Genomic DNA, 72,089 nt, shown 5'->3' with positions numbered 1-72,089 from the left:
AAGTATCTTATATAAATTTTATATAAATATATAATAAACACAGTATAACAAATATATAACAAATTTATATATGATACAAATATAAAACCATATTTGTATAAATTATACATGAATTTAATCCTCAAACCCAATTTTTACCCATATTTATAGATAAACTAAGCCACAGAGACCTCCGCCCTCAAGGAGCTTATATAGATGTTGGAGTGTATGTCCCTGGTCTCTGTAGCCTATGACTAAAATAAGGTCACAATTCCCCCTTTATATCCAAATTATTATGACACAAACTTCCAGCCTATGTGACTGCCCCAAGTCCAACCTTCACCTGGTTTCTTTCTGCAGATACCACTGGGAGAATCTCAAAGCACCACATCAAATGTGCCTGAGAGCAGGAACTCAGGTTCTCCCACGTCAGCCTTTTGGTATCACAGTCTGTTGCTGCCTTGCCACCAGTGGCCTTTGTGAAGGTCAGTGCTCCAGCAGCCTCAGGTGTCCTTTGGAATCACTGCTCACACCATTGCTGTGGCCTTGGAAAGGAACACTACTGTCCCTTCCCTCAGCTCTTCTCTCAGAAACACAGTCAAGCTGTCAGGTCACTGGTGTATAAGCGTGAGCCCAAAGTTGATTAAGTGACTGGATCTCAGATATGCTTCACAGAGCAGGGGCCTGTTCACCCTTGCCCCTTGGCATCTCCATGCCTTGGAATCCAGGCCCCAGAGAAAGATGAAGGAAATTTCTTCAGCTATGTGAGTAAAAGACTCTTGGGAGTGGTTCTTTTTGGCCAAAAACAATTCTAGGTCTTTAATCTAGAAGGCAGAAATTGATTGAGAGTTTTACAATAGCACGTTCTAGAGCTTTCAAAATAATCTTAACATCCAGACACTTTGGGGCACATGATCACAGTGAATTCCTACAGCCTTAAATTAACCACATCATCACAGTGGGGTCCCCACCTCCAGCAGTAGCATTGTTGCCATAGCAACAGTGCTTGATGCCCTTATGAGAGAGCTGAGGCATTTAAATTTGATGAACACCTTTTAGGGTGTTCAGAATCATTCCATGTGATGAACGGGCTGTGATTTGTAAATGATCCTCTGGAAGAGAACATCTGTCTCGCACTTTCAGTTACCAATCTGTGAACACACAGGTAAAATGAACAAGAAGATGGAGGCTGTTATCTGCTCACCTGGTAGTGATTAAAGCACACACACACTTCACATCACTTCTCACTGCCAACACAGGTCTTTCTGACCTGGTCAGTTCACATTTATGCCTTCTCGCCACATCAGTCCCCTTCTCTTTCTTTCTCTGTTGTCTGAATTACATGGGAAAGTGTTATATTTGTAACTTTTCTTGCATTTTTCTCTCAGGCCTCATATACTTTGTTTTAGTTATTCATTAGCATGTGGATGGCAGACTGAAGCGGCCTGCAGGGAAGTGTGGTCTTCCCAACTTCATCGTCAACTCTGCCTGGGTGGTCTGTACATATTTTGAAGCCTTTCAAAATGAGGGCAAAGGCGGAGGAAGATGGTCATTGGAATGAATCAGAAACCCCAATGGCGCAGTCATGAAATATTTGAAGATTGTGAAATAAAATATTTGCCTTTTTGTTTCTGATTTTAGAATTGCTTTCAAGGGCTTTTTAAAAAGCAAGTTTATTCTTTTTTTCCAAGAAGCATTATTTTTGCATTGTCTGCCAGATTTTGTAAGTCTTTTTGTGTCAGTCGCTCCTGTGTGTTTTTCTAATGTCCATTATTTATGTCAAACCACAGTGCTATCTTAAAGTAGAAGGCCAAATTTGATAGTTTTATCTTTGAGGAACCTACCCTAGGCTGTCTTTGTAACTGGTCTAACCTCGAGCAAATTAAGCATAATCAAATTGAAGGTTAATTTCTTTAGGAGAGCATTTGTTTAATTCACATGGATACTAGGCAACCCATAAAAACTAAAAAATGGGGCTTCCCTGGTGGTGCAGTGGTTAAGAATCCGCCTGCCAATGCAAGGGACACGGCTCTGAACCCTGGCCCAGGAAGATCCCACATGCCGTGGAGCAACTAAGAGCATGTGCCACAACTACTGAGCCTGAGCTCTAGAGCCCACAAGCCACAACTACTGAAGCCTGCGCACCTAGAGCCCATGCTCCGCAACGAAGAGTAGCCCCAGCTCACCGCAACTAGAGAAAGCCCGCGCTCAGCAACGAAGACCCAACACAGCCAAAAAAAAAAAAAAAAGAATTTCCTCTTAAGTAACTTTAACCTTTACTATTGCTTTAATTAGAGTATCATGCAATGTGTTAGTATGGACTGCAAATGAGCTTAAATAGTACAGTTTTATGAAAGGAAAGACAAAAATGACGTGGCATGTGGAATCACTTTGAAGTGTTACGTATTAGGCCACATATCATTACTAGAAAATTAAGATTCCCAAAGCTTTCTAGAAAGCCATGTCTACGTCATCCAACTAGTTTGTTGGCCCTCAAATTGGTAAATCTGTTTTCTGTCTTAATACATTATTTCTGTGGACTAGATAAAAGAAAGTTTTCCTCTGTGCTGCCAGAATTCCAAACTGGGTGGCTGGAGTATAAGGAGCTTTTAGAATATGATATGGATAACTGAAGCAACTACTAGTCCTTTGGCTCAGGTGTTTATAGTTGAGATGGTAACATATGACTAGGCTGAAAGACAAGTGTCAGCAACTATAACAGGACTGTTAATGGAAAGTGTGACTAATTTCTGAGGAACAGGATGAACCATCTTTGCTGTTGCTGTTACTGTTGTCATTGTTGGTCATTTTTCTTCCTTTCTACAGGTGCTGTAATTAGTTGGTCAGACTTTTGCTCAGTAACTCAACTCAGCAGCTACCCTTTTATAGAATCTTATAGATTGGTGGAACGCATAGATTTCAAAAAACTTTTTAATATTTGAGAGGATCTTGGAAGTCATCTAGCTGAACTCTGTCTTTTTATAGATGAGGGAAATGAGGCTCAGGGCAAATACATGACATTCTAAATTGCTTTTTGTTGCTACAGAATCAGGTCTAGAATTCAGGTCTCCTGGCTCCTGGACCAGTGTTCTTTCACCATATCATCCTACCTCCTTTGCATATCAGTTGCTCACTAAAGATAGAAATGATTGATTTTAGGAGTTTCTCCTAAATGAGGAAGAGGTGTCTCTTCCTAACGCCTGGGTCATTGCCTCCTGTATGTCTTTTTGTTTTTTTACCACCAAAATGGTTTTATTTTTGACACTGCTAACGTGCACAGCAATGCATTACTTCGGTTTCCTTAAACATTACTTAAGTACACATTAGAAATATATGTTTACATTTAAGAAATGTAACACATTAAAAAAGTCCTCTGTAAACATAACTCCTTTTCAATATATTTTCCTGCGTTGTTTCACACATAAATGACATAATCCACAAAGTCATAAATAAAACTATTAACTCTTATGACCTAAAAGTATATACAAATTTTGGAACTTGACAAGAATGTCCTTTTTCTGATTTTATATAAATAACAACATGCAGTATTTGCAATGTTTTTTAATTAAATGAATGACTTACAATCAAAACTTTTATTGTCTCCCAACCAGTTCTCCCTATAATAGACCTTCAGTGCATTTGGTAAAGATGTCTTGTATTTAAAAAGTCAAAGTAGTCAAAAGACTAGATTTAAAAAATAGAACAGCAGGTTGCCATTAAATATTATTAAGCCTTATTAAAATCACTTCGGTTTGTCTGAAGAACAAAAAATGCTACCAAAGAGTATATGCTTGTGCTATCATTTTTTTTTTTAAATTTTTGGCTGCACCCCATGGCACATGGGATCTTAGTTCCCTGACCAGGGATCAAACCCACACCCCCTACATTAGAAGGGGGAGTCTTAAACATTGGACTGGATTTCCGGGGAAGTCCCTATACTATCATTTAAATGGAAGTTAACAAAGTCTTAAAAAATCAGATTAAATTTGTATGAGTCTTGGGAAAAATATTCCATTGAGATTCTGTTATAGGAACAGAATCCATGCTAAGTTTTTCTAAAATTTATTTTGAACCATCACTTCGATTAGTTAAAACTTTAAGGGTAAAAATAATGACAGGGCTTCCCTGGTGGCGCAGTGGTTGAGAGTCCGCCTGCCGATGCAGGGGACACGGGTTCGTGCCCCTATCCCGGAAGATCCCACATGCCGCGGAGCGGCTGGGCCCGCGAGCCATGGCCGCGGAGCCTGTGTGTCCGGAGCCTGTGCTCCGCAACGGGAGAGGCCACAGCAGTGAGAGGCCCGCGTACAGCCAAAAAAAAAAAAATAAATAAAAATAAAAAAAAATAATAATGACACATAAAAATGATCTTAGAAAGGCACATTTAGAATTCCTGATACAGAACACTTGATTATTTAGTTTTTGTTTAATGACTGGAAATCTTTATTCCTTCAGAAAATAATAACATTCTTCGTTGAGTGACACCATCTATTTAGTGATTTACTAGATAACCACTCAAGGTATATTCAGTTAGCACTCAAATTATTTTTATGTAACAAAAGTAAAAAAGACTTTTCATGTTGGAATTGTTTCATTATGCATTATTATTTTTAAGGCCGTGATTTACAGAGTATAAAAATTAGAAAGAAAAACATTCTCAATTAATATTCTCACTAAATTTAAATGATTCAAATGATAAACAATGGTAAGCTAAGCACTGTTATTACTTTTAAAATCTAAGTTTCATTTTCCAGTCAATACAAATATGATCTGCTTCACACTATTAACTGCCAGTCAAACTTTATGTTTAAAAAAACTAAATATTCTTTGTTAAAGAGCAGTTTACAAATGTTTTTGCATGCTCTTACAAAAAACAAGATTCTGATATGCCTACTGAATCTAAGTCAAAATCCACAACTGGTAGCCGAAATTGTCAACTTTCAGCCTAATACAACATTCCAGTTATTTTGCATAAACAACTCAAAATTAAAGTTTATAATGGAAATGTCAACAAGTCACAACTACATTACTGCCGATGGGTTTCACTATACTTCAACCAGGCACAGCAGATATGCACACCTGATAGACAGACTGCTTAGAAAATTAAAGCTATCAGAGCTATAAATAAGGAACACATAAATATGAACACAGCAGTGCCAAAGCATTAGAACTGTTAAAAATAAGATGTGGTGTAAACACAACTGATAGTTTTCTCCATAAGCCACTTTCCACTGATTTATAAAGCTATGGTTTTATCATTCTTTTAAAAAGGACAATGTTTCCACATTGCTACATGCAGTGATTTCATTGTACATTCTTAACTACAATGCAGTCTTCAATCCTCCTTCAGAGCTTGATATATTTCATCAGGATTTCTTCAGAAAGTCAGCTCGTCATATTTTCAGCAGCCTTTAATGCTGCAGCGGCCTTGAGAAGTTCCTTAATAACTGATGATAAAGCTTCTGGGTTAATTCCTTGTTCACAGAGCCGTACACATATAGACAGAGTTTCCATATCTAATCCAGTATTCAAAATTCTTGAAATCTCAAGCAGAGATTTCTCCATGGTCTCCCCCGCCGCATTCAGATTCGCCGCCGCCGCTCCGGCGCCGCTGCTACTCGCCCTGCCGGAGGCCGGAGGCCGAGGGAGGAGGGCGAAAGGCCTGACCCGGAACTGGAGCGCCTTCCTTTCTCCTGGGCAGTCACACCGCGCATTCCCCGCTCTCGCCGGCAGGCTCCGCCCCTCGCGCTCGCCTCCTGTACGTCTTGATCGAAAGCTTGTGAGTCTGTCACTCAAGATAGCTATTTCCCAAGCACTCACCAGCTATTTAGACTCAGTACAGGGGCTCCCTCGTGGAAACAATTGCTATGGAGTTGATAAAATAAGGTAATGGTCTTCAAAAAGCTGGGCAGGAATAGGTGGCAGTTACTGATAAACCTGACATTGGTCCATAGCAAACTGAAAAAATTAAGGACAATATAGTAAATTTCCAGATAACCAATATTATTCAATTATTTTTAAAAATTTGAGTTTGGTTTTTCTGTGTTTTCTTCATTCAATATTTGTGATACTGGGCACTGTTGGAGATACAGTGACTTGTCCTCATGGACATTACATCCTAAGTGGAGGACACAAATTTTGAACAATAAAACACATATTTCACATACCAGTAAGTTCTATGCAGAAAATAAATCAGAGTATCAGGACAGAGAATGCCTGGAATAGGGCAAGGGTTGGTTAACTCACGTAGAGTGGTTAGGGAGGTCTGTGAGGAAGCGGCATGTGAGTGAGGAATGGATGAAGAGAAGGAACCACCAAGTAAAGATCTAAGGGAAGAACATTTCTGTCAGGAGAAAGCATGCGCAAAGGTCCTGAGGTGGGAATGGGCTTGGTGGTAGCAGATGTGGAGTGAGAAAAGGTGGAGAACAGAAGCAGATGAGATCACAGAAGTGGTCAGGGGCCACGTCATGCAAGTAAGGCATTTGGATTTTATTCCACATATAACAGGAAGTGCACTGGAAGGTTTTAAGCTAATAGGGCAAGAGAGAGGGAAACAATTTAAGAGATTTTAGCAGTAATGTTAATGACAGAAAATGACGTAGACTAGGGAGGCTGGGTGGGAAATGGAAGCGATGAAAAGTGGTACATTTGGACTATGTCTTGAATGTTGAACTGACAGGATCTGCTGAAGGACAGAGTGTGGGGAAAAAATACAAAAGTGTGGCTGACAGACTTTAAGGTGGTCCCCCTGACCACTGCGTTCTGGTGTTCATGTGCTTGTTTAATCCCCTCCCTTTGAGTGTGGCTGGGACCTGTGACTAACTTTTAACCAATAGAACATGGCAAAGGTGATGGGATGTTACTTCTGTGATTACATCATATAAGACTCCATCTGGCTAGTAGGCTCTCTCTCTTTCTCCCTTGCTAGCTTTGAAAAAGCAAGCTGCCATGCTATCAGAGGGCCTCTGGAGAAAGCCCTTTGGCAAAGAACTGTAGCTGGCTTCTAGATACTGACAGTGGCCTCCAGCTGACATCCAGCTAGAAGTCAGCACCCTCAGTCTTACAACCACAGGAACTGAATGTTGCCAACAACCTCATGAGCTTGGAAGCAGATCACCAGCTGAGCTTCCATATGAGAACTAAGCTTCTAGATGAGAATTGAGCCCCAGTCCATACCTAGACTGCAGCCCTGTAGAGCCTTGCTGAGCTCTGACTCCTGACCCGTGGAAACCATGAGATATTAAATGTGTGTTGTGTTAAGCTGCTAAATTTGTGGTAATTTGTTACGCAGCAATAGAAATGTAATACACATAGGATGTTTAAATCAACTTTTCTAGTCTTAGTATCATAAAGTGTTTAAACAATAAAAAAGCCATGATCCTCGAACACAGCTCACTTGATTTGCAGTTGGCAAAACAGGGCCACAGAGTAAGCAACACATCTGAGGCTATACAGCTCACTAGCAATTAGAATCCCACCTCCTTTTTCTGCAGCAACTGCTTTTCTGGCTGCACTGTGCTGCTTTCTATTAAACGTTGCTTTTGTTTGTTTCTGTTAGTCTGTGTGAAGCACATCCTACAACTTTATTCTGGTTTATTGAGGCTTGTCAGAAAAAAAGATGTCTTTCTTTACCTTATCCAGGAGGTCTGCCCATGTGTGGTTCATCTGAATTCTTAACCTGCAACCTGTGGTAGCCTCCATCATGGAAATGAAGTGGCATTGGGTTAGGGAGACTATTTAGACTCTCCCAGACACAGCTTATTTTAAAACTTCCTACCCATTCAAGGCAATGCTCCTCTTTCCTCATAAATTCTTGGGAGCTCTTGCCCTGTTTATGTGGCCTTTCCTGGAAAAACAACCACAGTAGGGGTCACTGAACGGCCACTGGGTTGAAGTGATAGAAAACAAGAAAATAGAAAATATTTTTAAAATAGAAGGAAAGAAGGAAGGGAGGGAAGGAGGAAGGGAGGGAGGGAGGAAACTACATGGGAGGAATGCAGCCTAAAATGCCAGTGACCCTTGGTGCTCACAATTGAACATATATGATTAAACAGTGAACATCTCTCATTAGCTGTACAGCTGCTGTCAAACCTGGTGGATGCATCTTACTGTTTTCTGGGTCCATTGCCAGAGACAAGAGACAGGAACTGGAATTTTGGCTAATGCTGCTCTGGAAGTTGCTCTCTCTTTATATAGTTCATGAAGCATTGGAAGGATTTAGCAAAGAGCCTCATCATATCAGGAGACTTCAGTACCTTCTTGGCAATTCTCCTAATTCTCACATATTTTTCGGCCCTTTGTCTCTTGACCTGTTCCTTGCTTAGCCTAGGACAAAGTTACTATTTTCGTTCTTTTAATGCTAGGATGAGAAAATGGAATTCTCCTCTTTTGTGTATGAGCCAAGGCATCGGGTTGACAGGGTAAAATAGGCAACAGGGATAGAGTGAAAGATGACAGATGAACATCGATGCACAGTGGACAACCAAGTATTTTTCTCTAGATTACAGTAATTTGGGGGGTGGTGTGACTCAGGATAAAATGAGGCTTGTAAATAATTATGGTTTAAGTTATCAAGCTGTAGGTCAGACTCTTGTTCAACTATTTGATATAAGCAAATACCAGCAGTCACATTTTATGGGGAAATGTTTCACCTGACCTAAGTACATAGGAATATTTACTGCAATTCTGAAAATAATTTGAGATTACCAAGCTTCCCCTATCCTTTTCGCTGAGAAGACACCCAACCCTCACCCGCCCTGTTCCCACAACATCCTGCAAAAATCCTTTTTTCACTTGCCAGGACCCTGAAATTTAAGAATTAAGTATGTTTATTTGCTTATTTGCTCTTTGCAAATATGCTCTTTGCTTATTTGTTGTTTACCTAAAGTTTATATAACTCAGGAATGACAACAAGTGAAGCTTTGTCAGCTATTTATACATGAAAGTGAGTCTATCCCATCATTTCCTGGAGCAGGTTTAGGTGAGGGGTGGGAGGCTGCTTTGATAGTGAGAGAAGTTATATGGTGGGAGGCACTAGGGAGGCACATATGGGGAATACACCTAGGGAAGGTCAGGCAAAGGGAAGGGGGCTCTGAAAACCAACGCAAGCTACTTGACGATCTGCCCGGCCAAGCATCAGCCTAACATGATCTCGGTCTGGCTTCTTTCCTGATCCTTGTAAGAAATGGTAGATGTCTGAACAAGCTAAAAACCTAAATAACAATTGATGTGGCACTCAAGAGCCACGCATCGTTACACACTGTTTAGTAACATAAATATTATTCTGTATAGTTCCATGTATTCAAAGCTTTTAAAAGCGTACTGTAGGGGCGTCCCTGGTGGCGCAGTGGTTGTCCGCCTGCTGATGCAGGGGACACGGGTTCGTGCCCCGGTCCGGGAAGATCCCACATGCCGCGGAGCGGCTGGGCCCGTGAGCCATGGCCGCTGAGCCTGCGCGTCCGGAGCCTGTGCTCCACAACGGGAGAGGCCACAACAGTGAGAGGCCCGCGTACCGCAAAAAAACCCAAAAACCAAAACCGCACTGTATTGTCAGGTTACTTAAACGGCCCGCATGGTATTACCTTATTGTCTGATGAGGGTATATTGATGATATGCAAATTTTGCTGTATACAGGCAATGCATATAATTACATTTTCTGAATTTCCATATTTCGAGCAAGTTTAATTTTTAGTCAGGGCACTTTACACTGTATTTAATAACACTGTCATGATTAAAATTGGTCAATTAGTTCAACCAAACAAATGATTAATTTAGTAGAATATTATTTCAATTCGGCTATTTTATTCTGTTGCTTAAAAAAATGTAAACAAAATTAGCCAAAACAAAACCAAAATCCCAAACAAATACTAAGCCTTCCAGTTAACTCTGTCAAAAAATTTTGAGGCATTAGAAAACAGAGTATTGGGGCGGCGGGAGGAGCGGCAGCAGCCAAGCCCCCCAGCTTCGCGAAGGCTCTCAGCGCGCCGCGGCCCCCAGGCACCGGGCATGCGCCCGCCCCGCCGCCACGATGCCCAAGAGGAAGGTCAGCTGCGCCGAGGGGACGGCGAAGGAGGAGCCCAAGAGGAGGTCGGCGAGGTTGTCAGCTACACCGGCTCCTGCGAAAGTGGAAACGAAGCCAAAAAAGGCGGCAGGAAAGGATAAATCTTCCGACAAAAAAGTGCAAACAAAAGGAAAAAGGGGAGCAAAGGGAGAACAGGCTGAAGTGGCTCACCAAGAGACTAAAGAAGACTTACCTGCAGAAAATGGAGAGACAAAAGGAGGAGAGCCCAGCTTCTGATGAAGCAGGAGAGAAAGAAGCCAAGTCTGATTAATATCACATACCTGGTCCTATCAGGGTCCCCTGTCTCCCTTCTTGTACAAGCCAGAGGAATATTTTTTATCAACTCTTTTGTAAATGCAGGTTTTTTCAGTAGCTCTAGAAACATTTTTTAAAAGGAGGGAATCCCACCTCATTCCATTTTTTAAGTGTAAATGCTTTTTTTTAAGAGGTGAAATCATTTGCTGGTTGTTTATTTTTTGGTACAACCAGAAAATAGTGGGATATTGAATATGGGAGGCTTTGATTGTCTTGGGTGCCAGCTTAACATTCCACAGATGGAGGGTAGCTTTTCTATCCTATAATACAAAGCATACTAAATGGCAGTTTGGAGTCAGTTGTGCATTTAATGTCTTAAACACTTTAAATTACTTCTCTTCCGATGTTGTTTTTGGTAGAATCGTTTGCTAAAGCAAACCACTCACCCCTTGATCTTGGCTCTCCTGGGCAGAATTTTGTGCACTCTGTAACATCTTTGGTCGTGGTAGTCCAGTTCTTCTAGTAACCGTTAATGTACTGTGAACGACTGACAATTTGAGTGTGTAGTGTATATGATATTAAATTGTGAATTAGTGGGACTTACGATGTAACAGCATATCAATATTTGAAGATATTGGTACTTGATATCCTGTGAAGGAAAATTTGCCCCTAAATTTTAAGCTGGAAAGTCACTGGAATAACTTTTCAGAAAAGAATCACAACTGCATGATTTTTTAGATTTTTGGTACATATGTTGAGAATTGTGTACAAATTGAAATGTCTGTGTACTGATCCTCAAAACAACCAATAAAATCTCAATTATGAAAGAAAAAAAAGAAAACAGCAATGTGAATTTTTGTGAATCCACCAAGAGTTGAAGCAATTTGATTATGATAACTTGGCTTTAAGAATTAGTTCTTAAAAATATATATATTTATAAAAATTTCCCTCTGTAATGGAGAATAACTTGTACAGTTACTGAGGATTAAAATGTCATTATACATTTGTCCAAATCCATAGAATGTACAACACCGAGAGTGGACCCTAATATAAACTATGGACTTTAGGTGATAATGTATTAATGTAGGTTAATCAGTTATAAGAAATGTACCACTGTGGTGGGGAATGTAGATAATGGGGACCACTATGCATGTGTGAAGGCAGGAGGTATATGGGAAATCTTTATACCTTCTGCTTAATTTTGCTGTGAACCTAAAACTGCTCTAAAAAATAAAGTCTACTGAAAAGAAAAGAAAGAGAAGAAGCCTGGACTTCAGATTGTGGACTTTTAACGAAGGAGGCAGTGATAATGGAAATCTCCCCATCCCCGCCGAAAGTGATGGTATGTGAAAGATTAGCATCCTTAGGTTGAGAGAAATAAAACAGAAAAGTAATGTTTGCAGTTGATGAGGAAAGCTTAGAAATGTCTGGCTAAACTCTTTAGGTATCAAAATAGAATTCATTAATTTACTAGGTTTTCCCTCATGTATACTGAAATCAGTTTTACCTCATGGTCCAGATTACTAAAGATAGATGGCCACCTAGAAAAGGAAGAGTGGGAGAGAGGGAGAGAGAGAGAGAGAGAGAGAGAGAGAGATGGGCATGCATAGATTTTGGATCTGCTCTGTCTGGCTCTGCCTGGCCTCCCCCATACCTGTCAGCCTGGGGTGGACAGAAAAACCCCTGCTTCTTTCATGGGGACAGGATACTCTCTTGCTGCTGGCTGCCTTGTTGGGAGGTTTGCCAGCCTCACTCCAGAACATGGACCATTTGTTTTTGTTGGTAAAGAAATTTTGAAAGAAACAAGCTATGATTCCTTGGTTTTGTTAAAAATAGGGTGCTTGTGGTGGTAGTTAAGTTTGGCAGTCAGGGAAGTTTGAGAACGATATGTATGTCCTGTATGTCTGGGCTAGAACCTTGTTCTCAGCTGTGCAGTGTTTGCTGAATAGGATTCAATATGTAACTGACACAAGCAAAAACAGATAATCTTCAGAAGCTTAAACATGTTTTAAAAGTAAAATAAGTTAGTCTTTGACCCTAGGATACTATTGAGAGTCAGATCCCAAGACCAATGTGTTTTAGCTGCAAATAGGTCAGGTCTCTGAAGCTATGAATGGACAATAAAACCAATACATGCATACACACATACATATGTGCATACACACATATATACACATCTGTGTATGTTCCAGGATTAAGGATTTTAAAATAAATATGAATTAAAATGACAAATACATAGCTATTTTCTTGTTTAAATTCTTTTATATTCCCATTAGTTAACATAGTAAAATTGAGCATCTTTCCAGCAGGTACCCTTTTAGTACTTCAGTATAAAAATAGTTTGATTTATTAAAAATAATTTCACATAACATTTTGCAGCTTTACTCTGCACAAGGAGTTTGTGTTAGCATGTTTAATGTCATCTCTGTTTTGAACTCTTCAGAATTTAAAAAATACATATGTCTTAGAGGCCATTATGCATCAGTTTATTTGTCTTATATAACTCATCTTAATATTTAACTTGTACTAAAATAACTTATTAAGATTATTTAATTTGCTTGGGAAGACTGATACACAACAGACTTTTTGGTCTTGATGTCTTGGCACAAATCATCCATAATTATTACTATTGCATAATTAAGCATACTTCCAGAAATATGACAATGTACAAATTGGACTAATGCCAAAATTATGTATTTAGAGATTGTTTCAGAGAATAACAACCAATCTTTCCCTCTAACACCAATTATCCAGTGTTCTTACACACTGAATAAATAACCAAATTGATCATCCTCAACCTTGAATTAAATTTGGAGAGCTCTCATTTTTACAAGCTCATCAGGCTTTCATTTTCATCTTTTAATGAATTTGCGCATGCTGAGCAAAGACATTTGAATCTAATAAACAATTTGTCAAGTGCATTCCCTTGCACTGGGATAGGATTTTTGTTGTTATTTAAGTTTTTCTTTCAATCAGCAGCTTTGTCCTGGGTTGGTTAGGATCAGAGCTTTGACCTACTGCTTTGACCTGAAGCCTGCACAGTTTTATAATTATGATGCCCATATCTATGCAGAGGCAAGGAGCTCATTATTGTATTTATTTTTAGAATGTATATGTAATAATCAGGTTTATGAAGAATGCAATGATTCACTGGCTACTGATAGTTTCTTTTTGTAATAAATAATAATTTATCATGATTAAATGGAATTAGGATGTTGTTGTTTCCCTAGTTTATAAAAACACAGTAAAGAAAGAAAAACAAAATAAATGTAAAATAAACTTTAATAAGTATAAGTTACTCAAAAAGCATTTAAAATAGTTCATGTGGAGTTTAAAATTGCAAAATGCTTCATTATTTATACTTTTGGGGACATTTTTCCACCAAATTGCTAAAATAAATCAGTTATTTTTGTGATATTGCAAGTATTATTGAAAATGTGTTAATATTTGGCAGCATTAAATATATAAATCCATCTTTAGCCTTAAATAAAACTAAGCAAAATGACCTTGTGAACAGATGGCTTAATAAAAGAAGAAGAATTTTTACATTTTCCTCAAATCTTTTGCCCATAGCATAATTTTTACCTGAAATTCACCCTACTTTCATATCCCAGCCTCTTATGCTTTTAACAAATGCCAAGTCTTTTTCAAGGCCTTTCCTATATCTTTCTACTTTATGTAATTTCCTTCTTTGAACCTCTAGTTGTTATTTGTGTACTTAAAAAATACTTTTATTAATGCTTTATCAGTTACAAAGGCTTTCAATTTTAAGCAACAGAGACTCTGATAGTGGCTTAAAAAGATAGGGTTTTATTTCTCTCACATGACACAAAATCTGGGAGGAGGTGGCTGAGGGCAATATGTCAGCATCTCAGTGATGTCAGCACCAGCATCACTGTGATTCTCTTATTCTTTCCCATTTGATTCCAAGATGGCTGCCACAGCTCCAGCCATCACTTCAGCTTTCAGTGCAGGAAGGAGGGGAAGGGCAGCTGCTAGCCATATCTGGCTTTCCTTATATTAGAAAAGGAAAAATTTCCTAAACACACCCTACAGACTCCTTACATTTCATTGGCCAGAACTGTGTTACATGGCTACATCTCCTTGTAAGGGACTTTGGGAAAGTGAGTCTTTAGCTTTTTTTGTCATTGTGGTAAAGGATAAGGGGGTTGGGAACCAAGAATAACTGTCATGGATGGTAATCTGTGTTTAGTCACTCTTGTTATCTCTGTATTGCTGATATATCTCCTACCTATAGACGTCACTCCACTATTATTTATTGAGGTAAATCAGTTTTGTATAAGAACCATGTACTTTTCAAAAACACTTTAAAGTTTATTAATTTATTTGGGATAAGTTAATCGAAGTTTAGGAAAAATTCATATTATGTTGATTGAAGGTGTTTAATCAATATTAATTGAATATCTATAAAACAAAAAATAGTTCTGGCAATGTTCTAAGGAATCACAAGGAAGACATAGCTTCCTATGAACATTCACATAAATATTCATAAATGTGGTATTCATAAGCAATTTTGATGAAGTACAGGCTATTTTTGCATTTGATCTTGTTAAGTTTCATCCTTTATGTTTCCCTCCTTTGGAAGGCTAAGAAAGAAGAAGCAATAATTAGAGGGGGTAAAACATTCATCTCTTTTTTTCCTAAATTAATGTATGTGTAACAAAATAAAATTTTAATCCAGCAAAGTGCATTTTAATCAGTAAACAATGAACAACATAACAAGACATGTATTCAGTATTTTATTTGTAAATACAAATTTACAAATAGTCTGTATTTTGAAATAATTTATACTTTTGGGGGAATTTATTAATTTTGATGTATGAGACAGAGAGAAGGAAAAGAGAGGTTGATTTCTGTTTTTGTCAATCATACAATTTAAGAATTTTTTACAACAGTTATGAAGATCTATATTTAGTCCTTTTAAAATTTCCAACAAAAGTTCCTGTCAATTTTTTTCTTTTCCGACTAATGTCCTCATGTTATATGCTTTAAATATAGGTGTTTCATTTTCAAAATGATCATTGTTTTATGTTAAATACAGAGCTGGGAAGACAACACTAATATATTTACATGTAAAGGGCCTGTTAGACATAACCATTTTTTGAATCTGTTATTGGTTCCTGCTTTCTGCTTTTTTTGGTTTTCTCTTAACATTTTTCCTCTTTTCAGCACTGAAGACAGGTAGATTTGCACCAGTTGTGAAACTGGACCTCATTGTAACAAATGACCCTCAGTGGGATGCCTGGAAATGGCTGAAGTACCAGTAGCCAAGACTGGCCTGTATTTGAACAGCAGAAGTACAAGGGGTCCTTGAGTGTGTCCTATTGAGGGACCCCCCTAACTTCTCAGGTGCTAGAAGAACTGAATTAGTTCAGTGATTCCCGAGGACTCGGGTTTCTTTCATTGAGTGTGGATGTCCCCTGGTGATTCTGAGCCACCTAAGTACTAGAATTGACCTATGTCCCCAGGGCTAGTAATGGTCCAGAGATTGAGAATCTCTGGATAATGGCAAAAGGTTTCTTCAGATTTATCTGAATCTGGATACAATAAACAGAGTTAAAGTCTTATTGACCTTGAACTTAATAGTGAGTGTAAGGGCCTCTACATTATTCCTTTTTATCTAGAACACCTTTTGATGAAAATATTTTATTAATTCTGAAAAAGGTAAGAGACCAGAGAAAGGCTTTAAAAATTATTACAGTGAAGCCATCTGGAACTGGGTAAAGTAATAATTCCAAATGAGAGCTATAGATATATTTTTAGTCCTTAAAATGTGTCAAGGTTTTAGAAAAATATTAGGAGTAATTTGCCATTACTGGAAGTGCTTTCAAGATTAAAAGCACTTTGGTAAGTACAAAGAATGAGTTCTTTAGTTAATAAAGAGTAATTTGGGGCCTCCCTGGTGGCGCAGTGGTTGAGAGTCCGCCTGCCGATGCAGGGGATACGGGTTCGTGCCCCGGTCTGGGAGGATCCCATATGCCGCGGAGCGGCTGGGCCCGTGAGCCATGGCCGCTGGGCCTGCGCGTCCGGAGCCTGTGCTCCGCAACGGGAGAGGCCACAACAGTGAGAGGCCCGCATACCGCAAAAAGAAAAAAAAAAAAAAAAAAAAAAAGAGTAATTTGGTACTTTTATATGAAGACTTCAATGCACATTAGATACATTACACATTCCAACAGGCAGCCTCTTTCCTAGATGACTGAATGGACAGAAGCTGACTCATGAAAGTTCACAGAACAAGTTGCCAACATAATATGAATTTCAGTCTGTGACTTATTCCCAATCCAGGTAGCTGCCTATGATTGTTCACCTATAAGGCACACATTTATTAATTAATCAGCCAACACTGATCCAGTAGTGACTGTGTATCAAGCACTGTAGTAGGTGCTGAGTTTCTAAAGATGAGTAATATCTAGTTCTGCCTACAAGAAATTCATAGACTTTCTGTGTTCACCTGATCATCTTGCAGCCACCCACATGATTATCATGGAAGGGGCAGTGGCCTCCTCAGTTTTACCCTGGCCTTCAGCCTGGCAATTTGTCATGAAATATACCTGAGAAATATGTTTTAGAGCTAGACTTGCTTAGACTATTTGTGTATTGTACATAAAAATACAATTGTGCATGGATATTTGGGTGAGACCATGACTTTTTTTGATGTGAATATGTAGAAATTCCCTTTTGGAAGTTTTCAAATATTAAATTATTGGCAGATCAAATGTACTATCACCTTTCTTTTAAACTTTCTTTTCTTCTTTTCATTGAAATACAAATGTTCCACTGCTCTTGAGCCAGTTAGTTCTAAGCCTGTTTGTTCTTGCCACTGGTATGCTCCCCCGGTTGGCTTCCTCTCATAAATTTATTTTATGTTTGCTTCTGACTTTGAAGATCAAAGGGTTCTTAGAAAACTTCTTTTCGCTTTTCTGTAATAAGTAATCCAGTGATCACCTATTAACTTCTTTGTCTTCCAGACACAGATTCCTAAATGTTAGAGTGAAAGAGACCTTAGAAATGGAAACTTCTCGACTTCCATATTCCCTCAGACCCAAATGTATTCCTAAGGATGTGTTATGTCTCTTTAGTTTCCATTAACCCTGGGCATAAACCTCTCAAAAGGATGAGAGAAACAGCAACAAGCAACAATCCCAAGGTAGTAATTCTTACTGCTCATCAACTTTTCATATTATATGTTGATACTATACTATGTTCATAGCCCAATTAATATGGTTTTTAAAGAGTATTTGGAATAGATTGGTAGTTGCTAGAGGCAGGGGTGAAGGGAATCAAAATATACAAACTTCCAGTTATAAAATAAGTAAGTCATAATATACAGCATGGTGGCTGTAGTTAATAATACTCTATTTCATATTTAAAAGTTCTGAAGAGAGTAGATCTTAAAAGTTATCACCTCAAGAAAAAAATTCTGTAAGTATATATGGTGATGGATGTTAAATAGATTTATTGTGGTGATCATTTCACAATATATACAAATACCGAATCATTATGTTGTACACCTGAAACTAGTATAATGTATGTCAATTATACCTCAAACCCCATTAAATCCACAGAAAAGTAGTGTTCAAACAAAGATATTTGGGGTGATCTTTACCACTTTGTTTCCTATTAGCAGGGATAATTAAGAGAGATGATTATATAGTTACACATGTCTCTGGAATGTGTTTTGAACTTATATTTTATTGTGAGTATTTCTTGCTGAAAATCTACAACAATTCAGATATAATAATAAAGCTTTACCATGAAGCTATGACTCCTAAAATACAGAAATTGCTCACTTTTCATGACATGGGCTTTTGCTTATTTCCTTGCTTTCTACCTCATGTTCAGGATGACCAACATCTTCATTTGGTCTAAAGAAACATCAACCTAAGCAGAGATGATTTCCTCCACTCCCATCCAGATGACTTGCTGTTGGTTCCCCCTTCCATGTTTGTTAGGAAGGTTAATTAAAATTTTTACGCTAAATAGTGGTAATTAAAATTTTTTCCCTTAGTTTTTGGTAGGCTGTAAAGAAGACTACTGAGGAAGCAATTAAGCAGGAATATAGTGTCATGAAGCTGTGGAAAGAAAAAATGTGTGCTGCTATCAAAAATAGGAACAGTTAACATTTATTCGTATTCTTTTTTTTTTTTTTTTTTTTTTTTTTTGCGGTAGGCGGGCCTCTCACTGTTGTGGCCTCTCCCCTTGCAGAGCACAGGCTCCGGATGCGCAGGCTCAGCAGCCATGGCTCACGGGCCTAGCCGCTCTGCGGCATGTGGGATCTTCCCAGACCGGGGCACGAACCCGTGTCCCCTGCATCGGCAGGCGGACTCTCAACCACTGCGCCACCAGGGAAGCCCTATTCGTATTCTTTAATCACAAATTTATGCTATATTTGAGGATTCTTCATGTTTGAACAGAGGATTTTGCAACTATATTTCTTTTCCTCAGTATTGGATTTCTTCAATTGAAATCTAACCAGTCAACAAACTTTTCTCTATACTGTGCCTGTCTAGACATGGCTCACTTATTCCCGTGAGAAGGCAAATACACTGGACAATTTCATTTGTTTACACTAAGCAAATGAAATTCTTCCCCTTTACATCTCTTCAAAGTGTATATCCTTTGAGTTCAGAAAGGAGAACAATCCCCATTTTTTATTTCTTAGATTCTCAACATCATTCATTTTGAAGATAAGGGTCAGCTAGCCACCCCTGGAATCTATGCTGTGATAACTGATGCTGCTCAGGTGAAGGACCTCTTGTGACTTCATGTTGTTTGTTTATAAGGAATTCTCATGGATGTAAGAAACTGAAGTGTTTGCTTAAAATAGCCCCTTGGGCTACTTTAAATTCTCTGTTTTCTTTATTTAGGCAATATCTAGGTATTGTTCCCTTTAAGAGGGAAAGACAAACAGTGTCTTTTATACAGTTTCAGATCACTTCATGTCATACAATAAATATCAATAGTAAATAACGAAGCTGAGTATTTGACAGTTTTAAAAATTATGATTAATCATGCATTCATTCTAAAAGTATTTATTGAATGTCTTCCATGTGCCCAGACTGCCTCAGGTTGAAGATTCTAAGTATTTCTATGATTGTTAATTTCATAGACTACTGATTATAGTCCATAGTGTAGTCTTTTCTATTTAGGATCCAAAGTAGGCAGGAGATCAGGATTTTTCTGGACTGAGGGTACAGTCCAGAGCCTCATACGTAGTGTGTGCTCAGTAGATGTTAGTTCTCTATCTGTATCCACCCCTCCACACTTTTCTTCTCCAGAAGTATAAGGGATCAACATCAAAAACCCTGAGTTTGTCATAGTGGATGTAAGCTTCATGGGGGTATAGAGCTTGTCTATTCTATTCACTTCTGTATTTCAGAACCTGGAGAATGCCTGCCATCAAGTAGGAGCTGCCTAAGTGAGTGTCCACAGGCAGCAAGGATGGCCCTCCGCAGCGCTGCTCAGGACCTGTGGAAGCAGCCCTCCACTCCCCTCCGCCCCATCTCAGTGTAAGCACCAGGTCCTCTTCTTTCTTCTTCTAGGTTCTTTGGTTGCTTCAAGGTTTACGAGGTAAAAACTACTCTTTATAGTGAGATTGGCAAGCCATGCCTCACGTTTTTCCTCAGTTTACCTACCTCTTGTTTCATTGCTCTCTGTTTTGATTAATTTATGTTTATTTCTTTAACATTGATAAAATGGAATACTCGAGGCCCCATTCCATAGTCTTAGCTCCTAAAAAATCTTCTTCTGACTGGAGTAACAAAATTTAAATGTCTTGTTGGTCAAAGATAGAAGTTAACCATAGGGAATTGTTCTGTGCTTACACTTTGTTGGTGTTTATTTTCAGTTCATCTATTAAAGATCAGGAGGATTATAAAAGAGAAGCAGGCACCTCAAATTTAACTTTTAGTCATACGTTCTGTGGAATTACAGTGGTTCCAAGGGATGCATGAAAACTCTTATTACACTGTGTGGTGAGTTTTAATTACTTGCAATCCAAATATGTAGTACTTGCAAAAGAAATTCACCCTTACAAAGCTGATATCTTGGGTATACAACACTGCTTCTAACCCAGTAATATAATAGTGTGAGCACAAAATTGCACACAATCTGTGCACCCTGAATAGTTAAGCTATTTCATACTATCTGTACTCTGTGGATGCTAGGTAGATGACAGCTTGGAGAATCACTCATCCATAGGTGATCTGAGAAGATATAATAGATTCTGTTTGCATTTCTTTTTTGCTATCTTAATTCTCAAGAGAGAACTGCATTGTGTACAGAGTTGCTGAGATTGTGCAGGTACTACCTGTGTGGTGATATGATTGGTGAGAATGTCTATTTCAAGCCAGGTATCAGAAGGTAGAGCATATTAGGGGATCATTACTGGTCAAGTGTTTAGTTTCTTAGCGCTCAGGTCTAGAACTTTAGTAAAATGCTCCCCAAGAGATATAAACCTCAATTTCCTTTTCTGTAAGATGGGTATAATCATCATGCTTACTTCATGGTTTACTGTGAGAATTAAATGAATTAGTATATGTAAAGTATTTAGAGGAGTGTCAGGTACATAGCAAGTGCTCAGTGTTACCTATTATTATTGTTTATTATTATAAGCAGGTTATATTTGCTAAACTCAAGAGATGCTGGTTTCTACCACTGTTTTAATTTGCAGAGAGGCATATCCTTTCTAGGGAAAAGAATACTCCCTATTACTCCCTCTGTCCAGCACTATGTGATCTGTGATATTAAATTAGTAAATTCTAGATTATGTGGTGAGAATTAAGTGAAAGGAAAGTGAATTGGATGACTTTAAAGGATTTTTTGAGTAAATGTGGCACAGGCAATGATTCTCATATCTACTATTGTGATCTTTCTCGGGCTACCAGTCAGGTAGCTCTCTTTTCCTTGGATGGTGCTGACAATCAATCTCTCTTTTCCTTCCTTCCTTCCTTCCTTCCTTCCTTCCTTCCTTCCTTCCTTCCTTCCTTCCTTCTTTCCTTCCTTTCTTCCTTCCTTCCTTCCTTCCTCCCCTGAGTAGGGGCAACTCCTTTCCAAGGAGGGTGTAATCTCCCTCAACAGCCTTTCCACCCCAAGACAGCCTCAGGTATTTCTAATTAATCATGATTAAGTATTGTATTAGTTTGCTAGGATTGCTGTAGCAAAATACCACAAACTGGGTAGCTTAGAACAGCAGAAATTTGTTTGTCTCACAGTTCTGGAGGTTAGAAGTCTGAAATAAAAATGTCAACAGGGTTGCGGCCTTCTGAAGGCTGTGAAAGAGACTCTGTTCCATGCCTCTGTCCCAGCTTCTGGTGGTTTGCTAGCAATCTTTGGTGTTCCTTGGTTTGTAGATCTCTGCCTTCATCTTCAGGTGGCATTCTTCTTCTTGTGTGTCTATGTCCAAATTTACCCTTTTTATAATGTTTCCAGTTATATTGGATTAAGGGCCTACTCCACTCCAGTATGACCTCATCTTAATTACATTTGCAATAACCCTATTCCCAAAAAGGTCACATTTTGAGGTACTGGGGATTAGGACTTCAACATAGGAATTTTGCAGGGGGGGTGGTGTGGGGGAGGACGACAATTCAACCCATAGCAATCATGATCCTCGGATCCCATTTTTAAATGCTCACATGCAATGAGACCTGTTCCTTGGGTTTGTGCCTTACTTAAAAAATATATAAAGAAAAATTCACCAACCAAAAAAAAAAAATGAACCCACCCACTGCCAGCCATGGATTTTAAAGCTCAGTTGACAAGTTGATTGAGATAGGCTTCATTTCATAAGCACAGAAATGCCATTCTCTTACGTTCTTATAAGGATCTAACACCCAGTAAGTTGTAATGTGAAAAATAAGTTCTATAAAAAGAATGAGTGAACAGATAAAAGAGAAAAGAACCAAATATGAAAATTTTCAGATTTTATATAATCTACTTGCTAGGAAACTATAGGATTGCCACCCATCCTGTATTCTGTGGAATTTTTCCAATCTTACCATGAAAATCTTACATTCTGTAAACTTAACTTTCATATCTGAAAAGTTTCTGATAATTTTCATATCTTAACTTTCATATCTAGTACATGCTTAGCATGTACTGGAGTGGTAAAACAAGTTAATGGTTGATGATGACTTACATTACTATCTCTTTTTTGCCTGGCACATAGCGTAAAAAGTGTGGAAGGTCTACTGATGAATAACTGAAGATATTTTTAGTAGTTGCCTTTTACAGCATATAACATTTAAAAGTAAATAACCTTTAATTGGCTATTTTTTTAAAAGGTAGAGATGAGATGAGTGTTTTGGTTCGATAGCCAGGCTTACTCTGATATATGTCTGTTTTTAATAAAATTTAAATACAGATACATTTGGAAGCACAGTTATAATGGGAAATTAACAAGTTAAGTTTTTTATCCTTTTATCCAATTTATAATCTTTAACACTCATTAAAAATTACTGGAAACAGGTGCTTTTTTTTTTCCTGAGGAGACATCTTACTCTGAGACATCTTACTATAACACAGGCAATTTTTAGTATTTTTGATGTTTGATACCTATCATCTAAAACAGTATATCTGAAAACTATGCAACATTTTTCTCACTAGTAATAATAGTCTGGAGAATCTCACAAAGCAGTAAAACCCTATTAAGTCATAGCTACTACATGGACTATTAATTTCTAAAACTCTGTACTTTTTGGTTTAAAATGAAAACAGTATTTTGAGACCAAGCTTGTATTTTCATAAACAGTTTAACTAAATTAAATTTCAAAAGGTTGGATTCCACTTTTTTGAGGACTTCTATGATACTGTATACTAGATAAAATATCTAAGCTTCTACGATACTAGAAAACTGTTTGAATTTTTCACCTTTTGATTCATGATTTTATTCTCGTGGTCACTGATTAGTAGGGCAAACACAAACTCAAGATATCCTTATGCTCACAATAAAAGACAAGTTTTCAGAATCAGTTCAGATCTTAATTTATTTCTATTTGTTGGAGTAGATTTCATTCCCTTTATAAAGGCAAAAAGCCATTGAAATACACTTCTTCAGAAATGCTAGCAACATCACAGGTACTGATGAAAAATCCGAAGGATTATTAGTCCTTTTCTTTGAAATATACACAGCATTTTAATTAAATTATGTAATTAACATTAACAAATCAATTAACATTGCCTTAATTTTCCATTCAGCTCTATCAGTGGTAACTAAAAGCACCAATTTTATGTCTACTTATAGCCAAGGAATATCAACAAAACACTGAGTTTTAACAAGCCCTGAAAATGTTTCTGATACTACAGTAATTTTGAGGATAGCAAAAGCCATTTTCATCCTATTTCTTTTTCCTTGCTCACAGAATCCCTATTTAGATATTAGTTGGAGATCCAATGATCTCAGGGAAAGTGGTTCTAGTTTCTGGCCTAGGAGTGAGCAGGAAACCCAGTTCTGACCAATGGAGTATAAGAGGCAATTCCCTAGGGGTCTCCTGTGGACTATTGTCCTCTCTGATAAGAGACAGGGTACTCAGAGAAGCTCTCTGCCCTGTACCACTAGCTACATCTGTTCTTGAACATGGTCATGGGAGGACATGATGCTTGGGACTCCTCCAACAATCTTGCCAGCCAGAAAAGTCCAAGAGACTCTCAGAGACTCTAAGCCTGACATCATAGGGCTGCTGAGCCAACATACCTGCAGCAACCTTTCTCCAAACTGTAGGGGGGAAAAAAACCTCATTTATTTAAGCCACTATTGAGTAGTATTCTGAGTATTTTGACTTGGCAGCTGAAAGCATTACTAACTGATATAACCAGGCATTTGTAACATATAGTACATTACCAAAGCACACACGTGGGATTCTTAATGGCATCCATTTGCCCATTCATTCATTCATTCCATCAACAAACATTTCTTAAGCAGCTGCCATGTGATAATCACTGTGCTAGACATCAGAAACACAATGTTAAGCAAGACAGACACGTCTTCCTGCAGTTTGGGTGAAATGGCATGAGTTATTCAACTCAGTGGCTAACGTATAAACCCCCCTTCTCAGCCCTGCTTTTAGGACAGATTGTGTATATGTGTTTTACACCCCACTTCCTGTTTGTGAAGTTATCCAGGAAGTTTGGCCAGTCAGCACTACCTAGTCCCTTAAAAGATCAGGAGGAAGCTTGGTCCAAAATTTTTCAACAATTTCTAACCCCTAAATTAGGACTCTAATATGTAAACATGAAGATTTAAAGGAGGAATGATTGAAGACAATGAAATTATAGAGGATGGAGATCAAGTGAGCATGAACTTAAGAACCTTTGGGGACTCTAATCAGGGTTCTTTTCTGAAAGTTTGAAAATGAACTTTTAAGGCAAATAAAACACTGCGTGTAAACAAATGGAATATTTTTTCAGATAGGGAGTGATGATAAATTCATGTTACAAAATCAAAACACAGATGGAGGAAATGTGGAGATCAGTGAAGAGATGGCTCTAACAGGTTTCTAAGGTGTCTGTCTCTAAGTTCTGATGAAGTAATTGACATTTGAGGCTCACCATGTACCAGGCAGTATGTCTGTTGCATCTCATTTATGCCCTACGTTGACTATGGAAAGAGACATTACTGTCTCCATTTTACCAAAAAGGAAGCTGGGGTCCAGAGAGTTAGGTAACCTCATCACATAGTTAATAAGAAGTAGAGTTGATGGAACTCAGGTTTGTCTAGTGTGGAACAGCGTGTCCTCCTGCTATGCCTTACTACTTCCTTAAAGACAAAGAGGCAAGACACTATCATCTTCTACAAATTATCCTTTTGTCCCAAAGTTGGAGACTGAGTCTTGGATCCATGGACCATTAGGTTAATTCCATCTGGCATTTAGAGTCTTGTTCTTGGGAATAGTTTAAAAAACAGTATCTAACTTCTTAACAGCAGAGCCAGCAATTAAAATTTAAGTTCAAAGGATCTGGACTAAATATCAGAAGGATCTTCTTTCCTCTTTTAATTTCAAAATAAATGGATTTCAGTAGAGACGTTTCCTTTCCCTTGAGGAGGTGATAGTTATACAGGGATAATTTGAACAGTATTTATAACCCAGAGTTGACCTGGACATATATAGACAAAGGGAAATTTATCAGAGAGATGTTTTGACCAGTAATCCTTATAAACACCCCAGAAATGGTTACCCACTCTTTTGTTTGTTGAGCCATCAGTTTATATATAAGGCTGGACTTTCAGGTTTAGTTGTGTAAGCCTAACTGTCTTTTTACAGACATGAAAGTATTTTGAGCTGGAAGTATCAAAACAACGATTTTGATCTTTTTCTACATGAAGATAACTACTTAATTTGACCAAAAAGCATAGTTAGGGAACTTCTGGGACTTTTGTCCCATGGGGTCTTTATATACTATTATGGTTTGCAAAGCAGTTTGGAACAAATGGCATTGATGAGCCAAGCAGTCTCTGAAATAGTGAACAGGAGAATTCAGGAGAGTTGTCATATATTGGGTGGGCCAAAAAGTGCCTTCGTTTTTTTTAAGTAAAAATAAAAGACACATTTTTCATTTTCACCAAGAACTTTATTTAACAACATATTCACCCTTTTGTTCCGCTACCTTCTGTCATTTTTCAGGCAACTTCATAATTCCATCTTCCCAAAACTTTTTATCATTTTGAGCAAAGAACTGTTCCAGGTGCCTTTTGCAGTCTTCCAGGGAATTGAAATTTTTTCCATTACGAGAATTTTGTAAAGACCGAAATAAATGGAAATGCGAAGGTGCAATGTCTGGTGAATACGGCGGATGAATCAGAACTTCCCAGCCAAGCTGTGACAGTTTTTGCCTGGTCATCAAAGAAACATGTGGTCTCGCGTTATCCTGATGGAAGATTGTGTGTTTTCTGTTGACTAATTCTGGTTGCTTTTCCTCGAGTGCCACTTTCAGTTGGTCTAATTGGGAGCAGTGCTTGTTGGAATTAAACGTTTTGTTTTCCGGAAGGAGCTCGTAATAGAGGACTCCTGTCCAATCCCACTATATACACAACATCACCTTCTTTGGATGAAAACCGGCCTTTGGTGTGGTTGGTGGTGGTTCATTTTGCTTGCCCTATGATCTCTTCCGTTCCACATTATTGTACAGTATCCACTTTTCATCTCCCATCACAATTTGTTTTTAAAATGGAATGTTTTCATTACATTTAAGTAGAGAATCGCATGCGGAAATACGGTCAAGAAGTTTTTTCCCACTTAACTTATGTGGAACCCAAACATCAAAGCGATTCACATAACCAAGCTGGTGCAAATGATTTTCAAAGCTTGATTTGGATGTTTTGAGTATGTTAGCTATCTCCCGTGTGGTATAACGTTGATTGTTCTCAATTATTGTTTCAATTTGATTGCTATCAACTTCAACTGGTCTACACGACTGTGGAGATTCGTCCAGCGAGAAATCTCCAGCAGGAAACTTCACAAAGCACTTTTGACACGTTCCATCAGTTACAGCACCTTCTCCATACACTGCACAAATCTTTTTTTGCATTTCAGTTGTGTTTTTATCTTTCTTGAAACAATAAAGCATAATGTGCCAAAAATGTTGCTTTTTTTCTTCCATCTTCAATATTAAAATGGCTACACAAAAATTCACCAATTTTGATGTCTTTTTTTAAAATGCACGCTGATATGACAGCTGTCACATACAATCTAACAAAATTGTTTTGAATGAAGTTAACAACAATTAAGTGCTTTATCCATCTTATGGAAAAAAAAAACGAATGAACCTTTAGGCCCACCCAATACTTTTACTTTAAAAAGTGTGAACAGTTTGAAAGAGAAAATATGCCACATTTTCCCTGGGGCCATATAGCGCAATCAAATAAAGATAAATACCAATGTAATATAATTCATGAGATTTCAGTGAGGAATTATTTCCTAAGTATTTATTCACCAGCTTAGTACAAGCTCACAATAGGTAAATGAATACACATAATTTGCTATGATTACAGTCTTGTTTGAGCTGGTCAACTACTTAATGAGACTTTTTTTTTCAGTAGACTGAAGAGATTCCTATGACACAAATATGAACCTTTCCTAAACCATTTTATCCTTATTCGACTTCAGTGTAGATGGTCCACCCTATGAAGAGCTGACACAATTAATCATCATTCTACATCAGTCCACTTTACCTTAAAGGGCAATCGATTGCTCATACGAAGAAAAACAAATTAGGCATGTCTAAGTAATCGATACTAAGAAGAAACAACTAAACTCATTTAATGATACCTAGATCTTCATAAACTGATAATTGTAGCCTAGGCGTTTTTCATTTGCAGTTTTAAATTAGTCAAAACATTAATGTCTTCTAATGTGACTTCTTAGGGATGCATCTTAATGCTAAGAACACAAAGTAAATTACTAGAAGTACATACCTTGTGACCACAAGAAATGGGATGCTGAGTTTGCCACAGCACAGTAATTGGCCATTAATGTCTATCGGAAGGAAAGGGTGGGGATGGAAAAGGGAAGACTCACAGTCAGTGTTGATGGAGGGTCAGGTGAAGCTAAGAAAACAATCCTTGAAGAAGCTGAAGTCAGCCTAAGCCGGACTTCCAAAATCAAATGAAAACTAAAAGTTCAAGGACACATTCTTTGACAGTGATAGCCTTGAAAATATTTTTGTCCACCAGTTCTAGCAGCATATTTTATATATTTTTGAAAACCAATCTTCACATGTAAATGCAATGTTCCTCAGGAAGCAAAACTTCAAATACCCATTGTTACATTTCAGATAGCTGATGGACTAAACAATTCAAAAAAATAATTAAGAGCACCAAGAGAGTTACCAAACCAAGGTCTCTTACTTGGTGATATTATTTCTAGCTTATGAATATTTAGACCTAGTAGATAAATAAAGTAGTCTAAAAATAAACAAGGATCATATGTTCCTTTAATGAATACCTCAAAATTCCCCACTTGAAATCAATTCAAGTGCAATATCAAAGATAGAAAACTATCATCCATTTTCCTCTTAAAAAATGAAACCATATATGTGGCAGAAAAATTTATTGAGATTTACTTTAAACGCATTATTGCAACTCAGATTTTTTAAAAGCTTAATTAATTAGAATTTTATGGATCATTGTCCTTGAAGATAATTTACAGTTAGTCCTGTTCAAAGGTTGAAGTGGCATAAACTGATAAAAGGAAACCTTCCTGTGGTTGAAGGAATTAAACCACAGAAAGTTTAATCTTTTTGTTTCCGGATATATAGGAAATACATGCTCATTATAAAAGTATGTAAGTAATTTCATGCTCATTATATGGAAAATTATTGAGAGGAAAATAAAAATCACTTAAAGCTAACTACTGTTATTGAATCACAGACAATTTTGATGAATTTGATCTCAGAGATCACCTAAAGCACTCATTTACAAATAAGAAAACAGACCTTAGATAGAGGTAAAGTAAGTTGCCCAAGGACACAAAGCTGCTTATTAGCAACTTTGTCTCCTGATGTCTAATCTGAACCTTGTTTCTGATGTACCACGTTGCCCACTCTCTTCCTCCCTGCTCTTTTGTTCACTTTTATCTTCAGCCCCTTAAGTTCTCCTTAACCCAGTCCCCTTTCCAAACCCATGATATCCTTCATTACAAGCCCCCATCACTCAAAACTTTTCCTACTTCCAGAGGGACATGTACAGTGTGTGTGTGTGTGTGTGTGTGTGTGTGTTTGTGTGTGTGTGTGTACATAGGCAATGGACTTCTGGGATTGACTTGATGTATGACATCCATGATCAAAAACCTTCTGCAGTTATTAGAGGATTAAGTAAGAAAACATCAAAGCACATTGTAGACTGAAGAGACCTATGCAAATATTAATTATTATTCTCCTAGGTAGAACATTTTCTAAATATGAAAAATTATTCTCAGAAATGCATTTCTTCTGCCACTATAGAAAAACCCCAATCTACTATACCTGATAACTGAATCTGTATCTATGTTGCTTTCCAAGTAGCTTAAAAATAACCTCTTTAATCATGTAAAATCTATACTGATTAAGCCCCCTTTTAAAATTCTATTTCCCTTTACAGTTCCAAGAAATTCCTTTAGACTATTTTTGAGATAACAAGACATTTTTATAAAACCCTGACTTTCAATACTGATTACAAAATTCAGCAGTACGCAGTCTAAAAATAAAAATGGACCCCCCCAAATATTTTATTTTTATTTTAGTCTCCCCTTTTCATACCTAAAAGTATAAAACTGAGCTTTTCACCAACCTATTTAATGTTATTTTATGCATCTTATAGCCACACAGTGCTCTGAAAAGGGGGCTGTACTATCAGCTGGACTTGGGCATTGGGCACCATGCTAAAGGAATCCAACAGCTCCTGGTATTAGGTGGTTCACACCCCACCAAAGAGATGGAATTACCCCCAATTCACCCCCCCACACACACACACAGTTTTACAGTGGCCTCCACCATCAATGCTTAGTTCTAAGTCCCTACTGGTGCCTGAGTCCCCGTCATCTCTAAGGGAGCCAACAGGAAGAAAAAGCCCTATTTATGCTTATTGGCATCACGTTTGTTGTCCCACGCTTATTAGGGGGTGAAAGGAAGAATAACAAAGTGGAAAGAGCAAGGGCTTTGCAATCGGTCAAGTCTAGGCTTGAGCCCTAGCTCTGCCCCTCTCTAACTGAGTGACCTCAGGTGAGTTATTTAACCTCTCTGAGTCTCCAGTTTCTTTATGTGTACGATGGGAATAATAATAGTATTGGGCTTCCCTGGTGGCGCAGTGGTTGAGAGTCCGCCTGCCGATGCAGGGGACGTGGGTTCGTGCCCCGGTCCGGGAAGATCCCACATGCCGCAGAGTGGCTGGGCCCGTGAGCCATGGCTGCTGAGCCTGCGCGTCCAGAGCCTGTGCTCTGCAACGGGAGAGGCCACACAGTGCGAGGCCCGCGTACTGCAAAAAAAAAATAATAATAATAATAGTATTACTTCATAGGGGTGTTGTGAAGATGGGACAAGTAATATCTCATAAGCCCCTTGTTTAATATCTGCCACGGTGCTCCACATACATGACGCCTTTTGTTATACATGCAGCTCAATGCAGATGACAACGCAGTGAAACTTTTCTGGCAGACATCCTTGGGAGGACCTTCTTATTGTATTTTTAATTATCCTTAAATGATGAAATAATAACTCTAGTCAGTCTTTTCTAATTGCATCAAAGAAGAGGACTGTGTCCAGGGTACATGATAAAGGTCTTCTTTATCATATTAGGGTCTTCCTTATTACGGGGTCTGTGTGTGCACAAATTCAAGGGACCCAAGATGAGGGATACCATTAGTCAGGATTTTATGGCTGTGAGACACTATTATCTTTTTTTTTTTTTTTTTTTTTTTCAGTACGCAGGCCTCTCACTGTTGTGGCCTCTCCCGTTGCGGAGCACAGGCTCCGGACGCGCAGGCTCAGCGGGCATGGCTCACGGGCCCAGCCGCTCCGCGGCATGTGGGATCTTCCTGGACCGGGGCACGAACCCGTGTCCCCTGCCTTGGCAGGCTGACTCTCAACCACTGTGCCACCAGGGAAGCCCGAGACACCATTATCTTTTACTATGCTGCACTCATAATTGACATGTTGTAACAATTGGGCATCTTACGAAACTCTTAAGAAACAAATGAACAGTATGGAAGTAGTATTTACTGAAATAAAAAGCAAACAAACAAAATAGAAAAGCAGGACAACGATCACATCAGTAAAAGATTGGAGTGAGGAGGGGGCTGGAAAACAGGGACTCTTGCACTGGACACATGGACTATGTCACAAAGGGAACATTAAGGAACTCTGAAATTTTTGCTAAGAGTCTAGAATGCAAGCTTCATGCATAAGTGTATGGCCAGCTTAGTGGGAATCATCTTCAAGGTGCTGCTTAGAAACAGGGATGCAGTGTGGAGTGTCTGAGACAGATGATTAAGGATATGAGCGTGTGTGACCCAGGAACTCTGCTCAGATGGATGAGGCCCTCTGTGCTTGAGGGGCTTGCAAGCAAATGGTGCAATTGAAACGGGCTCCAAGAAGATCATTTGAAATGACTGAATACCAGAGAAATCCATCCCTGTTTTTTTAGCCTGAGGAAGGAAAGGCTGGGTAAGGCCAATCAAGGTTTGGAGAATGTGAAGGGAATATTGTGGTGATGCTAAGTGTCTGTCTTCGGTTTCTAAAGACAGCATACAAGAGAATGGGCCTTACATTGTAACATGAGAAAATTAGAGAGCAAAAGAAACTACCTATGGCTAAAGTTGAGAGACTGAAACATTTATTAAATGAAATTTGTATGTATTTTCTGGCTGCACATGGAGAAACTAAACAGTAAATTTGGTGCCATGATTTTTGAGTTTTCAGTGAGTATGATGGACAAGAAGTCTCTTTTCCTCTTTCCAAATCCTCTTTCTCTTTTTAAGATTTTCTATCTACATTTATCCCAATGAATACTACTACTGAAAAATGGCAAACTTTCCATATATGAATACATTAATTTTTTTAAGAAATTGAGGTAAACTTCACATAACATAAAATTCACCATTTGAAAGTATACATTTGAAAGTACACATTTCAGTAATTTTTAGTACATGCTCAGTGTTGTACAACCATCACCACTGTCTAGTTCCAGAACATTTTCATCATCCCAGAAGGAAACCTCACACCCATTAAGCAGTCTCTACGCATTCTCCTCTTCCCCACACCCCAGCGCCTGACAACCACTCATATGCTTTCTGTCTCTATGGATTTGCCTTAAGAATATATTTCTTTGGGAATCTTCTGAATTCTGCATTTAATTTTACATCTAGAGGCTGCAGACTACTGAGTGTATCTCTGTGTGTGCATGAGAGAGACAGAGAGAGAGAGGGAAGTGGAGAGAAAGGGAGAGAGACGGAGAGAGATGAGAAGTCAGCATTCATGAGAACCTTTGCAAGGTCAAATCTATTTGAAATATTCAAACAAAATGCAAACGTAGAAGGATACTTACTTTTTAATTAGATGTCCATAACTTAAATTAGATGTCTGAAGGTAAATTTCTCAAGGATCCAGTAAATTACAGGTTGGAGAATCGTCAAAGAGTTCTTGAGATATGCCTGCAGCATTGAGAAAGGCTTTTGAATGGCAACGTGGCTTTATCACTCCTATGTTAGGCTAAAAAGTTTCAGACCCAGCAGAAGCTCCGTCCTGGATCTGAGCTCTTCCTGTAATAGCTGATGATAACCCTGTTATTTTTCTTTAGAGCAGTGTAGTGGTGACCACTGCTTAATCTGCATTTATTTGTCCTGGTGAGCACATCAGATACAGCAGAGGAAACTTAGGATGCCTGACGGGTAAGTGAAAAAGCAACTTAAAAATGAAATAATAAACCTCTTTTATTTTGCAACCAAAAATACTTATTAATTTTAATTAAAATGCACATTTTATTCTGGCTGGAATTTTTTAAAAGTTAACCTATTTAACTTAAAAACTTGGAGAATGAACTAGAAAATCATTTTAGGGCATCTGTTTTTTTTTGTAAACTGATTTGAAACTTGCATGGCTTCCTTAGTTATGATTACATTGACGGGAAGGTTGTGTTGTCTGAATTCTGGAAAAAATACATATGACTTTTGAAAGTAATCTTAATTTTCAGCCAGTCAAGTAATTCCTCAGAAGGAGGAACAGCCAGTTGGGTCTTGTAACTTAAGTGGTGCTTTGTAATCTAGACTGTCATTTTGCATTTTGCGTGTATTTTGAGGATTTTTTATTCCATTTTCATTTTCAATTCCTTTCCATTTTATAAGCCCCAACTAATATATCTTGACTTTTCCCATTAATAAGGACTTAGGATTCCCCTGCCAAAGCGCAAACACATGACTAGTTTTGGTGTTATGGATCTTGCTTGTTTTCTTTCCAAATTTTCTTTTCCACAAGCTTCACTATAGTCTCCCACCTGTTCTTTTTGCTGCCATTCTCTCAGTTTTGGCTTCTGAGGACTCCTTGGTGACAGTGGAAAACAGAGTCTCCACATTACATTTCGAGATATACATGACTTAGCTACTATTCCCACAAACATTTCTCAGACAGGGTGGATCAGAAGTAATTTTTTTTTTAACCAACTGAATCTCCTTTAAGCTACCTGGAAGTTGGGGGCAGCACAGCACTCCCCTTATGGCAAGTAAAAATTAATGTAAAGCACTTGGAGGTCCTTGTTGCTGAGATATTCTGTGGCAAATATCATTATCTTTTGTGCCTTGTTTGAGGACCTATCCACAAAATTCATCTCCAGTAAGAGATTGCCATAATGTGGAGGGGTTTGATTCCTCTGTTCCCTCCTTCTGCAGGTGCCTCATATGAGTGTGCCTTGGTTTACTTCTCAAGGACATGTGGATACATGACCCTGTTCTCCAACTTCAGACAACAAGCCAAACTTCTCCAGGAGAGAAGAGAAAGGACTTGAAAGTGTTGTGAAAGAAAGGAAAAAAAAAAAAAAAAGAAGGCTTGAGAAGGACAAAGGCAGTTAACAGCAGTACCTAAACTGTAAATCCCCTATCTCTGACCTCCAGACCACATCCCAACTGAATCCAGCTGCACCCCGCCCCTCGAACTCTGGGGCTCCCGATTGCCAGTCTAGATAACAGGGCATATATTCCCGTGCGTCTCCTTTCACTACTGGGTGTCAGTCTGGCCTGTGCTCAGGGTGTGGAATCTCGTTGGCGTTTCAATGTGTAGGATCCAGTCCCCCGGTTTTGAGGAGATTGAGAAGGGTAAGGTAACCAGGGGGCTACAGGGACTCCAGGGGTTCTGGCACAGAGGTGGTAGGGGTGGAGGTGGAAAAGTCAAGGAAGGTTCAAGTCTGGTGTTCTTCAGAGTCTTTCACTCGCCCCTCCAGGAGGTCACCGAATGGCTTTATCTGGACAGGGACACAACTGGGATAACCGGTATTCCTGGTAACTGCCTGTGCGATACTAAGCCACTTGGAGGAAAGGTGGGGAAGGGACGCGTGGGTGCGGGCGAGGGCCACAGTGCGCTGAGAGAGAAGGAAGGTTGGTAGAGGAAACGCTTGGGCTGCTTCCTCCTGGTTGCATCTTCAGGAAGGATTTGGAGACCCTAGCTCTGGGCTAGAGCTGGGTGCCTGAGTCGCTGCGGGACTTAACCTTTCCAAGGCCCCGTTTACTCCTCTGAAGAGGGCTGTACTCTGATCTTTGCGCCCCTTCCTGCCCTTTGATTCTGGCTCTTTGAGGGAAGCCCCGATATGCAGTCCTGGGAAGAAAAGACATCCTCTGCCGCAGGCGGGCCGGAATGGGAAGGCCAGGAAAGCGGCCACTGTGACACGGATTATATTTATTTAGATACCTATATTAAAAATGATTTTCGTTAACAAAACAAAAAAAAAGGATGTTCCCCCACCCCCAAGCCCGGGCTGGCGCTTTGCACGACGACCGTCGGCGGCCGCCCTCTCCCCGACTGGCCAGGCAGCTGGTGCGAAGAAGCGCGGCTCGGCCCCGGGCTTGCCGCTCCCCTCTCCCCGCCGCCCCGCCGACTGGGCGCGCGGTCCTGCCCTTCCCGGCCGCCCGACCTCCCCGATCTCTTCTCGCGGCCTCCCGGAGGGCGGAAAACCCGGCGAGCCGAGTTCGTCCGGCGACGGTCCCCGCAGGCCCGCGGGTTGCTCGCGGCCAGTCGGACCCTTGCGCCGCGGGCGGGCGGCGACTCCTGGCAAAAGGGCGTGGACGGCGGCAGGGCCCCTGGCCTTGCGCTGCAGGGACGCCCAGATGTCCCCGAGAGGGCGGGGCGGCCCGAGCGGCGGCGGCCGGAGCTCCGCCCCAGGCCTCGTATAAGGGCCGGCCTGAGCCGAGCCCGAGGCGGCGGCGGCGGCAGTGGCGGCAGCAAACACGGGACACCCGACGCGGCTCGGCTGGCCTGTTGAGCCTCCCACCCGCTTCCATAAGGCTTTGCCTTTCCAACTTCAGCTACAGTGTTGGCTAAGTTTGGAAAGAAGACCAGAAGAAGACCCCCGGGCCGTTTTTCTTTTGTTTTTTGGTTTTTGTTTTTTTTTTGTATAGTCGTCGTCGGGGGCTGTTTGCACAGAGCTGTTGTGTTTTCAGCGGCGCTCTCTTCAGTTCCTTGCACTCCTCTTAACAAGCACCTCAGCAGGAGCGGCAGCCGTAGCAGCAGAAGAGCAAGCGGGGGGCGCCTGGTGTCATGACCAGGGCAAGGGAGCAAAACCGCCTGGGAAGATGCTGTGGTGAGTGGACCGAACTCATGTGGTAGAAACAGGCTGCGCAGTGGAGACCGGCACCTCCACGCAGGTGTTGGAGGAATGGGGCTCAGCTGTTAACCAGTGTGATTAGTAGCTCGTTCGACTCATATTTTGTTGGGGGTTAAGGAAGAAAGGCATTTCAAGGTATGGGAAAAGGGGCGTGCACACAAGCTAGGATGGAGAAGTAGACTGGGTAGTTTGGATGATCTTGTCAAAAATAAAATGGAGTTAAAGAATGTTGTTGAACCAAGAGCTTTTTTCACTGTATGTGAAGCTATGCAGTTATTGACCAAGAGATCGTGCTGAATTTTTCATCGACCCATCAATTTCTAGGTGACTTGATGAAATGTACATGGTTTGCCCCACAAAGTAGTTTTTAATAATTCTGTTTAATAAGGACAAATGAGTAAGCATTCCAATCTCAGCTCACTCAAGTGACTAAATACGCTTTTTATCTGCCTACTGTGTGTCTTTGCAGGATCCTTAGCAAACTACCTGACCTCTGCAAAATTCCTTCTCTACCTTGGTCATTCTCTATCTACATGGGTAAGTGAAAATCTACAGTAATTCTTACAACATGCTTGCACAATTTCTTGTTTCCTCTCATTTGGGCCAGTTGTATTAAGCCATCTTGCAGTTTTGTCATGCAGCTAAAGAAATAAATCAACCAAACATACATGCTGTAACGAAAAAGTTATTTTCACCAAAGATATTTTCCCATAGGTGTTAGTAAATGCTATTAATTATTGAGCTGTCATACTTTATGTAGACTGGCAGCTATCCAAAAACAGGATTAACAAGGACAGGACTATTTGCGTTGTTTGTAAATTGTATTTTGCATTACAAGGGTTAATAAGTGGTAATATCTGCTACTAAGAATGGATGGATGTCTCATGGACCTTCTATTTTTTCACATTTTAAGATATTTCCCTGTTTTCTTCTTTTGTTAAAATTATAAGTTCCAGCCTACTGCGCTATGAAAATACAGTAGAATAGTGGAGTGACTGAGTTAGGCTAAAAATAGCATTCTAAGGTTAATTTAAATATAATTGACCCCAAGAACAAATATCTGAGTGATGAAAATTCTGGTCTTTTAAAATGTTATCTGTAGCTAGATATGTGTGGGGCATCTCAGTCTATCTTAAAAACCATCATCCAACGAAAACCAGCAACTGACTCATAATTCTCGCTCTGACTTCTTCCATGGTCTTGGAAGAGTCCCAGTGTTTCTGTGAGCCTGGATTCCTCCATCAACACTCCTCAACCCAAAAGAATAATGCCCAAAGGATGCTAGATGTGTATTTAATTAATGATGATTAGAATCTTTTAAATTAAACAATTGGTCTTATTGTTTAAAAGCAATAAACCTGCGTAAATTCTATTCATGCCTCATGTATGATATTTAATTTAAAAGAACTGTAAGTAAGGGGAAAGAATTTTGAGAGTAAATTTTGTGAATGTTACTTTCTTTTTAAACTGGAAACTTCTTTTGGATCATTCTTAAGACATGAATGCAAACTATTGTATGAGGAAATCTGTACCCATGCCCTTGGGAAATTATTAAGCTAAGTTATCAGCTCTTTAAGAAATAGCAGTTCAAAGATGGCTTTTTTAGAAAGGCCAGCTTCTTTCTCCCCAGAGGCTTAGACAGGGATGACTCTGCAAATACATGTAAACAAGGTGGACTTGGCGTGAGTTTCATTTCCAATAACTGATGATTCTGAGTAGAAATTGAGTGAAACTACCCTTAATTAATTTAAATCCAATTAAATTGTTCTTCCAACTTAATTCAGTAAGTATTAAGTATTTTTTAAAAACCCAATAAGTGATGGAGATAGTTTCTGAAATTCTCACCTTGTGGTCTGGACCTATCTCTCAGGGGAAGAAGGTGCCTAACTTCCAAACACTGATTAGGTTTAAGGTTTATGCGACCTTTCATTATTAGGTTGGCAGGTCAGATTTGCCAAAGGAGTGGAACTGTGATTGTTCCAGGAGGCTCTTTTTTGTCATGAATGAAACACAAGAAAAGTGACAGATGCTTACTCCAGTCTTACAGTAAATTGAGCAAAAGGAGTTCTTCTGGGAAACTTGGATTAAAACAAAACAAAACACAGCAATTGTAGTCGTGTATGTTGTAGTGGATTTTCACTTACTGCAGAGGAGTCCAAAAGAGGAATCCTCTCTAATTCAATCTTTTGAGTTTTGTCTCCTGTTTGACACTTTGCCTGATTTTATTACAACAAAAGATGTCTGCTTATTTATTATATACGTGTATACAGGCCTATCTATGCATTACCCTACTGACTCTGCTGAATCATGGTTTCCTATATACACTGAGTATAGAGGTGTTAGGGTAGAAGGTTATATTGCATTAGGTTTGTGTGAGGTTGAATGCTTTTTATTTCTGACTTCATTTCTTTCTGCCAGTGGATCAATATATTTTACTCTATACTACTGGAATACAAAGTATGGTAAGAAGTGGATCCTGTCATCAAGGAGCTTATAATATAATTCAGGTTGGGCTTTAAAAAAATATATCTAATTACAAAAAAATAACTAACAGTGTAAGGCAGTGAAAAAGGGTGGCCAGTGCTGATATCTTATGCATTATGCTATGGACTGTCTCCATTTTTATGCCATATGTCTGCATGGTGCCAGATCTTACTTCCTTGGGTTTCTGCTCATAGGTCTTTAACTACTTCATGCAAAATGCCACCTTCCTGCCCCACCCTACTGCATTTTTCCTCATAGCATGTATACCACCTGGCCTGTTCTAGATTTGTTTTTGGTCTCTGTTCACTGGGATGCAAGCAGCATGAAAGCATGAATCTTGATTTTTGCGCACTGCTGAATTTCTAGTGCCTGCAGTAGAGTTGTTGAGTACATAGTAGCCTCTCAAAAAGTATTCAGTGCATTAATGACTGTGATCATTCATTCACAGACATTCATTTGGCCTTTGGCTTTCAGTGCACTGGAGGTAGATGAATATGTAAACAAATCTTCAAAGTATGATGAGAGCTTGTGGGAGGGCAGGAAATGGATGTTAGGAAGGAATGGATGGGTGGGCCTGAGATTGCACTTGGTCAACCTTTACAGAGAGTTTACCTGATTCTTGGGCTTTGTGAGTGTAGAGTCTGTTGCTTCTTAAAGCCGAAACCCTTTGGAAATCGGGGCAAGTGGAGCAGTTTTTGTTTGTTTGTTTATTTGTTTTTTAATTTTTTTATTTATTTTATTTTTGGCTGTACTGGGTCTTTGTTGCTGTGCACGGGCTTTCTCTAGTAGCGGCAAGGGGGAGCTACTCTTTGTAGCGATGCTCAGGCTTCTCATTGCAGTGGCTTCTCTTGTTGCAGAACACAGGCTCTAGGTGCACGGGCTTCAGTAGTTGTGGCACGTGGGCTCAGTAGTAGTGGCTTGCGGGAGCACAGGCTTAGTTGCTCCGTGGCATGTGGGATCTTCCCGGACCAGGGCTCAAACCTCTGTCCCCTGCATTGGCAGTTGGATTCTTAACCACTGAACCACCAGGGAAGTCCCGAGTGGAGCAGTTTTATTCCTGTCCATCAAGGAGGAGGCATGCCATACAGGAATAAGCAAGAGAGAAAACTTTCATTTCGTAGCACTTGTTTCAAGTCCTGCTTTAAAGCGAAAAAATAAACAAAGAAAGAAGCACCTACTGTATAGCACAGGGAACTATATTCAATATCCTGTGATAAACCATAATGGAAAAGAATATGGAAAAGAGCACATAACTGAATCACTTTGCTGTACACCAGAAACTAACACAACATTGTAAATCAACTATACTTCAATAAAAATAATTTTTTTTAAAAAAGGAAGAAGCAATAGTAGTGGAATAATATTTCTTATTCTTTATGTTAAGAAAGAGGAAATTCACTCATGGAGGCAACCTATGATTTGAGGCATTTATGTGTTTTTCTCTTTTCAGAGGAATAGAGATTAGGATAAAGTACCTCCCCTCACCTCATGCCATTTTATTCTAATCAAATCTAAATTTGTTTCTTATGTTAAAGATTAAGAAAATAACTTAATTTGTTATTCTTATTGACTTTTTTTTTTTTTTTTTTTTTTTGCGGTACGCGGGCCTCTCACTGTTGTGGCCTCTCCCATTGCGGACCACAGGCTCCGGATGCGCAGGCTCAGTGGCCATGGCTCACGGGCCCAGTCGCTCCGCAGCATGTGGGATCTTCCCGGACCGGGGCAAGAACCCGTGTCCCCTGCATCGGCAGGCAGACTCTCAACCACTGCGCCACCAGGGAAGCCCCAATTCTTATTGACATTTTTATCTTAATGTGTAAACTTGTCTTTTTATTGGTTTCAAACAAATTGTATGTGTATATATATTTTTAGTCATTTAGTACAAGGGTATTTGAAATGTAATTCCAACTTAAATGGAAATATTTTCAAAGCAAACTTTAAAAAGCTGTCCCAGAAATATGAATTATGGTACTGATTAAGTGTCAAACTTCTTGAACATTCATGGAGCAAATCTAATGTACCAGAACAATATAGTTCATAAATAAGTCGTATTCTATACTCATTTACAGCCGGGATCCACCGCATATCCACTCCTTTGTTGATTCCGCAGTTATCTGTTGTGTTTCTACTCTGGGCTGTGCACTGTGCTGAGGGTTGAGAGTGCAGAAGGTTCTAGAGCTCACATTCCAGACCATCGAGTGAGAATCAGTCTTTCAAGCATGGTATTTCCACTGGCTTCCAGTGTCTGTTTTAATGTTTACTTGGCCATGTTCACCCTATCCCTCAAGGCCCTAATCTTATGTTAATTTTAAATTGTGGTTCTAAACAATGTTCATAATCCTCTACACCAAAGTTTCTGTACCTTGGCACTATTGACATCTTGGGTTGGATAATTTTTTGTTGTGGGGGACTGTAGCTGCCAGTAGTAAATCCAGCCTCGCAGATGTGACAACCCAGAATAGCTCCAGACATTGCTTAGTGATCCCTAGAGGGTAAAATCACCCCCACTTGAGAAATACTGGTGTACATGAAGTTTATTGTAAATGATTGCTACAGAATATGTGCATCAGCTTAACTTTGGATGCATAAGATTGTTGTCTTGCCTTTATTAAATGTTTAAAAGCATTTGCCATACTAGGATAATACTTTGCTCCTTATTCATTAAATTTTTCAGGAGGATGTTAAGAGACATTGGAAAGAACTAGGAGTGTAGTACTACTTCCAATCCATAAGGAGCCTAGCCTGGAAAGTTAGTTTCCTGTAGTGATTTCTTATAGGGATAGGTTATGATAGAACATTGTTGTCCTGTTTTAGGTTAACCTAACAAGTCAGGGATGGAGCCTAAGAGCTCATAACAAGGTCCATTATAGATTTCTTACACATTAATTTGCCTGACTCATGTAAAAGCTTCTGTTATTCCACATTTTGCAGCAATGAATTCCAAAATTCCCTATATACTCTGGAGTGAAGAAATAGTTTTTCTCCCCTTTCAAAATTTGTCTGTGTCGAAAATAACTACTGTGTCGAAAATAACTAAATAACTACTTATGTATTTATTTCTAACATCTTCATTCATATGGTGCCAGAATTTGCACATATTAACTTCATCTTTCTGATTGTTCTGCTGTTTTATGACTTTGAAATTTATTTGTGAAAGTAGAACACAGATTTTAGAATGTTAGGGATAAAAGAAACTTGAGAGGTCATATAGTCCGTTCTTACCATTTTACAAATTGGGAAACTGGCTCTTTCTTGACATTCAAGGCATAACTGATATTTGTAAACCATACCTGTTTCACTCTGGTTCAGTAGCAAACTCCTTTATGCCTTTCAAATCAGAATAGGTAAATCCCAGGCCCGGCTAGAAACCTGATACAAAAAGGAACAGGTTTTATCTCAAAAAAACCTCCTTGGGCTTGGAAACTGTATTTTTTTCTAGAATGATAGGGAGTACGTTTGTTTCATTAACGTCATGCTTTTTACGGGTTTACTTAGTATCTGGTCAAGAATATTTTCCATTGTGCCAGGACAAACAGTTTTAACACCCGACTACATTCAATCCATAGAGGAATTGTTGACTTTGAGAATCTCATAATGTAGCCGGAAAGTGCCCTTTTGTTAAGGAAGCAACTTCTTGAGTATAATTGACTAGCAACCTACAACATTTTATCAGAACCTTTTATCTTCTCTTATTCAAGGGGGATCGGATGTGGCACTTTGCAGTGTCTGTGTTCCTGGTAGAGCTCTATGGAAACAGCCTTCTCTTGACTGCAGTCTACGGGCTGGTGGTGGCAGGGTCTGTTCTGGTCCTGGGAGCCATCATTGGTGATTGGGTGGATAAGAATGCCAGACTTAAAGGTGAGTGGTGTTATAAAAGCCTTTGTGTCTGTGGGACTAGTGCCTGAGCTAGAGAGAAACCTCTGTGACTAACCCACTTGGCGTCTGTAGCCGCCACCTGAGTGATGGGGTGCTCAGTGGCAGCACCTCTGCATGGAGGGTCCTGGGGCTCCTGCCCAAAGTTGGGATGCCAGGATACTGAGTTTATAGATTTTGTGGGGTATCTTTTTTGGCTGTTCGTAAATTACAAATGTTAATGATTAACACCGTGGCACTTTTCTGCGAACCATGTTAAACATTAAGAGTTTACCTAACTCTGGCATCCTTTAACCATGACTTGCACTGGAGTTCGTTTAATGTGACGTTCCTGGGACAGCTTTAACATCTATCATCTGGGTTACTGTGTTTTATATAGGCAGGTGTGTAGAGGAAGTGAAAACAATGGATTCAGAAAAGAATACCTGAGTCTGGATCACAGAGAGCTGAATTATACATTTTTGAAGAAAAAAGAAGAAATGATTATATATTGACATTTATTCTAGAGCATTAATACTGAACTCATTAAGTATTGTATAGGAAAGAGAGAACGTGAATGAACAGTTTAATTATTCAGAATTTAAGGGCAATTTGGTTAATAATTCAGGGCAAAATTTTCCTGAGTTCCTCAGTTGATAATGCTAAGACCTGGCCATGTCTATCCTAGACACTGGGGAAAGACTGAGGTATCTGTTTCTTTCAGTGCAGGATAACTGCCCCCGGATAGAGAGCAACTGGATTATCAAATTCTAGGACTTGATGCTATTAGTAAAATGGCCAAGATGAACATTTTTCTATTTTGAGAATCGATAGACCAAAACACATATAGAAAAAGGTTTTGTATCCTGGAAAAAAAATTCCTACTTATTTACATCATTATACGTAGGAACGTGGGAATGTTATACATAGACACCTGTAACCTTATGACTGTTGAGCACTGAAATTGTAGTTTAGGATAGAATGTTGAGTTGAAGAAGAGTGTGGTGGGATAGCAGTCTTGCACTTATCCTATGTAATCAACTCACGTGACAACCTCCATGAAAATCTTCTTTGATGTCTCTAGGCTGAGTTAACCAGAGACACTTTTTTTTCCTGCACTCACTCCCATGAAGCTTTGTTAATACCTCTGCTATTGCACTTATGCTCTTATAATTATCCTTTAACATGTCTACCTTTCCTCTGGTCTGTGGGGTCCTGAAAGCCAAGAACCTCATTCGGTTGCTATTTAATAGCCTTGTGCAATGAATGAATGAATTATATGTTGGGATTTTATTTCAAATTAATTTCAGAAAGCAGTTTGTTTTGTCTCAAGGCTTTGATATAATCTTCCAAGCCAGAATGAGCTTTACTGTCCTTACAGGCAAGAGCTGTAATTATACCTTACATATACAACCCTCTGTATTTTTCAAAGTGCTTTCAAAGCATTTTATTTGAGCATCAAAATGACCCCGTAAAGTAAGGAAGGCAGGTATGTATTATATCCTCACCTTATAGACACAGACATAAGAGATATTAAGTATTCTGCCCTAGATCGTCTTCCCTCGTGAGTGGCAGAGAAAAGACTACAAGGTGTCCTTACCTGGTATCCTAACCTGTCCTTATGCCAGCCCTTTATTTACATGGGTGCCTCAGTCTCAGAAAGTTGGCATTTTCTGTGAGAAAAGGTGTAGTTTAGAATTTCATAACAATGCAAATAGCTTCAGTAAAAGGAACACACTGCTGCTTTATTCTTGGCAATTTTTTTTTTTTTTTTTTTTTTTTTTGCGGTACACGGGCCTCTCACTGTTGTGGCCTCTCCCGCTGCGGAGCACACGCTCCAGATGCGCAGGCCCAGTGGCCATGGCTCACGGGCCCAGCCGCTCCGCGGCATGTGGGATCTTCCCGGACCAGGGCACGAACACGTGTCCCCTGCATCGGCAGGCAGACTCTCAACCACTGCGCCACCAGGGAAGCCCTCTTGGCAATTTTTTATATGTCCTTCCTATTTATCCATATGATCTTACCAAATTCAGCCTGCCATCTAGGAGGTTATGGATTCCATGACCTCTTACTTAACCTCCTCCATAACCTCCTACATGTTCTTATTTTTGCCTAAGCTACAAAGGCCTGAGAGGTGGATCTTGTTTATGTAGTTAATATAGTTCTGTTTATGACAGTAAACTTTAAAGAGAATACACTGTGAAAATGTGAAAATGAAAATGTGGTCATTATGAATGGCTTCAACTAACAGGAAAAATGAGGGGTAGTTCTTTATTCTGTCTGCAAGTTTTACTGGTCTGATGTGATATGCTGGGCCCTACTGGAAATAGTTGAGGCAGGATTTACTTCAGGAATATTTTTCTTTCTTGTAGTAATTTGCATATGCATTAATACAGTAGAACAGTGATGTATGGATAAAAACATCTCCTTTGAGATGTTTTGGTGTATGAACACTTTGTTTCTTTCTCTGTATAGTGGCCCAGACTTCACTGGTGGTCCAGAATGTTTCGGTCATCCTGTGTGGAATCATCCTGATGATGGTTTTCTTACATAAAAAAGAGCTTCTGACCATGTACCATGGATGGGTTCTTGTAAGTTCTCAACAAGATTCTTGATGGTAGAAAATTGAATGTCTGTTAGTGGTAAAAGATGAAAACTCTTTGAGGGAGTATCTTTTCACAAATAGGGCCTGTTAATTTTTTTTTTTAATAACTGTATATTTGCAAATTTAAAGGTACCAGAAATACATGGAAGTCAGAAAAAACCAGCATGGAAATTAGAACATGTTCAGAATGGAAAGATAATTTTTAGAATTTAAACATAGCATGTCAAAACCAGTAGGATACTTCTTTTTTTTTTGTAATATTTGAGGATAATTTTATTAGTAGTATTACTAAAGAACAGTGATTATTTTCAGTCTATAGTCAAAGTATTTCCTTCCCCTTTGTTGAATGATTATTGTGTATAAGTTGTATTAGATGCATTTGAATGATAGAAAAATTATTCAAGTGTGGATCCTGTAGGGAGATTAGATGTGACACATAATAACTATGATACATGGTAGCATGGTTAAGTGCCTTCACGAAAAATGGAGTTCTGGGTTGGCCATTTAGGTGGGCCTTAAAAATGGGATGTTATTCTCCCAAGATTTCATTATGAAATATTTCAAACATTCAGCAAAGTTGGAAGAATTCTCCACTGAACACCCATATACCTACCACTTAGTTTCTACTTCTGCCATTTTATTATACTTGCTTTATCATATATGTATCCATTGGCACATCCATCTTCCCATCAATCCCTCTTTGTTTTTAAAATTTATTTTTGGAATGATGGACTGGCATTCATAAAGGCATGAAAATAGGGGAAGCACAGTTTATCTGAGTGATGGATGTATGCAACACACAGAGAAGGTTTGAAAAGTGTAGGAAGGAGAGTTTCTATTGTCAGACTGAACTTGGACTTTATATACATTATGAAAATAATAGTATGTTATAGACCAAGTTTTTCTATGAGAGTGTATGTTTGTTTTTGTAATATAAGAAATTATGAAAATAGTATTACATTTTTCATTTTTTAAATGCAGTTTCTCAGAAACATATTCATGTGTAAATATAGAGCATGGAATGCAGTGTAAAGACAATGTGCTGCATTTGATTTAAAACTGATATACAGAATTTGGTAATGCAGGGAACAGATTACATAATTGACTTAATGCAACTAGTAGACATTTATAAGATGTTTAGATTTTTGCTTGGTTTGTTCTTTTTTTTTTTTCCCAGCAGCAGGTTCTTATTGGTTATCCATTTAATACATATTAGTGTATACATGTCAATCCCAATCTCCCAATTCATCACACCTCCACCACCACCCCCTGCCGCCGCCGCTTTCCCTCCTTGATGTCCACGTTTGTTCTCTACATCTGTGTCTCAATTTCCGCCCTGCAAACGGGTTCATCTGTACCATTTTCTAGGTTCCACATATCTGTATTAATATACAATATTTGTTTTTCTCTTTCTGACTTACTTCACTCTGTATGACAGTCTCTAGATTCATCCATGTCTCTACAAATGACCCAATTTCATTCCTTTTTATGGCTGAGTAATATTCCATTGTATATATGTACCACTTCTTCTTTATCCATTTGTTTGTCGATGGGCATTTAAGTTGCTTCCATGACCTGGCTGTTGTAAATAGTGCTGCAATGCACATTGGGGTGCAGGTGTCATTTTGAATTATGGTTTTCTCTGGGTGTATGCCCAGTAGTGGGATTGCTGGGTCATATGGCAATTCTATTTTTAGTTTTTTAAGGAACCTCCATACCATTCCCCATAGTGGCTGTATCACTTTACATTCCCATCAACAGTGCCAGAGGGTTCCCTTTTCTCCACACCCTCTCCAGCATTTGTTGTTTGTAGATTTTCTGATGATGCCCATTCTAACTGGTGTGAGGTGATACCTCATTGTAGTTTTGATTTGCATTTCTCTAATAATGAGTGATGTTGAGCAGCCTTTCATGTGCTTCTTGGCCATCTGTATGTCTTCTTTGGAGAAATGTTTATTTAGGTCTTCAGCCCATTTTTTGCATTGGGTTGTTGTTTTTTTTTTTTTTTTTTTTTTTTTTTTTCTTTTTGCGGTATGCGGGCCTCTCACTGTTGTGGCCTCTCCCGTTGCGGAGCACAGGCTCCGGATGCGCAGGCCCAGCGGCCATGGCTCACGGGCCCAGCCGCTCCGCGGCATATGGGATCCTCCCAGACCGGGGCACGAACCCGTATCCCCTGCATCGGCAGGCGGACTCTCAACCACTGCGCCACCAGGGAGGCCCGGTTGTTGTTTTTTTAATATTGAGCTGCCTGAGCTGTTTATATATTTTGGAGATTAATCCTTTGTCCGTTGATTACTTTGCAAATATTTTCTCCCATTCTGAGGGTTGTCTTTTTGTCTTGTTTGTAGTTTCCTTTGCTTTGCAAAAGCTTGTAAGTTTCATTAGGTCCCATTTGTTTATTTTTGTTTTTATTTCCATTACTCTAGGAGGTGGATCAAAAAAGATCTTGCTGTGATTTATGTCAAAGAGTGTTCTTCCTAAGTTTTCCTCCAAAAGTTTTATAGTGTCTGGTCTTACATTTAGGTCTCTAATGCATTTTGAGTTTATTTTTGTGTATGGTGTTAGGGAGTGTTCTAATTTCATTCTTTTACATGTAGCTGTCCAGTTTTCCCAGCACCACTTATTGAAGAGACTGTCTTTTCTCCATTATATATCCTTGCCTCCTTTGTCATAGATTAGTTGACCATAGGTACATGGGTTTATCTCTGGGCTTTCTATCCTGTTCCATTGATCTATATTTCTGTTTTTGTGCCAGTACCATATTGTCTTGATTACTGTAGCTTTGTAGTATAGTCTGAAGTCAGGGAATCTGATTCCTCCAGCTCCGTTTTTTTCCCTCAAGACCGCGTTGGCTATTCGGGGTCTTTTGCGTCTCCACACAAATTTTAAGATTTTTTTGTTCTAGTTCTGTAAAAAATGCCATTGGTAATTTGATAGGGATTGCATTGAATCTGTAGATTGCTTTGGGTAGTATAGTCATTTTCACAGTATTCATTCTTCCAATCCAAGAACATGGAATATCTCTCCATCTGTTGGTATCTTCTTTAATTTTTTTCATCAGTGTCTTATAGTTTTCTGCATACAGGTCTTTTGTCTCCCTAGGTAGGTTTATTCCTAGGTATTTTATTCTTTTTGTTGCAATGGTAAATGAGAATGTTTCCTTAATTTCTCTTTCAGATTTTTCATCATTAGTGTATAGGAATGCAAGAGATTTCTGCACATTAATTTTGTATCCTGCAACTTTACCAAATTCATTGATTAGCTCTAGTAGTTTTCTGGTGGCATCTTTAGGATTCTCTATGTACAGTATCATGTCATCTGCAAACAGTGGCAGTTTTACTTCTTTTCCAATTTGTATTCCTTTTATTTCTTTTTCTTCTCTGATTGCCGTGACTAGGACTTTCAAAACTATGTTGAATAATGGTGAGGGTGGACATCCTTGTCTTGTTCCTGTTCTTAGAGGAAATGCTTTCAGTTTTTCACCATTGAGAATGATGTTTGCTGTGGGTTTGTCGTATATGGCCTTTATTATGTTGAGGTAGGTTCCCTCTGTGCCCACTTTCTGGAGAGTTTTTATCATAAATGGGCATTGAATTTTGTAAAAAGCTTTTTCTGCATCTATTGAGATGATCATATGGTTTTTCTTCTTCAGTTTGTTAATATGGTGTATCACATTGATTGGTTTGTGTATATTGAAGAATCCTTGCATCCCTGGGATAAATCCCACTTGATTATGGTGTATGATCCTTTTAATGTGTTGTTGGATTCTGTTTGTTAGTATTTTGTTGAGGAGTTTTGAATCTATAATCATCAGTGATATTGGTCTGTAATTTTCTTTTTTGGTATTATCTTTGTCTGGTTTTGGTATCAGGGTGATGGTGGCCTCAGAGAATGAGTTTGGGAGTGTTCCTTCCTCGGAAATTTTTTGGAAGAGTTTGAGAAGGATAGGTTTTAGCTCTTCTCTAAATGTTTGATAGAATTCACCTGTGAAGCCGTCTGGTCCTGGATTTTGTTTGTTGGAAGATTTTTAGTCACAGTTTCAATTTCGTTACTTGTGATTGGTCTGTTCATATTTTCTATTTCTTCCTGGTTCAGTCTTGGAAGGTTATACCTTTCTAAGAATTAGGGCCTGTTAATTTTGATCTCTGTGTCTACTTTAATATACCCTACCATTTTTGTCTTGTTTTGCTTTTTGGCCCTTAACAGGCATTCATTAAGTATTGTTTGAATTTAAATTTCATTCTATTGGTTGTTTTCCTGTTGTTTTGTTTTATTTTATTATTTATTTTTGGCTGCATTGGGTCTTTGTTGCTGTGTGTGGGCTTTCTCTAGTTGCAGAGAGTGGCGGCTACTCTTTGTTTTGGTGCATGGGCTTCTCATTGCGGTGGCTTCTCTTGTTGTGGAGCACAGGCTCTAGAGCGCAGGCTCAGTAGTTGTGGCACACGGGCTCAGTAGTTGTGGCTCATGGGCTCTAGAGTGCAGGCTCAGTAGTTGTGGCACACGGGCTCAGTAGTTGTGGCTCATGGGCTCTAGAGCACAGGCTCAGTAGTTGTGGCGCATGGGCTTAGTTGCTCTGCGGCATGTGGGATCTTCCCGGACCAGAGCTCGAACCCGTGTCCCCTGCATTGGCAGGCAGATTCTTAACCATTGAGCCACCAGGGACGCCCCTTCCTGTTTGTTTTTTAATGGCAGTTCTAAGAGTTTATTACATAATTCAGTTGCTAGTTTTAAGCTCAGTAGTATTAACCTGTAATTTTTTCACACCATTTAAGAAATGTTATCCATATATATATATATATATATATATATATATATATGTATATAAATCTGTCATGATTGTGTTCTTCTAATAATAAGCGGTATTTCTGTTTGAGGACATGGACTAGATAACTTCCCACACTCTGATTTCATGATAACTTGATGGAAAAGAGGAGAGAGATGGGTGTAGTGGAAAGCAGTGAATTTGATGTTCCTATTTAATCTTCTTAGGTATATTTGGATTGATAATGTAGAGTTTCAAAGCCAGGTAGGACAAGAAACCTTCTAGTCTATTGCCTTCATTTTGTTGATGAGAAAAGTAAGACAAAGTGATGTTAGCTGATTGTCCATCGTCATGCAACTGGAAAGTGTCAGAACTCTGATTTAAATTCAAGTCTTCTCACTTCCCCTTCACTGTTTTTTCCAAAGGACATATTTGTGGGGGATATTAAAAACCACCCCTATGTTAACACTTTATGATAACTATGTGACATAAATGTGCATATGACTATTAAAATTTTTTGTATTATGCGTACCACAGATGATACAGATTAGAAAGACATTATGCCCTTTAACGTGACCACTGGTGTTTATTGTTTCATGTGTACAAAGTAGAATGATTTCTTATGATTTTATGAAATGAAATTAAAATAAAAATTTTATTATTATGTTACCAAAGACCATTTTAAACTATATTGTACAGCGAGGTAGGTACAGTATGGTAAAACTGACATTTTAATAATTTTTTCCTGTAATTCCGTAGACTTCATGCTATATCCTGATCATCACTATTGCAAATATTGCAAACCTGGCCAGTACTGCTACTGCAATCACAATCCAAAGGGATTGGATTGTTGTTGTTGCAGGAGACGACAGAAGCAAACTAGCAGGTAATTTGCTTTTCTCTTTCTACCAAATGGGTTTTATCAGGATTCACTTTAAATCAGTGGTAGTAAATGAGGCTTAAGCCTTTTTCTCCAAGTATTTTTTTTTTAAGAATAATAAATTGAAGTCCTAGTCTTTTTCTTACAACATTATCTGTCTCAGTGCAAAGATTTACCTCACTGTTATGAAGCTAATTTATAGGATAGTGACCTTCTCTTTTATTCTATGCAAACCTGGCAAATAGAAGAACATTTCTTTTGAGCTCTTTCTTTCAAATTCTGTTAACTGTTTCTAAATGTTTTCTTAATACTTAGAACAGTGAAAATCTGACTTGTGATTTTAACAGTCATACTGTGGACATTATTACCAGTACTTACTGGTTATACTATGGATATTGTGTTTATCCAAACAAATGGAAACAACTTAATTCTAGGAGAGACTCTAGAAGTGAATTCCTTCAACTTTAAAGCCATAATTGGTAACTTTTATTACATTATGTATGGTGTTATGTAACTGCTATTATGAATACTAAAGAAATACAGGATAGAACATAGGTTTTTAAAAAGCTTGCATCTTAGTTGTCCATTGGAAACATATACAAGAGGAGCAAAGAAAGTCTGAAGAATGCTTACAAAGCAACACGTCCATTACATCAAGATTACTTGGGCTCAGAGTAACCTACCTCACTGGATATTCCCCACCAGCCCCCCAGTACAGCACCCAGACACAAATTGGATTGAAATTACACAGAGTAAAGGAGGAAGGGTGCACCTATCTACGGATCAGATCAGCTGAGTCAACTCTGCTGGTCATTGAGATAATGGGTATCACAAACACATTTCCCAACCATCCTGACTGACAAGGAAACCATTCCTTGTCAGTGACTTCAGTGGCTTATCAGGACACAGAGGCAAGATTGAGTACTGGGGTCAGCAAGCAACTTTGTTTGACTAGACACGTGATTTAAAAAAAAAAAAAAGGTAGAAAGGAGGTTGAGAGAAAGGGTACAAAATCTGTGGAAGGTCTACATGAAGAAAATGAAGGATTTGCTTAAAAGTGATCACTTTGTGGTAGCAGTAATAATACTGCTCCAGATAGAAATACCACAGTGATTTTAGAGAATGGTGAGTGTGGAAGATGAATTTATTAACACATGTGAGTCTGGATTGCAGGAAATTCTCTCTGGAGCTAAAGTAGTGATTCTCACTGATTTTTCTTCCTGTGATCATTTACTAATAGGAAATAATTCCATCTCTCTTTTTTGTCACGTGGAATTAAAAGATAAGACTTTGTCCTTTTTTTTTTTTTTTTCCTGTTATTTACTTTCTCTTTTAGTGTGCAATTTTACGGATGTAATACATGTCCATGTTTTAAAATTCAAAGGGCACAAAAAGGATATATTTTGAAGACAGATCACATATATATCTGTTGAAATGTATTTGGGGAAAAAAGTGGCTTTTAAGGTGATTTTCTTTCTCTTACCTGAATTTCTTAACTCATGTTGACTCTGTGAAGTCTGTAATTGAAAAAAAAAAAGCCCTGAGTAAAGAGAAAGTTACACTGAATCTTTAATTTGTGCTAAATATCCAAGTAAATAAATAACAAAAACAAAGATCCCACATAACTTTCTGGGATCTTTCTGACTACAAAGTGATATTCCAGAAAAATAACAAAAATATGACTGGCCATTTCTCAGCTGTCCTTCTTTATTTGAGGAATTATTGCAGAGTGGAAAAATCCAGGCTAACCAGTCTATTTTCTAACCTTCTGGAGTTTCTCAAATTTAAGAAAGGAAGTAAGCTGTCTGTTGAACTCTTGTCCACTGTGAATTAGCTTAGGAAGCAGTGCTGTTTCAAATCCAGCCCCAGAACGGGTTAGTAGCCTAATGAAGGAAAACCTCCATGTTGTTTTCCCTCAGGTTTTGACCTCCGTGTTTGTTTTAAAATTAATTAAAAACCATGCTTCAAAACAGGAAACAGAAACTTCTTCCATCCTGAGGGTCAGCAAGGCTCTAACCATGGGTTTTTGGTACCATTCCTGCTAGAAGGCACAGTTACAGAACAGAAAAAAAGGAGGAGGGTAAAGGAAAAGTAGAAGAGAAATTTTTGAGGTTGCCAGCAAAGACTGTTAGAAACCAAGCAGGAGACGGGGCAGGGCTGGCTGAACCGGTGTGCGTTGTGAGGTGTGTGTGTGTGTGTGTGTGTGTGTGTGTGTGTGCGCGCATGCGTGCGTGTGTGAGTGATGGGGGAGGCGTGTGCCCATAAAGAGGGAAGGTTGTGAGCTGGATGCTAATTGCTCCCATTTCCTCATCCCAGTGTTTCTTGATTTCAGAGGAGTTTTTAAAATTGGAAGTTGTATCACCGAGGGTAAAGAACAAGAGAAATTTTCCCTGGAAGGTTGAAAAGTTTTGTAACTCCAGTGGCATCAGGTCAAAATATAGCTGTTACCATCTAATTTAGACAGCTCCAGGAAAGATGCTCTTTTTCTACATAAATACTGTTAATTAATCTGTTAACTAATTTGTCTAGGTACTTGATTTAGTGTTTTATTAAAACATTCTTTTGAGCCATAACCCTTAACCTGTCAAACCTTTTTGAAACTCATTTCCTTTGCCTGAGTTTTTATTCCATCTGTTGTTTTATTTCCTTCTTCATTTCCTTTGTTAATCACTTTTTGTTAATAGCTTCTGAGGTTTTTCTTGTCCACCATTCTAAAGAAACATCTGCTGGTTGGCTTGATCAAGTACGACAGAACTTTCTTGTTTGAACTCTATTGACTGAAAATTGATTTCATATTTGAGGTAGACAAACCTGCTAGCTACTATTTGCTCAGCAAATCTGTTTTTTATTATTATTCTATGAGGTGTAATATACCTTTTATAATAGTAGTTACTGAATGTCATGCTCTGTGCCACAGCTGTAGATGAAAACTGTTAAATTGGAATTAAATCAGCACAGATTTGTGTGTTTGCATAAGAATAAATACAAACCTGCAAAAAGAATATGTTTGCACATTCAGAGGACCAATTCTTCTCTAGCCTGTTAACAGTAAAATGATTAGGTCTTTTTCAAAATTATTTTTTCATTCATTCTGCTTCAGAAAAATAAAATCTGTTTTCTGACACTACATCTAAACATTATTAGCTTCCTGAGATAGAAATTTCTAGATTCTAAATAAAAGGTAGAAATTGGTGGCATTACGAAGCTTCATGAGCACTTGAAAATGGAGGTAGTGAAAGATTAACAAATCATTTTAACTAAATTTTGTTCTTATTCTGGGGCCTTCAGATCCAAGAGTATATTTTCATTAGTACTTGATTTTTGGATCCAAATTATTGAGTTATTTGGATCAATTCTACACTTCCCTGTTAGGAACTTATTAGTAGGGGCAGATGGAAGTTAATGAGGCCGTGGCAAAAAATGGCTGTGTGTAAGATCAATGAAAACTGCCTTTGCCTCTCAAGTGAAAGGTGAAATATGTCAAAGTTCTCCTGTTATCATATAAGCATTCTGCACACATAGGACTAATTGGAAGGCATTTGAGGACCAGGAAGAACTAGAGAAAGAATAATGGCAGTTTTCTATTAATGTACTTATTAGTCACGTACTGCTTTTCCCTTAAAGTGCCCCACATGACTGATGAGGACTTGTCTCAATAATTTTCACTCTACTCCGTGAGATAGAGAATGAGAAAGTAGGTTATTTTCTTGACTTCCTCTCCTTTATTCATCTTGTCCTCTACTCTGACTCACCTACATTCCCATGGTCATACCCTAGACCTTGGTATCACCACTAAACCCTCCCTTTTCATAATCTCTATCTCCAGCATCCAAGACTTGAACTATACCTCCTGTCTTTCCAGCTCACTCCTCCTGGTACCCCAGCCATGCTCCAACCTGGTTGGCACCTACAAGCCATTAATTCCACTACCTTTTTACTGCTCATGACCTTTCTTGTCTCTCCTCCTTACCCAGCTTAAATTCCAAGGTCAGTTGTTCCACCCATATGCATGCCTCCTAGTGTATACCCTCAGCTCACCTGGCCTCCTCTCCTTTTGTCACTTTCCTCTCATAAGACCCTGCTTAAATCCATCTCTCCACAGTAGCACACGGCTGGTAAAAAACGTACAACTTTGCTCTGTCTTAAAGCTCAAGACCACTGGATTCAAGTTGGCCCTTTCATGCTGCCAGATGACCATACTCTTTTCTCTGGTCCCTTCCTTCTCCCACTTTCCTAAAGGACTATTTCTCACTTTCTCCTCATACACTCAGTACCTCCTCTCCCATCCTCACTTTCACTGATGACCTTGCTTTGTATTCTACTGAGAAAATGGAAAAATGAGGAGAGAACTGCCGTGGGCTCCCACCTTCACATCACTCTTCCTCCTTGTACCTGAGGCCGTTTACGTGACCTACACTGTTGAACTGCTTGCGTTCCTAAGAACAACTCTGCCACTTGTGCAGTAGATTCAGATTCCATCCCTTCTCATCTGCTGTATCATTTGCATCAGCATATAAGCATGCTATAACTTTTCTCATCTTAAAAATCCCTGTCTTTACCCCTCTGTCACCCCATTTCTTTGTTCTTCTTTTGAACAAAACTTAACAAAAAGAAATATCTGTACCCACTCTTTTCAATTTCTTTCCCTGGTCAGGGCCTTGCTTTCCATAATGCCAGGGGGGCAACATTCACATTGTGAATCCAGGGGGTGCCACTCTCTTAAAATATAATAGAAATGGTATCCCCTGGAGTTGGCACCAATCTCTTAAACCAACTTCAATCAGGCATTTGCCTTACTGCTCCACCAGAACTATTCTTTTTGAGGTCCTCAATACCTTCCATGTGACCTAATCTAGAGCTGATTGTCAGTGCTCATCTTTGTTGACTTACCAGCATCACTTGCCAGTTGATTACTCCCCTCTCTTTGAAACACTGTTACCTCTTGGCTTCTCGGACACCCTGCTCTCCTGTTTTTTCTCCTCTTTTGCTGATTCCTCCTCATCTTCCTGACCTCTGAACATTGGCATGCCCAGGACTCAGTCCTCAGACCTCATCTTTTCTCATCTACCCTCACTCCCCTGGTGATCTCATCCAGTGTCATTGCTTCAAAGCTCAAGCTGCCGATTACTCCCAAATCTGGCACATGCTTCTTCCCTAGACCCCAGACCTATATGACTGACTGTCTGCTTGACAGGGCCTCTAGAGATGTATCAACATCTCTAGAACCAGATGCTTATTCTTTTGTCCAAAACCTGATTCTTCTGAAGTCTTGTCTTTCTCAGTAAGTGGAAACTGTGTCCTTCCAATAGTTGCTCAGGGTAAAAACTTTAATTCCTCTCCTTCTGTCACATAGCATATCTAATCTGTTTTCAAGCCTTCTTGATTCTACTTTAAAGTACATCCAGTATCTATTTCTCCACTTCCATTGCTACTGTCTTGCTCCATGCCACGTCATCTCCTGCCTGTCTCCCTGCCTCTGCACTTGTCTACACCCACCCCCTCCACACACACTTACTTTACACTGTTTTCTCATCACAGCAGCCAAAATAAACCTTTAAAAATATGTCCCGTGATACCACCTCTCTGTACCTTAACTTCCAAAGTCTTCCTGAGTCATTCAGTGTAAAAACTGAAGTTTGAGTAATAGACTAAGACCTTACATGATTGGGCCAATCTCTCCTCTCTGACCGCATCTCTTCCTATCCTCTCCCTTCCTCACTCTGCTCCAGCCCTACTGGCCTCCTCGCTGTTCCTCTGGGCAAACTCCTCCTGCCCCAGGACTTTTGCACTTCCCTTGGTCTGGAATTGTCTCTTCCCTGATATCCAGGTGACTCACTCTTTTGCCTCCTGCTGCTTCACGCCTCTGCTCTGATGCTCTCTTTTTTTCAGTGAGTTCTTCCCTGACCTTGCCATATATAAAACTGAAATTTCCCCCTTCCCATGAGCACTCTGTATGCCCTTTTTTTCTGCTTTATTTTTCACTACAATATTTCATGAACATCTGACATGCTCTATATTTACATGCTTGTTGATTTATTATTTTTGTTTTCCCTTGGGAGTGTAAACTTCATGAAGACAGGGAAGGATATTCTTCATTTTTTGTTATGGTGCCAGAATGGTGCCTAGCTCATAATAGGCATTTAATAAAATGCTTGTTGAAATAAATGAATGTAGAGTTACTATTGAATTCATTTTTTAAAAGCTGATGTCAGGCTCATTTATATAATCCCAAGGGAATCACGGTTTTTGAGGCAAATTTAATATGACTTGATCCAAACAACAAATGATTTTCTAACAAAATGGTTTGCTTGCAGAATGCTTTTAGAAGTTTACATCTTAGGAGTCTACACTCTTAGTTTATGAGTTGTATTATGTAAGTGGGCAGTCTCTCTTTGATAGATTTGCACACTTATCTGCCTCTTTCGCCTACCTCTGTAGATATGAATGCTACAATACGAAGGATTGACCAGTTAACCAACATCTTGGCCCCCATGGCTGTAGGCCAGATTATGACATTTGGCTCCCCAGTCATTGGCTGTGGTTTCATTTCGGGCTGGAATTTGGTATCCATGTGTGTGGAGTACTTTCTGCTCTGGAAGGTTTATCAGAAAACCCCTGCTCTAGCTGTGAAAGCTGCTCCTAAAGAGGAAACTGAGTTGAAACAGCTGAATGTATACAAAGGTAAACTCAACAAAATGTTTAATCCCTTTATTCTTATTTTCAGACCTTAACTATTGGTTAAGGCTGAAATAATTTTGAATTTATATCAGGTTTAGTTGCCACTGAAGGCCTGCATGAGGTTAAATATATCAATGTGATAATAAGTCAGAACCCAGGCTCTTGAGGGTCTGAGGAGCAACTCTGGGTTGAACCTCAAGGGGTTGGAATGGGACCCCTGACCCTTTTCCTTAACAGGAACAGCAGACACAGAGGGACAATTCATTGAGGGAGGGCTGGGCAAAGTTGAGCCATAGGAATGGGAAGAAGGGTGGGAGAAGGAGAACAAGAGAATTCCTAGGAGTCTATAAAGAAGGGAGTTAACATGCCCTTTGTAAGACAGTGGAAGGGAGTGAGGACATGAGGTGGGCATTTTTCAAGAAGAGAAGAGGAAGTTGGTCTTCTGAACAAATGTAATCTTAAAAGGGTCCCAGAAAATAAGATTCTGTGTTTCCCCAGACAATTATTATACGTTATCTGATCTGTTTTCCTGCTATTTACTTTGGTGGGATTATAATTTCTGAGAGAGAGGGGAAGAGAGGAGGGGAGAAGAATCAATAGTATTTTGTTTCTTTAACATAAATACTTGGAGATTGTTCCTTGGCTGGAATTCTTAGATGAGTAAAAGAAAATACATTTTATATTGTAGTATCCAAGGGTATCCAAGGGTGATATCCTCCCTGGGTGAGGGAAAGGGGAGAAGAAAAAATATTAAGATAGTTGGCTTTTTCCCTTATGTCCCCTCCCTCAAATAATAATGTCTTTTATTAACAGAAACTGAGCCAAAACCCCTGGAGGGAACTCATCTAATGGGTGAGAAAGACCCTGACGTCCATGAACTTGAACATGAGCAAGAGCTAAGTTGTGCCTCCCAGATGGCTGAGCCCTTCCGCACCTTCCGAGATGGATGGGTCTCCTATTACAACCAGCCGGTGTTTCTGGCGGGCATGGGTCTTGCTTTCCTCTATATGACTGTCCTGGGCTTTGACTGCATCACTACAGGGTACGCCTACACTCAGGGGCTGAGCGGGTCCATCCTCAGTATTTTGATGGGAGCGTCAGCCATAACTGGAATAATGGGAACTGTGGCTTTTACGTGGCTACGTCAAAAATGTGGCCTGGTTCGGACTGGTCTGATCTCAGGATTTGCACAGCTTTCCTGTTTGATCTTGTGTGTGATCTCCGTGTTCGTGCCTGGAAGCCCCTTGGACTTGTCTGTTTCTCCCTTTGAAGATATCCGTTCTAGGTTCATTCAAACAGAACCACTTTCAATTACACCTACAAAAATATCTGAAATCATCTCTACAACTGATATGCACATGTCAAACGGATCTGATCCTGCTAATATTGTCCCAGAGATGAGTCCTAAATCTGTGCCTATAATCTCTGTCAGTCTGCTGTTTGCAGGCGTCATTGCTGCTAGAATCGGTAAGAAATCTCTTTTTGTATATTAATGAACTAAAGTGTCTTTTTGCAGTGTGGTTTCAGATAATTCAACAGTAAGTGGTCTAAAATATTCCCTGAATGTTAATTGAAGCAAGATCCACTATTTATCCTTATGTATCATCCAGTCACTTATTATGAAATATTTATTTTATAGTTTAAAAAAATCTATATTTGTGTGTGTGTGTGTGTATGTATGTATACCTTCTTGAAACATGGTTAGGCCTTGAAAATTTTTACTAAATGGTTATCTTACTCTTTTAATGTAGTTTACTTAATTTTTCAAAAGATATTATCAATAATAATTATACTTTTAGTAATTTAGAGTCTTTATATTGCTATAACTTTACCAGAAGGACTGTAATTTAGCAAATATTTCAATGGGACAAGGTAAAAAAAAGGGTTTGGGGTTTAAGTTAAAAAATAAGACAGTAGTTACAAAAAAAAATCCTTCAAAGGTCTTCTCTAGCTGATATTTGTTTATTGTATACTTTGCCAAACAAATGGATTTTATAGCTCTGGAAGGGAACATAATGTAAAGACCTCTTACAAAGTAAAATTTAAGTAGTCATTAATAGAGTACGGATGAATTATCTCTGCCTGAAATCGTTCTTGAAATGAAACCATATTTATCCTGTGATACAAAGCAGTTCATTAATTTATCAAAGACATTAATATTTAAGCAAGACAGCTTTATTGTAGGGGCTTTAGAACCCAAACAGTAAATGTATTAATGGTTTAAAGTTTCCTTACACTTTAACGATAACAATATATTACGTCTACTCATTTTAAACTTTAAAAATACTAGTAATTGTAATAGGATTTATTATGTCTCTGATTTGAGAGTTTTGCTTTCATAGTATGAATAATCACAGAAAAACAGAACTAAGAAGTTTGTAAATTAGACTTATTTTTGTCTTGTGGCTGTAAAAACAATTTCTTGAAGCTACTAATAACTCAGTGTTTATTAATGAAAAATAATTCTCTAAGGCTAGGCTATGATAAATATACATATGGTGATTTTAAGGTAATAGGGTTAAGTATGTATTTTGCACATGTCAACAGATTTTTAATCTGTAAATCTGAAATGTACAGCTATAAGTTAAAATTAAGTTTCTAAAAAATGTCTTTTGTTATAGGTCTTTGGTCCTTTGATTTAACTGTGACACAGTTGCTTCAAGAAAATGTAGTCGAATCTGAGAGAGGCATTATAAATGGTGTACAGAACTCCATGAACTATCTTCTTGATCTTCTGCATTTCATCATGGTCATCCTGGCTCCAAATCCTGAAGCTTTTGGCTTGCTCGTGTTGATTTCAGTCTCCTTTGTGGCAATGGGCCACATCATGTATTTCCGATTTGCCCAGAAAACTCTGGGCTCCCAACTTTTTGTCTGTGGTCATGGTGATAAAGAAGTTACAGATGCAAATCAAACTAATACATCAGATGTGTAAGACAGTTTAACTGTTGCTATCCCTGTTACTAGGTTATGTAGAGCACATGTGCCTATTTTGTACTTCAAAATTCCAATAAATGGCTCGGTGTCTCTCTCTGGTTTTACCACAGCTATACCTTGAGGGCTAAAAGCTAGTTAGGAAACTTGAGCCAGCAGAAATGAGCTGGTTAATTTCCCTTATATTTAAGGGTGGAAAAAAAATAAAGAAAAACTCAGTTTAAATATGGAGACTAAAATAGTAACACTGATTTTCCCTATTTCTCACGAGTAGGTAAAATTTTACATAAAAGAGTGATTAGTCATGTGAATTAAGTTATTCTTTGGCAGATTTTTATTATCTGTACTAGAATTCAGGTATGTCAGTTTTCCCTAACACTCTTGTTCAAGTCTAGCTAATTTACTTTTTTAAAAAAATCTTATTCTCAGTTATATTATAAAAACAAATTCTCTTCCAAGTTTGACGATTAAAATTTGATAACCAGTATTATCCTTATTGATCCTATTGATGTTAAGGGATTTACCTCTATGTGGAAAAATGAAATACTTAACTAGAATTCTCTAATAGGGTTTATGGTTTAACTTTAGAGACCACCTTTGTATTTTTCTTATCAGCTAAGGCAAAATATTGTATTAAGCATATGTTAACACTTCATAAAATGGCTATTGTGTAAGCTGAAGATAGAAGCAAAGCTGTAGAGTAGATTTATAACACAGTGAATGCATGAGGACTTCAAACACGCCAGTGGTTCGGCCATAGAAACTAGAAGTTAAAAGTCACACGAAGGGCAAGATCTGGATTTAACTTACGTTGCTATCCTTAATGATCTCTGTCGTGGAATATGAGGGAATTAGCCTTCAGCCTGGCAAGTTAAATGTAGAAAGCAAGCCCAAACTTGGAAAGGTTTTGTTTTATAAATCATTTGATTTACTTTTAACATGCTTGGTAGAGCATTTTTACTTTCACTGTTTTGTACCCAGGAGTTATTTTTACCTAGTTGTAGAGCAAGACTGTTCATAAACGTATCCCTTTCAAACATCTTTGAGAAAAATGGAGGAAAAAAAACCCTTTTATATGTATATATTTTACAAGTAAAAACTGTTTTACAAGTCATTTTGCAACATGCCAGTACCAATGGGGTACTTTGCCTTAACTGTTCATGCACTTTCATGGAGACTGCAATACGTTGCTCTGAGCACTTTCTTTATCCTTGAGGTTTAATCTTTTTCTCCTTTCTATAGTATGACATAATGATTTGCTATGTTGTAAAATCTTTGTAAAATATTTCTGTATAAAAACATTTTTAAAAATCTTGATTTCTTTTTCCTTAATTGCATTCCCCAGTTGTTTAATATTGCTTTTGTTATAGAACATCTGTTTTGGGTAACATCTGTTTCTCTCTAAAGGCCTACAGTTTCATAATAATTCACAGTTTTAGATTTGTCTCCCTGCTTATATGTCTAGTTTATGGTGGCTTGGATAAAAGTATAGTAAACATGAGGCCCAGGACTCATTCTTTGACTTTGAAGAAGTCACTTTAAGCTCTCTTGAGTTGTTTTCTCTTCTGTAAATTAGAGATGATATTATAAAACCAACCCTACCTACCTCCCAATTTCCCTGATTGAGTCAAGTGAGATAATTCTTGTAGAAGCACTTTGTGGGCTATAAGACACAGTTGTAGTATTACTAGAAGTTGGATCTAACTAATGACAGGGAGTTAAAGATAGGTTCCTCATGATCTGCCAGAGAGAGTAGAGCCACATTCTGTGTTCAGCAAATGTTTGCTGTACACTTGATCTGTGTCCCAAACCGATTGGTCTGGGGGATGCAGATTTGACTCAAACATGGTTGATCAGAGGCTCCTTTTCTTTCCCCCCAAATTGGGAGCTTGAGAACTTTTGGCATCACCCTGTAGCTACTGATCTGCTGCTGACTTCTAAGCAGACAGTAGATGCCTCTGTGAGGTCTGGCTGCTGTCTTGAACAGGTCACCCGCTTCCTCCCGCAGGGGTCGAGCTAGGGTTGGACATCTGCCCTGAGTGTTTGCAGCTATAAGTGAAGGCCTGTGACCTTGTAAAATGACTAGAACCATCTTAGCAAAGGAACGTCTCAGCTCTTAATGTGGATGTTTTGCCAAACTGGGGGGCTACTGAGAGAGGCCCTGTGTGGAAGGAAAATGGAGTTAGTTAACAGAAATTTTTACAGGTGCCCCCCTTATCTTTGCAAAGTGCGGTTCAGAGCAGGAAGATGAGGGAGATGGGGGAAAATCACTGCTGGACTGGACAGCCTTTGCTGTGTACTGCCCCAGGGCATCGTGGGGCTGGGTAGATGATGTGTGTCTGTCTGAGTGTGTTTCTAAATGGGGAAACAAACTCAAATACCTACAGGGTCAGTAGGTAAAACAAATGAGTGAAGTGAATAGATGTAGGAAAACAGTCTCTCATTTAATGTGTAATTGCATTTCACAAAAGTATCACTTTTTCCCACTTAAAAACAAATTATTACATTTTTTCATGTTCTTCTCTATTCCTGTGCAGGTTTCTTGTTATTAAAGTTGATTCTTTCCACATAGACATCCTTTGTCTGCACAGGAAAAACTGTATTCATTTTTTTTTAAGTTAATTAATTTTTTGGCTGTGTTGGGTCTTCGTTGCTGCATACGAGCTTTCTTTTTAGTTGCAGCGAGCGGGGGCTACTCTTCGTTGCAGTGCGCAGGCCTCTCGTTAAGGTCGCTTCTCTTGTTGCGGAGCACGGGCTCTAGCCACGTGGGCTTCAGTAATTGTGGCACGTAGGCTCAGCAGTTGTGGCTCGTGGGCTTAGTTGCTCCACGGCATGTGGGATCTTCCTGGACCAGGGCTCGGACCCGTGTCCCCTGCATTGGCAGGTGGATTCTTAACCACTGTGCCACTAGGGAAGCCCTAAATCTGTATTCATTTCCATAAAGAAATATGCCTTCTCCCATTTTATTTTCCTTTGAAATATCTGGCTTCCTTGATGTTTCTTTCATTGCCCGCCCCCCAACTTAAAAAAATAAAAGCAAAAGAAGGGTATAAGTAAGAAATAATTTTCCTGTTCACCATAGGACAAAAAAACCATGCAAGAGGTGAGCCAAATCCCTGGACGTGCTGTTGGGGAGGTCACAGGGTATGCGAGCTGGAGGACACACACCCAGGCCAAAGGAACAGCTAAGCAACTTGGAATGTGGGTCTCTCTTGTCATATCTTTTATCTTTGAAGAGAAGCTGGGAATCTGGAATTTTGTGTGACAAAATTGCCATCACACAAAACTGGCAACTAATTTGAAAATGCTGAAAACATTTTTCTAGCCAAACCAAATACATCTGTGGTCTACCTATAAGCCACCCATGGGCTGCCATTTTTTTAAGTTTTTCTCTAAGAGGATAGTTTGTGAGCAAGAAAATGGTATTTGAAAAAGTGCAGATAAAAGGAGGTATATATACAAAAGTGACGGAATACAGAGAACAAGAGAGAACTCAGCAAACATTTATGGTGAAAAACATTAAGCGATTAGGCATCTTTTATTGGAGATCATTTAAGATCAAATAACCTATGCATTTATTACCTGCCATATTGATGTCAGTGAGAATTCTGCCCCATAGTTCCTTATTCCATGTGTTGTTTGTACAATTGGGTTAAAGGATAATGACAATTTAATTAAAAACCACTCTTAAAGTTTGTCTGAAGTATAAACATAATGTGCTCCTATTTAAAAAAAAGGAAAAGCACAGAATTTTAAATTGTTCAAGTCCCCTCTTCCTACCCCACTCCCCAAATCCTCAGCGCCCACTGTGAACAGTTTAGTGTATACTTCCAGATAATTTTTTAATGAAATTTTCAAAAGTAGCTTCTTATATCATCATTTGGTTTGTTCACCAAGATTATATCATTATCTGTCTATATCTGTTGATTGATCAATGTATATTTTCCCCCCAAGTTCAGAGGGTTATATTAAAGTCATGTTTGCATTAAGGCTGTTGACATAGTAATTAAAAACTTTAAAAACAGTGACATAGGTATACAAATTACAGAGTCTAATTTTATTGTGATTGAGAAGTAAATTTATCTGATATTTCTTTCAGCCAAGACAAAAGACCACTGAGTTTTACCTTTTTCTCCCCAAATGACACTTGAAACTATTAGTTCATTTAAACATTGCTTCTCCTTTTATAATGTCTCCTTTTTCTTCTCTTGATCCACCATTCAGAGTAATCTTTGCTACCAGAACATTTTTGTTTTACAAGATAGCAATTCAAGAATAGAGTTGAAACGTTAGAAGAACCTTGTGACAACACATACTTTTATCACAAACAAGTCTGAACTGGCTGCATTTAGGCACACTTTGAAAGTTAAACGACTTTTAACCCTTATATGGATACTTGTTTACATTTTCCAAGTCCAAAAGAGAGCAAGTATTTTATCTAAAGAATGGGCAAATGAGAGATCAAAGTTCAAGTACTTTTTTCCAGGTTCTTCGCCCTGAGCTCTATGTAAGTTATTACATATTCTCCTATTTGAACATTTTCCTTATTGCATTTTACTGGAATAAAAGTGCACTGCAGAGTTCCTTAAGTAGTTATTTTCAAAATTGTCTTAGAGAGTGGTTGTCCTTAACTTATGTATGCGGTTGTAGTGATGATAATACAAAAGTAATCTAATTAAACAGATTGAAGTTGCAAGAGGATAAATATGTTTCATAGTGATGAAAACACTTCGGGAGAAATATATGTTTTGAAGAACTACAGACCTTATGATAAATGATCCCTAATAAACAGGACATAGTCCCATAGTAAATCATACATAAAGGAATAGTTGAGCTTAATGTACATATATCTTCTAGAAAGAAGGGTTGTCCTATGATAGATTTACTTTTTATTTAGTACTATGTATTGACCAAATATATACATATCTTCTTATTTATTAATCCTAAGGTATTTAAGTGAAAGACACTATGGTGAAAAGAAATAATATTTAAACATCTGTTATTTGTCGTCACTTTATTCATTTAATCCTCACCATAACTCAGTGAAAAAGATATTATTATCTGTTTTATAGATGAGGAAACTGAGTCATGCACCTACATAGCTAGTAAGTGTCAGAATAGAATCTAGAACCATTTCTGTCTGTCTCCAAAGGCTGTCTTCTTTCCTCCATATCACACAACCCTAGCACAAGCTTTTTTTTTTTTTTTTTTCCTAATGGGAAAGGTCAGAAAATCCTTAATATCCTTAAGGGGGTCTATTTGTTTATGGCAAACAGATTTTAACTTACATAGTGAAGTGGGTATAACTCTGTTAACTGACTGACTGAACATGAAAATTTCTGATTGTGTATACAGACAGCTAAAGTTTTTCCAATATTCACAGCTGCCACACCTGTTTTAAATGTCTTGTTTGGTCCTTTGGCAGCACTTACAATACTTTGGGGCTTTCCTAATACCTATATGAGGTGAAACAGGGAAATGGATAGGAGTTGCAGTCAGACCTGGGTTCAAATTTTCGCCTTGCTAATTACTCGCTTCTGTGCTCTGGGCAAGTTTTTAAACTTCTGTTCTTCATTTGCATAATGGGAATATTAATACCTATCTTATAGGGGATTAGCACTCTTAGCCCAGTACCTAATATATAGCCCCCCAAAAAGAGTTTCTTAAATTCATATGAGGAATAATTAAGGATATTCTCTGTTTCGACATAATTTATTTTTACATGAATTATTCTTATACAAATGTGTCATGTTGGATGAACTATTTAGTTAAATATACCAATTAATTTTACCTGTTAATTTTTTTCTTCAAATGTGACATTCTCTTTGATAGTAGGAGTCTACAAAGAGACCTGTTTAGGAGAAAAAAACACACTGAATTAAGTTTAGTTTCAGTTTTTGGAAAATAGCTGAAGTTTCTATTGTGGACATTATAAAGAACCTCTATGGAAAAAAAAAGGGGAAAATTCCCATCACTGCTTTTTATTTTTATTAAAGTATAGTTGATTTACAATATATTAGTTTCAGGTGTATGATATAGTGATTCAATCTTTTTTTATAGATTAAACTCCATTTAAAGTTGTTATAAGGTATAGGCTATATTCTCTGTGTTGTACGATACACCCTTATATCTTATTTATTTTATTCATAATGGTTTGTACCTCTTAATCCTCTACCCCATCTTGCCCCTCACCTCATCCCTGTCCTCACTGGTAACCACTAGTTTGTTTTCTATATCTGTGAGTCTGTTTCTGTTTTGTTATATTCATTTATTTATTTTATTTTTTAGATTCCACAGTATTAAGTGAAAACATACAGTATTTGCCTTTCTCTATCTGACTTATTTCACTAAGCATAGTACCCTCCAGGTCTATCTGCATTGTGGCAAATGGCAAAATTTCATTCTTTTTTATGACTAATATTCCATTGTATAGATGTACCACATCTTCTTTATCCATTCGTCTGTTGGTGGACCTTAAGTTGCTTCCCTATCTTGGCTATTGTAAATAATGCTGCTGTGAACATTGGGGTGCATGTATCTTTTCAAATTAGTGTTTTCTTTTCCTTCAGATATATACCCAAGAGCATAAACAGCTCATACAACTCAACATCAAAAGAAACAAACAACCTGATTAAAAAATGCTCAGAAGACCTGAATAGACATTTTCCCAAAGAAGACATAAAGATGACCAAACAAGCACATGAAAAGATGCTTAACATCGCTAATTATCAGGCAAATGCAAATCAAAACCACAATGAGATATCACCTCACACCTGTCAGAATGGTTATTGTTAAAAAGACAGCAAATAACAAATGTTGGTGAGGATGTGGAGAAAAGGGAACCCTCATACACTGTTGCTGGGAGTGTAAAGTGGTGCAGCCATTATGGAGAACAGTATGGAGGTTCCTCAAAAAACTAAAAATAGAACTACCATATGATCCAGCAATTCCACTCCTGGGTATATATCTTATCATTGTTTTAAATTCTAATATCATTTTCTAGATCTATATCTAGTCTAGATCTAGTCTAGATCTAGACTTCTAGATGCTTACCTGTTAAAGAAAAGGATAGAGTAAAAGATGGACAGAAGGATGGAGAGAAGGAATGAAGGGTGTTGGGGCGAGTGGGGAGGGAATTCACAGCACAAGTTTTTAGTCAAAGATAGTAAACAGGATAGTACATGTATTTATCCATTCTTCCTCCTCAAATACCACTGAAATGACAGGAAAAGGGTACCAAAACACTTCAGCTTGTTCTTCTGAAAACAGGCTAAGCTGGAATCATTAGCAGATCAAAGGTAAATTTCCAACATAAGGAATGCAAATGAGAACATACTGACAGATAAGCCCTAGCACAAAAGGCTGCAGCACAGGTGCAAGCCACCTTTCCTGGAAGAGCTCGGGTTCCCAGTGAGGGGAATGGGCAGGAGGATTGTATATAAAACAGCTGCTCCTTCCCACCAATGCCGAGCTTGTGTGCAGTGCTAATTAGCCCTGGAGAGAGCTCGTAGTGAGGGTGTGGGCTCCAGAAAAAAGCCTCCTGCTCTTACCCTGATTGCCTTTGTGCTCTTGCCCACGTATCTTAAAGAAGCTACCTGTCAACATGACGCCCACTTACCCTGAAACCTTCAGTCAGAGATATCTTTTGAGGAAAAACAACCTGCTAACAGTGAAGGGAATCCACATAGGCTCCTTGAGCTCGTCAACCTAGACTTTCTTTTGTAAGTATGAACAGATAACCAATGATGATACAAGGGGGAAAGCAACAGCACCAAAAAATAGAACTATGATGAATAAAGAAAGTGATGGACCAAAAAAGAATTAAAGAAAGTGATAATTCAGGTAAGAAAATGATTTTTTTCAATTCTAGTTAATATCCTCAGAGAGATTCAAAAAAGGGTGATATCTATAAAGAAAGTACAAGGTTGTATGCCAAAAGACAACAGTAGAGGGCTTCCCTGGTGGCGCAGTGGTTGGGAGTCCGTCTGCCGAGGCAGGGGACGCGGGTTCGTGCCCCGATCTGCGAAGGTCCCAGGTGCCGCGGAGCGGCTGGGCCCGTGAGCCATGGCCGCTGGGCCTGCGCGTCCGGAGCCTGTGCTCCGCAACGGGAGAGGCCACGACAGTGAGAGGCCCGCGTACTGCAAGAAAAAAAAAAAAAAGAGAACAGGAGAAAATGATTGGAAATTTAAAATATTGCCCCCCTAAATTCAATAACAAGATGAATTTAAAGGTAGAACAATGAGACAAAAATATAGAACGGGAGAAAAACAGGTGACCTTAAAGATTAATCCAGGATGTCAAATATCTTTCTATCAAGAAATCATGTAAGAAGTAGCAGAAAAATGGAAGAGATGAATGGGAGAGGAGAAGGGAGAAGGAAAAGGAGCTGGATTACTTTAATAATATGATGAAGGGTTCATGTGTTTCTTATCTAATAGAAAAAAAAGGTAACTAGAAACCTCAGAAAAAAAACTTGTGCAATAAAGTCATTTCCATATGTGAAACAAAGTAAACTGCATGATTCCAATGAATTACTTTCACTTTGATTCTTCAATCATTTTCTTTGAATGGCAAAGTTTTCCTTACAAAGGATTACATTTCTTTCTCCTGAGGTTCAAACACAGTACTTGATTCTGAAATGAATAATATTGACATAATAATAATGTTCTATTGGCTGTTGGTTTTTAATGTTTAGAGTTATCCTCTAAACAAAGCTCAGAATCTTAAATACAAGTTATAAAACAAGGACAGGGTGGCTGTAAATGTAAATGCTCTAAATACTGATAATTTGAAAGCCCTGGTGTAGTTGGCAAAGCTGGGAGATGGGGGTAAAGAAGAGGTAAAGGATAGTGTAGGGTTCTTATTCCCCCATTATACAGAAAGAGAATTAAGGTACTGTCTAAAATAATGGAACAATAAAGGGAATTTAAGCATATTATTTGAAATTATATGCATTATATTATTTGCAATTATATGAAATTACAAAATAATTCCTATTATATGAATTATGTAACCAATAAAAGAGCTAAGAAGTACAGAGTAACCAACAAAAGCTGGGAGGAGGGGTAGGGAAAAAGCAGGGAGTAATGTGAGGTGAATTACTTATCCATCATAGTGGGTCTTTGAGAGATAGCATCTTAGGTTGTGAAATCGAGAAATAGAGATATATCACTATTGAGAATTAGATGTAGCTGGCTCTCTAGCAGATTCTAGTAGTTACCTACGTCTTTTATTTACACATTTATTTACAAGCGCATTCTTCTCAAATACAATTCCCAGTGAGCCCGCTGTTTGAATTGTCTAGAGACTAATTTGTTGATTTGAACATACAAGTTTAGGAAGGCATGAGCAGACTTTTTCAAAAGTTTATTGTTGTGATGTGCTAACGCTCATTGACTTGACTGAATATGTAACAGATTGCCTTCTTTTGAAGGTGAAAAGTATATTTGTGTAAAGTGGAAGGAAAAGACTGTGTGACCTTAGAACTATATCTAAGTTAATTGTAGTATTTATACTATAAATATGTGCCATAATGTACTATAAATCATCATCATATACATTTGTGTTGACTACGGCTTGTAGGTTGCTTGTATCTGGTACTCCTTTCTCACTCTTTTTTTTTACATTCATTTTCAATTTTTAAAAAAATTTTTATTGGAGTATAGTTGCTTTACAATATTGTGTTAGTTTCTCCTGTACAGCAAAGTGAATTCCTTTTTCACTATTCTTATTTCTAAACATCCTTTCTTTAACTTTTCCTCTCTCTTTCTTTTTCCTGGAAGTATATCATTCATATTCCCCAATGTTTTACATTTCTTAAAACTTTTGGACCATTGATTTTAAGTAAATAAATGCTTAGCAATGCATAAGTCATAAACTTTTCTGTAATATGTTAAGATTAAAATGATGACACGTGCATAACACGTTGTTGAAATTCCAAGCTTAACTTCCAAAAGATTAAGTAAACAAACACTAAGAAAGACCTTGACTCACCCCTCAGTGTCACAATTTATAAAACAAGAGTCATAGTTTTCATGTGATCATTAAAAGCTGGTACTTTCATTGGCTGGAGGAGCGTGTGAAAATCACACCCACCTTAAACACAGGAAAACAAGCCCAATGATGAGGTAACTACCTGAACACCTAAGAATAATGTGAAATGATTGTCTCTAGTTGGTGTATTGAGGGCTAAAGCTGTAACTTTTTACTTACTTCCATTCTGTCCTGTCTGCTGCTTTATAAAGCAGCGATAGCACCGTCAGCACCAAAACGAACACTGTCCTCTAGAATATGTTCATGAATACAGTAACACTTTTGATATGGACTTTTGAATCTCTGTTTTTAACTAATTTCAGTTAGAGGGCTCCTTTGGGATATCTGATATGTTATCCACTCCCCTTTTCATGTATTTAAAATGTCATGTTAATATCTGATAATAGTTATTAGAGACTATGTCTACCTGCAATTCATATCTGTTACTATAGTTCAAAAGCACTAACCCCAGAATGTATTTGTAATCTGGCTAGAGGAAAACCTCACATGACGAAGTCAACAAGCTGATAAGAGGAGCTTATTGTGAAACTTTTTTGAGTGTTGCTCAGTGTCAAAACATTGTTTTTCAATGTCAAAATAGCAACAGAGTTCACTGGAAAATTTGGAGCTGAAATAAAGCATGCCTAAAGCAGGGTCCTCGAGTGAACACCGTTAGCTATTCCTCATCGCCACAGTCATTGGAGGCAGATGTCTGTTGTTGGGTGAATTACCCTCATTTCCAGTTTGCAGATGCAGAACGTGAGAGTTCCAGAAAAGTAGACAAGTTCCCAGTAGAAAATCAGTGTCAGGCATTGTCACAACTTAAAGAGCAGTACTCACAAGAAGGGTTCTGAAGGATGTGGGTAAATTCATTGAGACCCTGTATCTTGCTAAAAAGGTAGAGAGATCCATTAAAAAAGAGCATTACTTTGCATTTCTCCACAATCTATTTATCTCATAAAAACCAAAGGAAAAAACCATATCTTAATCTCATAAAATTCACAGTACTGTCCTGAACAATATATTACTTTACAAAATGTTTGAGTTCCCAAATAGCTGAGCAACTGGGTGCCTGCCCTTGCCAACCTCTGAGCTTAATACAGGAAGAACAGCGTAAATAGGATATCAAGGATAGTCAAGAGCTGATGATTTAGTGGGGAGGGATAACACATACCAATAAATATCTTTATATTGTAAAGTGGATTTTCTGTGGTTGAGATGTGCATTGGGTGTTATGAGAGGTCAGAGGGCAACACTGAGACAACCTGGATTGAAGTCTTTCTGGGAAAGGTAGTGCTTTATTTGTGTCTCTTCTGTTTCTTTGATTAGTGGTATTTATTTGCTTGTTTAAAAATTCCAAAAGAAAAAAAAATCCAAATAATACATGAAAATATAGACTAGAGAGTAAAACTCACTTCAGATCTCTTCACTATAGGATAATCACCATTGACATTTTGGTGGGTATCCTTCTAGGCATATATGTGTGTGTGTATGTGGTGTGTGGGTGTATGTGTTTATAGACATAATTTTATATAAATGTGGCCATATTCCAATTGTTAATCAGTATTTTTATTTGTTTTTCATTCAATAATATGCCCTGCATATTACTCCAGATCAATGAGTTTAAAATTACATCACAATTTTTCATGGCTATATAGTATTCCATGTATTTTATTCCTTTATTTATCTAGTTGCTTATCAAAGTACAGTTGTTTTCAACTTCTTGCTGTTTTAAATAATGCTGAACATAGCACCATTGTATATATAGCTTTGGTACTTGGGCAATGATCTCCACAGATAGGTCTCTGGAAGAATTGCTAGATCATAGGTTATACACATTTGAAATCTTGATTCACAAATGCTGAACTCCTCTCCAGAAAAGTTGTACCAATTCAAATTCCATGTTTTCCTATGCTTTTATCAACATTGAATTTTATCTCTTATGTCTCTGCCAATGTGATAAATTAAAAATTCTTTTTAATGTGCACCTACTCAATCATTAATAAGTTTAAACATCTTTTTACATGTTTTTACCTACTTTTCTCATTTTGTGAATTACTTGTGTATGTTTTTCATTGGCACGTTTATCACCATCTAGTTGATTTGTAGAAGATCTTTGTATGCTAGGAATGTTAATGTTTGCCTGTCATGCATACTATGATTATTATTATTATTATTTTTTATTAGTTTCTGCTTTATAACAAAGTGAATCAGTCATACATATACATCTGTTCCCACATCCCTTCCCTCCTGTGTCTCCCTCCCTCCCACACTCCC

At 38.4% G+C, this 72,089-nt stretch overlaps 2 protein-coding genes across 2 annotated transcripts; both read left to right on the top strand.

Annotated features, from left to right (window-relative positions):
• The first annotated feature begins 9,938 nt into the window (after positions 1-9,938).
• On the top strand, positions 9,939-10,292 carry LOC308621542 (non-histone chromosomal protein HMG-14-like). Its single transcript, XM_081242172.1, has one exon. The coding sequence runs from the start codon at positions 10,004-10,006 to the stop codon at positions 10,271-10,273; it is 270 nt and encodes an 89-aa protein (XP_081098298.1). The 5' UTR covers positions 9,939-10,003; the 3' UTR covers positions 10,274-10,292.
• A 24,770-nt stretch (positions 10,293-35,062) lies between these two features.
• SLC40A1 (solute carrier family 40 member 1) lies at positions 35,063-61,091 on the top strand. Its single transcript, XM_081242005.1, has 8 exons — positions 35,063-35,561; positions 36,055-36,122; positions 41,768-41,927; positions 44,397-44,512; positions 50,048-50,174; positions 56,607-56,849; positions 57,660-58,313; positions 59,468-61,091. The coding sequence occupies exons 1-8, from the start codon at positions 35,519-35,521 to the stop codon at positions 59,779-59,781; spliced, it is 1,725 nt and encodes a 574-aa protein (XP_081098131.1). The 5' UTR covers positions 35,063-35,518; the 3' UTR covers positions 59,782-61,091.
• The last annotated feature ends 10,998 nt before the right edge of the window (positions 61,092-72,089 follow it).

The sequence above is a fragment of the Mesoplodon bidens genome (assembly GCF_964165515.1).
Source record: "Mesoplodon bidens genome assembly, chromosome: 8".
In the NCBI taxonomy this organism is placed as follows: domain Eukaryota; kingdom Metazoa; phylum Chordata; class Mammalia; order Artiodactyla; family Ziphiidae; genus Mesoplodon; species Mesoplodon bidens.
This window is presented reverse-complemented; position numbering and strand designations above follow the sequence as displayed.

Bases quoted from the DNA above. Each gene is read 5' to 3' on its own strand.
- SLC40A1 (XM_081242005.1), top strand. From the start codon at position 35,519: ATGACCAGGGCAAGGGAGCAAAACCGCCTGGGAAGATGCTGTG. The intron at 36,123-41,767 runs GTAAGTGAAAAT...CTCTTATTCAAG, and splicing joins GTCATTCTCTATCTACATGG to GGGGATCGGATGTGGCACTT. The intron at 56,850-57,659 runs GTAAACTCAACA...TTTTATTAACAG, and splicing joins ACAGCTGAATGTATACAAAG to AAACTGAGCCAAAACCCCTG.
- LOC308621542 (XM_081242172.1), top strand. From the start codon at position 10,004: ATGCCCAAGAGGAAGGTCAGCTGCGCCGAGGGGACGGCGAAGGAGGAG.